Genomic DNA, 72,089 nt, shown 5'->3' on the forward strand with positions numbered 1-72,089 from the left:
GACACGTGTAGGTACCGGTAGTGCATTTCAGTTTCCCAGAAAAAATTCAGGGAATTTAGGGCAACCCGTAGGCACATTGTAGAGCCGATTTTAGACCCCAAAACAACTAAGGATTTTTCACCCTATCTCCTATCACGACATTAAAGGTTAATAAATGATTAAACAGTATTTTATGAATTCATAAATATGTATAATTAATTAAGATTGCTAATGGGGCCCGAACCTGATGTATTTGTCGGTCTGTTTCTGTTTGATCTATTTTACAGTCTAAACGCAGCATGGTATCTGATGTATTTATTTTATAGTTTCGTATGCATGAATCACGGTTTCATCTATTCTGGTTTAAATTATTGGGAACCCGATGTTATGTTGTTTTGTTTGGTGTTCATTACTAGTTTACGGGTTTGTGTATAATTAGATAATTGAGACAAAAAAAAATGAAAAAAGATATGTGAATTCATAAATGGATAATGGCTACTGCCTTACTAGATATCCTGGGAGATGGTGGACGGACCGGGTCCATAGGGAACCCTACCGGGAACGTAGTCTCTCATATCGGACGGGGTATGGAGACTTTATATATTTTGGCGCCCATACCGAATGAGGTATGGGGACGACCCGTTTCACCCTCATACCAGATGGGGTATTGAGGTTCATGGTTTTTAGGCACCCATACCGGACGGGGTATGGGGACGGTCCTGGAATTAAGTTATTAATGTTAATGGTTCACGTGTAATGGGGACCCCCTATGGATCCCCATGTATACTAGTAGGCCAATAAAAAAAGAAATTTATTATCTGATTATTGAGGTACAAAAGTATAACATGTGTTACGTTACAAAGTGTATATGATTTTATGATAGTTATAATGTTATTTTTTTCATATGTTATTTTCACGAATCTCACCGAGGTAAGTGGACAGTAAAGATTTTTATTATTGATAAATGAATTTATCATGAATTATGCTCCATTGGTTGTTTTTATTGTTTTACAAACTTTTACTTCTGTGACAGTGAGATAGTGTGATGTCTTTACTGGGCTAGTGTAGCTCATTCCTTATTTAACCATTTCAGATCAGGAGGATTGGGTTTCCGAGCCCGTCCCGTAGGAAGACGGCGAGTAGACGTCTAGGGAATTCACAGTTTTATTTATAGCATTCATTACTAGTATTTACCTTAATTAGTTTTTTCTTTCACACGTTGAATACGGTTTTGGTTATTGTGTAAGGGATGTTTATCAGAATTTTTATTTCACTTCCGCACTTATAACTTTTTAATACATACATTTCATTTTTATTTCCGGAGCCGTTACACATTATGTCTGGATTATCTCCTATATTAGGTGCTGCAACTGGATCATCTAACTCAATCATGGCTAAATTGTTGATGAGATCGCCAGGCATGGCCTCTGAGTCATCAACAGGATCTAACACCATCGCTAAATCATTCGATGGGTTATCCATCATTATTATGTTGGGATTGGAAGAGTATAGGTTACAGAAGCTATTCAGGGGAGGAGTTGAATTAATACTGCTGGAGACATATTCATGAGTTGGGTTACTGGGCATACTAGGCATGGGGAGAGTCGTCAAGGCCTTCATTGCTGGATGTGAGTAAAACATTCCGTCATCCCTTGGATAACCCTCAGCAGAACTCGAGTTACCTTGTTCCTTCTTTAGCTTCTTTGCAATTAAGCAACATCATTCCACAAGCATGTTGAACCTAAATTCCCTTTAATGTATTTTTCTTATTCATAGTTCATTTAATTATTTTCTACTAAATAAAAAATTTTGTTTTTATCATTGTCGTCAATATGATCTTATTCAACTATTAATATGTCATTCATTTAGTATAATGCTAGAGATAAGTTCAATTTTTTAATCATTAGTGAATTTTAATATAATTTCATCGATATAATTTATATGTTTATATATTTTTCATGTTCCAGTCTTCTTATTTAGCTTCTATCATTGGATGCATTTGTGAACAAATTACTACTTCTACTTGATTTAACCTGAGGAAGAAATTCATCCTTGGTGCATTAATGATCATGACAAATACAAAAATGAAAAGTATATGTAAGCGTATAAAACCTAATTCTCTAATATTGACTAAAACAAACTAGTGTTTAATAGTTAATTCTTTTTTACGCATTTCACTTACAACAATTCATATAATTATTTTTAAGTAAATCAACAAGTTAAGCTTTATCATGGTCAGTGAGGTGATCTTATCCAACGACTAATATGTTGTTCATTTTGTATAACACTAAGGGAAAGTTAAAAATTTTTTTACCCTGAATAAATTTGACAGACTCATCGATATGATCTATTTTTTTTATTTCAGTTTTTTTGTTCGGTTTCTATTATTAGATGTATTTATGAATAAATTAATGCATCAAGTTTGGTTCAATCTCAAAGAAGAAATTTATTATTGGCATGGAAATGATCATAATAGCCATGATCTTGGAACATAAAATGGAAAGTTTATGAAGATTATATATAACCTAATGCTCTTACATCATGCACAAATTAACTAAAGTGAAATAGTTCAAGAGTTTTTGCCTTCTATGCATTTCCCCTATTAACATATCATTTAGTTGTTCTCAAGTAACTCAGAAGGTTCAATTTTATCATGGTCAGAAAGATGATCTTATCTGATAATGAATATGTCATGCACTCGGTATAACGCAAGAGAGAAGTTAAATTTTATCATCATTATTGAATTTGACATAATCTCATTGATATAAAAAACGTGTCTATATATTTTTTATATTCCAGTCTTCTTGTTCTGTTTTTGTCCTTGAACACAATCTGTTCTTCATACATATCTGTTTGTGTTTCATAAGGCTTCAAAATGTAAACAATATATCATAATAGTATTGCCATGTTAATGCATAATTCAACAACCCCTTCCTATTTCTCTTTCACTTTTTTTTCTTTTATTTAATTTTAAATCTATTAGCATGTTTTTCTTTATCAGCATCCTTTGTTGCTCTCAAGATTAATTTTGCTCTCAAAGTTGAAAACAATTTAGTTTTAGTGTACAAAATTAGTCTAAAAGTATCTTAATAGTAAATATTTTTAAATAAAATTTTAAAACTGAATATCACGCTTATATGCTTTGACTAAGCATCTGGTAAGAAATATGTTTTCTTTAGCAGAAAAATGTCATTCTTTGTTATAAGTTTTTTAAAAAGTAGTAAGTGAAGTATACAAAAATAAGATCATCGTTAATCAAAATTGAATGGGTCACATGAACTGGGAAGTAGAGTCAAATTCTCCCATATAAATATCTATTGGAAACTCTAGTTTAGAAATATGTTCAGACTGAAAACAGGAGAGATTATTGGTTTTGGATTGAAAGATCTTTTAGCTTCTGTGGATCGACTTCTGATGGTGCTCGGGTGAATCTTCTCAGCATGCTTAGCCACATTCTTCTTCAGCTCATCGAGAGAGGCCTTCAATTGTTGAAGTGTGTTAAGCTCATATCTTCTTTGGGAGCCATCCACCAACATTGATTCTCATTTGTCTTTTTCATATGATTAAGCTCCTCGCCTCACTTCATCTCGATTTTGAGTTGGTTCAGAACCTGTACATGTAGTAGAATTAATATATATTATTTATATTGAAAATGTTTTATTAGAAAGGAAAGAAATTAAAATAACCTGAGTGTTGAGCTTACAGACACTAGCGTTCCAATGAGCCTCAATGAGTTTCATGGTTCCAGAAGTAGCTTGTGGTGGATTACCACTAACAACACGTTCCAACACAGTCTCGACACAAGGATGACCAAAAGAAAAGATCTTTCGACCGGGTGAAAAGACGATAATAGCAATCTCAGCCCCACATAGAGTGCTCAATTCACTCACCTTCTTGAAAAGTCCGGCTCGGTGTTTGGAGAAAGTGACTTGGAAATTGGTTTCATTATTCATCTTCACCATCTCAACCTTTTGTCGTCCCTTACTCTTTCTCGCCATGGTTACAAGTATTGAATATGTGCAGAGAGAAATTAAAAGAGAGACTAATGGAGAGAAATAATTGTATTGAAAGAGGGGGAAATGAGTGATATTTATAGGAGATTTAAATCAAGGTTGTGAATTAATAAATTTTAGGTAGACATCCTGTACATATTTTCCTGTATTAATAAGTTACATCTTTAGAGTTACTTGAGAATCTCCTCTTTATTGAAATATATGGTAGGAAAAATCTGGACAATTAAAGTTAAATTTTAGCTGTACTTTTATACAATTTGCAAAATCATCATTGTTTTAACATTTATAGATACATAGCTAGATTGATATATATGAAAATTGAACCTTCTTGAAAATTTTACATTTTTTATGTTATATATATGTATATATATTCTCGATATTAATTTGGGATTGAGAAGGTAAGAGAGCTACTTTTAATTTTATTTATTTGTCTCTTGTTAGGAGACACAATGAATCAAATTGCAATGATAAAAATCCTTAGATTATTTATGTTAAAGTAATAAAAAATATAAAAATGTATTATAGGATATATTAAAATTTAAAAACTATGATGAATTCTTTATAAAATTAATTGATCATTAGTACAATGGATAATTTTAATTTATTTATAAGCATTAAGGAAGGATCTAAGTTGCAAATTATAACTATCAATTGGATCACATTTAAAATTCAAAGTTTTAAATAATTAAATTTAATTATGACAATCGATTAACCTTCATAACAATAAAGTTTTAATTCAATTGCATGTGATATTCAATTAAACTTGAAATTCATATAATTCATGTTGAGTACTTTCAAAAGGTGACTTACAATTATTTTATTTGTATAACACTTCAACTTGAGCCTGCTTAAACAAAATGCAATTTCTTTGATCCATTTGATTGAAAATTTCTATTTAATATTGTTTGGTCCTAATATAAAATCTTCCTTGTTTATATACTTAACATTTAATGAAGATATTATCCCTACTTGGGATATATATTCCCAAATATATAGATATGTTTACATACTTAGATAAGCACTGTCAATAGAATATTTTCCCTGAATATTACCTAATTTCATTATTGATTTATTTTAAGATTAATTACCCACATCAAACTAGTAGAATTTTCTTAGCTAGCATTTATGTGTTGATAGAATTTTCTTAGCTGGAGCTTATGCATGTGACCCATATAGGCTTAGTATTAAATTATTTATAGGACTTTAACCAATATAATTGATTTATTATGACTAAACACTTTTCATTCATCATCATGATTTATTTATCGCATCAATAAATTAGATGAACATACATGTCACCAAGAGTGTCATCTAATAAATATATCACAACTCTTATAATGTATAAAAATTTGATCATGAAATTTAGTAGTTTGTCCATGGATGCATAATTACCATATAGTTAATTCATTTCATTTATTGTATTTCAGATTAACTCAAGATATGACTTATACCAACCATTATTTAATTGAATAGTTGGTATATTTCTTCTTGTACAAGAGATTGTACTTCCTTGTATGTTTTTAATTAAATGTTATTTATATTATTTTAAAATTAATGTGTGTATATTAGTTAATTAACCAACACAAGTATTTATTCAAAAATAGACTCATAATTGTCAATGTAAAAACTAACTCACATAAATATGACATAATTGAAGGTATTCCCAAAGATGATCATGTTCTTATCAAAGCACAATTATGTGACTTTAATATCTTATTTTCTTACATTTAGACGTTACCTTTGTCTTGAGTTAATGAGTTAAAAATAAATTACTTAAAATATTTTCTCCTATTACAACTCTTAGAATAGTAGGTTGATTTCAACTTGAAAATAAAAATAAATGCATAGATAAAAAAATTATGTTATTATTGCACTCTTTAAAAGTACCACAACCCTACAATGAAAAGGAACATGACGAAAACCCAAATGCTAAGGCACCAGATATCTAACATAAATAAAATAAAACAAACTGCAAGTATTGTGTTTACAACTCTTTTTAATTTCATCCTTCCGAGACTTAGTCAAGAAATGAACCTAGTAGAATGTTATTTATCCATTTCCTTGAATATATATATTATATCTAACATAAATAAAATAAAACAAACTGCAAGTATTGTGTTTACAACTCTTTTTAATTTCATCCTTCCGAGACTTAGTCAAGAAATGAACCTAGTAGAATCTTATTTATCCATTTCCTTGAATATATATATTGGGATTATTGTTGAACACATTAGGTATCGTGTTTGGATTGTTTAATACATGAGGCATCATGTTTAATTTGTTCTGAATTATAATCATCTTAGCTTCTTTAGTAACTTTCTTCTTCAATTCCTCAAGAGATGTCTTTAAATGCTCAAGTTGTGAGAAACGCATTTCCTGTTTTGGACCCATCCACCAACACTTACTCTCACATATTTTTTGTATTTCCTTAAGCTCTGCATTGCGATTTTTCTCGATTTCTAGTTGATTCATGACCTATTTTAATATGTTTCAAATAATAAGTACAATTCAGTATAAGTTTTAATCGAACAAAAGGAAGATCAAATAAATATAATAAGTTTTAAAATCTAAATATGGTCTACTCAAACTTGTGTGAGGATCATATTGAGCTCATGTATCCTTGAGTTGCGGTGAACCTCAATGAGTGTCATGGCTCTTGAAGTATCTCGTGGAGGATTACCACAAATGAAATCTTCAATCACTTTTTCAACACAAGGATGACGAAAAGAAAAAGCCTTTTTACTGGGGGGAAAAATAATAATTGCAATGTCGATGCCACGAAGAGTGGACCATTCACTAGCTTTCTTAGAAAAACTAGCTCTTCGTTTTGAGAAAGTTATTTGGAGGTTGATTTCGTTACTCATCTTTATCATCTCAATCTTTTGACGACCCTTGCTCTTCCTATCCATCTAAAAGTGAAAGAAAAAGATGATGTGAGAAGGAGATAAAAAAGTTGGCTTATAATTTACTAGGAAGTGATAAAAAATGGGTAGTATTTATAAGAGTTATCAGACTGACATTATTATTTTCCACAATGCAACATCAAACATTATTTAAATGGATTTTCTATATAAAATTTTTTAATCTTTAATTACTTACTCATTGGGATTCATCAAATTGGAAAATTTCATTTTGTACTATCCAACAAATAATTTTATTTATAAATTTATTAGCTTTAATTACTTATTCATTTGGATTCAACAGATTAGACATTATCATTTTGCACTATCGAATATATAACTTGATTTAGATTAATTTTCTATATAAATTTCTTAGCTTTAATAACTTATTTATTTAGAACAGATTGCATATTATCATTTTGCACCATCTAATATATAAACTGATTTATAAATTTCTTAACTTTAATTACTTATTTATTGGGTAATTATTAGGATGGACATTATTATTTTGCACTATTCAATATATAACTTAATTGAGAGAGATTTTCTATATAAATTTCTTAGCTTTAATTACTTTCTCATTTGGAGTTACTAGGTTGGGGATCTTCATCTTTCACCATCAAACATATAATCTGATTTAGATGGATTTTCTATATAAATTTTTTAATTTAATTACTTACTCATTTAGAGTCATTAAGTTAGACATTATTATTTTGCACTATCTAATATATAACTTGAATTAGGTGAATTTTCTGTATAAAATTTTTAACTTTAATTACGTACTCATTTGGAATCATCAGGTGGTGCATTATCATTTTACACTATTCAACCTATAGTTTGAGTTAGGTAGATTTTTTATAAAAATTTCATAGATTTAATTACTTACTCATTTGGTGTTACCAGATTGACTTTATCATTTTGCACTATCCAACATATTGCTTGAGTCAGGTGAATTTTTTTATAATTTTTTTTAACTTTAATTACTTACTCATTCGGAGTCACTAAGTTTGATATTATCATTTTGCACTATCCAATACATAATTTAATTTAGATGAATGTTCTATACAAATTTATTAGCTTTAATAACTTACTCGTTTGGAATCATCAAGTTGGACATTATCACTTTTCACTATCCAACACAACTTGATTTAGGCATTTTTATTTTATATTGTTCAATATATAATTTGATTTAGACAAATTTTCTTTGTAAATATATCGACTTTAAAAACTTATTTGTTTGGAATGCTTTACAATCACCTCATTGAAATATATAGTAAAAAAATCTTGAAGATTGATATAATATTACCTTTAAGTTATACGAATTTACCATTTCCAAATCATCATTGCTTGTAGAACGAAATGAGATGAATTTTCTTAGAAATAGTTATTAGTAGCCACATTTTCTTGCTTATCAAATTTGACAAGATAATGAAAATAGTGTCAACATCTATGCACAGATAAATAAAATTTGAATAACACATCCCAATACACAGTATTATATAATTACCAACCTATTTCCTAATATATATATATATATATCAAATTTGGGAAGATAATGAAAATATTTTTCATGTTTCTCCAGACATGAATAATAAGTTAGTCAACAAAAAATTACAAACTTGGTAATAAAATTATAGCGAATATTGCGAAACCACCATGAAGTTTAACATGTTATATATAAAAATAAATTAAAATTATAAGAAAATCCCAAAGTACTGAATATTATACAATTACCAACCTACTAATTATTTTAATAACCATTGTCCTCTTTTCAACCTTAGCCATAAAAGGTTTTAATGAAGCTTCCATATAAAACTATTCTAATTTGGCTCAATTCTTCACTATGGTGAGTTGTCTTTCATAGTATGTTATCTTTCTTGACGCTTTTGATGATTGCTCATCTTCTCTATTAATTTTCTCTACATTGATTCAAAATTATTTATACTCTATTTGAATCCATAGGGACTTAAAAGTGTTTTCATGAGAGATATTTTAGTCAGAATTTTAGGATTATCTAACTAAATTTTTATGTTTGCTTTTTCATTAATCTCGTCATTCTTCCCAATAAATTTGCAACAAAATGGAAGAATTTAGATAGTCATGTTTTTAATCGAATATTCTCAATTGGAATTAATATTTTCTTGAAGGATTCTGTCTTCAAGAGCTTTTTTTTTTGGAAAAAAACTCAGACCCCAAAGAGGTTGGGGTTCCTCCCAATTTCCATCATAAGTAGTAGTTATGCTAATGAAAAAGCACAATATGTTTTATAAAATTTTTGTAAATATAGAACATGGTTGTAATTTTTCAATTAATTTTTTCAATCTGAGATATTATTTTAACAACACTCAATTATTTATAATATATTGAAATATCATATTTTTAATATAAACTATAACACGTTGCATAGTAAATTTATTAAGTACGCATAGATATTTTAATATAACGTGCACTTGAATCCGTATTTGCATAATGCATTTTTAATTTACTATTTATTTTTATTTTCATTGCCATGTCTTTCTTAAAATTTTTTGTTAAATAAGAATAAGTTAATTGTGTTTTACTTTCGAAGTTGATCTATATATATCCACTATATATCTTCTCCACAAGCTATATATTCTATTTTCCATTGGATTATTACAGCCATTATGCACCATACATCTGTTTTAACAGTAGATCGGTAAATAATTAATATTTCATGGATGATTTTTCAAGAACCTGCCACCCCATATGACATCCTGCCACCCCATATGACATCTAATAGAACATATTGGATATGTAAATACAATATGTTAAATAAGGGGCTCGGGAACATATTGGATATGTAACGTCTTTCTGATCTGAAATAGTTAAATAAGGGATGAGCTACACCAGCTCCGTAAAGACATCACACTATCTCACCGCCACGGAAGTAAAGGTGGGTAGAAAACAAAAATGACCAATGGAGCATAATTTATAACGAACTAGTTTATTAACATAAAAACTTTTACTGTCCACTTACCTCGGTGAGATCTATGAAAACAACATATGAAAACAATAACCTTATAATATCATGAAATTATACACACTTTATAACATAACACATATCATACCTTTACATTTCAATCATCAGAAAATAGATTTCCTCTTTTACCAGCCTGCTAGTATCCATGGGGATCCATAGGGGGACCCCGCTACACATGAACCATTAACATTTACAACCTGATTCCAGGGCCGTCCCCATACTTCATCCGGTATGGGCGCCAAAACCATGAACCTCAATACCCCGTCCTGTATGAGAGTGAAACGAGCCATCCCCATACCCCATCCGGTATGGGCGCCAAAACCATGAACCTCAATACCCCGTCCGGTATGAGGGTGAAACGGGCCGTCCCCATACCCCGTCCGGTATGGGCGCCAAAACACATAAGGTCTCCATACCCCGTCCGGTATGAGAGACCACGTTCCCGGTAGGGTTCCCTACGGACTCGGTCTGTCCACCATCTCCTAGGATATCTAGTCAGGCTGTCCACATTTTCAACTCATCAATTCACATAACCTTTTTGCCATTTTCCTTGGTCTCACTCATCCAACCATACATAAATATGTAAACCACTCATTGACACCAAACAAGACAATACAGTACCGGGTTCACCATAATAAAAACCATAATGAAAGAAACCATGGTTCATGCATACGAGATCATAACATAATTACATCAAACATCATACTGCATTTAATACTGAAAATTAGATCAAACAACAACAGACCAACACTGTATTAGACTCGGGCTCCATTGGCAACCTTAATCAATTATACATCTATAAAGTCACAAGGTACAGTTTAATTATTTATTTAGCTTTAATACCGTGATAAGAAATAGGGTGAGGGGTCCTTACTTGTTTTGGGGTCTAAATTTGACTCTACAGTGTGCCTACAGGCTATCCCTAATTTCTCTGAATTTTTTCCGAAAAACTGAAACGCATTACCAGTACCTACATGTGTCCCAAAAAATCTCAAATCAGACCTAGGGCCCTTTTCGGCCAATATTGAAATTCTGGCACGGCGGCTCCGCCGTGCTCCGGCGACGGCACCGCCGCAAGCGGCAGCGATTCTCCTCGAGTTGGCCGTTTCGGCTGAATTCGGCCACACTTGCATCGGTCCCTGTGATAAAACAACCCTAGGACCCTTGGTGGGCAAAAAAATCACAAAAAATCGAAACTTACCAGCAGCGGTGCTCTCAGGTGCGGCGGCTCCTCCGGCGTGAGTCGCGTTTTGATGTTTGGCTCATATCAACCTGTAGAGAAAAGAACGGTGATCACAGTGGTATAAAATTTGCATCGAACGGAGGCCGGGAAGGGCCTCATCGGAGGTAAAAATATAGGGGGGCGCGGTGGCGCCGCTGGACTTCGGCTTGATTTTCTGGCCGTTTGGCCGGTGTTTTGGCTCCGATTTGGCCATAGGCGGACTCAGCATCGAAAAAGGAGCCAGTAAGACAAAATTTACCTCGCTCGACGGTCGAAAACTTCCCCGGTGCGGCGCCGGGTGGCGGTGGCCGGCTCCTCCGACGAGGCACTAGCGGCTAGGGTTTTGTGGTCAGGTGTGGGTGGGGTTATTTATACCCTTTGCCTTTTAATCTCAACTGTCCATCAAGATTAAATCTAGACCGTTCGATCGCAATTTAATTGGGATTAAATCTGGACCGTCCATCGCGATGCAATCTGGGCCGTCCGTACCTGATTGAATCTGGGCCATCCGTGCGCGCGGGAATGGAACTGAGCCGTCTGATCGCACGCACGCGGATCGCCCACGTGACCCGTCCCCTGGTCAGCATTTTCTTACCACGCGGCGTGTCCTGGTTGGCCGGGGCTGCTGACCGGGCCGCCGACGTGGCTGCTGACGTGGCACAACTTTTTAAAATTGTGTTTTGACCCCCGATTTCTGATTTTCTTTTCAAAAACACCCCCATAATCTAAATTTTCACCCCTTTTTCCCAAAATCAATTTCAATTAAATTCAAATAATATTTTTACCCAATTTTATCAATATTATTATTTTTATTTTCATTAAATTAAATTAAATTAAATCAAATTAAATTAATTAAAAATCTAAAAAATTCAAATAAATAAAAATAAAAATAGTAAGATAAAAATTAAATTACTTGGGTGTTACACTCTCTCTCTCTCTCTCTCTCTTTTGGGGTGAAATCTAAGCCCTAATATGTATTAAACAATGCATGTCTATATAAGATTTATAATGCATGCATAGCATATAGTACTGTAAAATTAGAGTTAAGATGAAAGCTAATAGATCCTTTATTTATAAAATATATCACTTTACATTCCATTGATAATATAGCTTAAATATGAAAGTCAAGCTGTATGAGCACTCTGTGACCTTACTAATCAAAACACATTCCCATAAACTTCAAATTTTGAAAAACTCCTACCCATTTCCACCATTATTCTGAGTCATATTATATCCTGTAGCTGGCATCATGTTCACATTGTTAAGACCATTGGTATACATAAAGTTTTAATCGTTAATCGCATCCGATCCCCCCACCATCATGTTCTGGTCATTGTTCATCATCATATGATCGACTGGAACCATGTTTTGTTAATTGTTGATCATCAGATTTGCCGCCGATAGCATCATGTTTGTAGGGTTACTGTTGATAGGCATGACATTAGAGACCATGTTTGGATTATTGGGAATCATGGAATTGGACAAGGGAATGTTTGGATTATTGTTGTTGAGCATGTCACGAAGCATCTTCATATAAGCTGCAGGATTAACATGTTAGGATTAATCATGCTGGGGCTAATCACGTTTGGATTAACCATGTTGGAATTAACCCTATTCATGTTCGGATTAACCATGTTTCTGGGACCAACGATAGCATTTAAGGGGATAGATTCAAATGGAAGTCCAGTTCTATTGGAAGAGCTTCCAAGAAAAAGCTGATCATCAGAATTAGGATTAATATTGTCCTCTTCAGCATCTTTTTCTTTAGCAACTTTTATAACATTCTCGTATAATTCCTCAAGAGCAGCTTGAAATTGCTGAAGCTGTGAAAGGTTCATGTCATCTATGGAACCCATCCACCAGGCTTTACTTGCATTCTCCTTCATCACCTTCTTAAGCTCCACACTTCGCTTCTTTTTAGCATCCAGTTGGGCATTAAGCTTTAATTATATATAATCATGTCCAAAAAAAATTCAAGGATTAGTTATAAAAATTAAATAGTATAGATATATGAAGACATGGTAGTGATTATACCTTATTTAGCTGTGAGTTGAGCCCTTGGAGATAAGCATTTCGATGAGCATCCATCATACATCTGTTAGCTGAAGGAGGTTGTTCTATTAGGCCACTGAATCGATTGATCAACTTTTCCATAGAAGGACTGACAAAAAAGAACACTTTCTTGGCAGGTGAAAAAATAATCACTGCAAATTCAGCGCCACAAAGTGTGCTAATTTCACTCGCCTTCTTGAAAATGCTAGCCGGTCGTTTGGCAAAGGTAACTTGGAGATTCGTCGCCTTCTTGATCTTCACCATCTCAATCATTTGGCGGCCCTTTAACTTCCAAGGAGGCTCCATGGATAAATTTAGCACGAATAAAAAGATTAATTTATGATTTGAATGATTGAATAAGGATGAAGTAGAATGAAGTATATTTATAGACTACTCAATTTGATAATTACAATTTTTAAGTATTCCTGCATTTAAATTAACTGTGTCTAAATTACTTACTCCTTTAGGATTTTGTAATAATGGAGAGAATATAATTTAACTAATTTAGACTAGTCTAAATAAATGCACTTGAAGTTTTTAGAATCTTTCCTAAATAATCTGACATAGAGCTTCTAAGATATTCTTTTTATTTGACTAAAAATAATTGATTGAATTATCTTTTTTAATGAACATTGACTTAAATGAAATCTCTCGCGTCATTCAAATTTTATTATGTGCTTAGTATATAAATAGCAAAATGCTTATAAATTTTAACATGTTATTACACATGTAATTTATTATTACTAATTGCGATGAGTATACTATATTTTTTTTCAGATAATAAAATTTAAAAGTATTTCGCCATAGTTAAGAAAATGATCAATCTTTAATTTACTAAGTTTTGTATGTTGAATATTATATATGTAAATAACTATTATAATTCTTTTTGAAAATATAATAGATCCTGACGAGTTAAATAGTTTATAAGGTTTCTTTCACATTATTTATTATTTTGAATATTAAAATTTGAAAATAATATATTTAAGAGAATGATCGATCTTTATTGCTATTGCATTTTGGATAGATTATAATTTTTTAAAAAACTATATATACATTATAAATTATATCTATCATATAATTTATTATATTTAACTGTGATGAGAATATTATATTGTCCTTTTGAATATCTATATTGAAACTAATATATATGAGAATGACATATATAATTTTTCATAATAAATTATTTACATATTTTTTAATAATAACAAAAGCATTCTCATTTTAACATTCGGATATTGAGACTAAACGTCAATTGAATTATTTTACATTATATCAGTGAATCCAGAATTTTTAATACAATCACAAAATCCAAACTCATATTAAAGATTTTTAAAAACTATAATTTGAATTTGATTTAGAATCATAACTCTTTTCCAATTTAGATATGTGGTATTTGTATTGTAATTTAAATTAAATACAAGCTAAAATTATACAAACTCTTAAGCATGCTACCAAATTAAATATATACCAACGATTTATATATTTCCATATAATGGAATAGGGAAGCGAAATGAGTATGCGGAATAATCTTTTACCTTTTTTCTTCAAAGTCACAGATTTACACGTACATATATTTATATATAATGTAATAATTAACTTTCTAAAAATAATAAATTTATTACGTACTTAAAGAGCTTCAATATTTTCATATACTCAGTGTGTTGATACCATATTCTAAAATCTTTTAAATCTCTCGAGATATAGTTTACAATAAATGCGAGATAACTGACTACTGTATATACATATATATACATACATATACATACACACACATATATATAAAGAGACAGAACTATCATATAAATGTACTTTATAGGGTGATTATAGAAGATTAAATATTTTTAAAGATTTGCGGAATTGTACTTAACAAGAATGTAAAATAAACAACACTCATGAAACACACATATACTTATTAACTCGATCCAAGACTAACAACGACAACATTTATAAAGAAAAAAAAAACACACACACACACACGCACACACAAGAACACCACCTGAAAGTAAGCAAATACAAAACTCAAGCCAATTGAAATCCCAAATTCCCAAAGCATTATTTGAAAGACAAGACAAACAAAAACAAAAGACACGATAGTGAAACTCTTCAAACTAGCCCTTGATTCTTTTCAAGATAATCAACAAACTTAGTCATTAAAATCCTTGGCCGCTTCCTAGAACATTCCCTGCAAGAGGAGGCGACATTGTTTTCGGATTATCACTGTTAGCCGCCTCATTTGGATTGTCCACAATGAAGTTCTCATCATCCAATGGATCCGCAAACAGCATCTCTAGAGTGAAGCTATCAAATACTGAGTCTAGATTTGAATCATCTGGCACAATACACATCATATTTAGAGCATCGGATGTTGTGCTAATTGGATCATTTGGTGCATGAGGTATAGTACTTGGATTAAAAAACTCATTAGGCCTGATATTTGGATCATTTGATAGATTAATATCCATTGTTGCAATTTGGTTCCCAAAGGCATCAGACATTATGTCTGGATTATCTCCTGCATTAAGTGCTGCAATTGGATCATCTGACTCAATCATGACTAAATTATTGAAGAGATCCCTAGGCATGGCCTTCAAGTCATCAACAGGATCTAACGCCATGCTTGAATCATTCAACGGGTTATTCATCATCATTATGGTTGGATTGCCAGAGTCTAGGTTACAAAAGCTACTCAGGGGAGGAGTTGAATTAGTACTGCTTGGGGCATATTCATGAGTTGGGTTGCTGGGCATACTATGCATGGGGAGAGAAATCATGGCCTTCATTGCTGGATCTGAGTAAAACATCCCGTCATCCCTTGGAGAACCCTCAGCTGAACTCGAGTTACCTTGTTCCTTCTTTAGCTTCTTTGCAAGTTCAGCAACATCATTCCACAAGGCCTTCGTACCAGCATCCAAAACTTCAAGCTCTTCCAAGCTGAATTTTTCCATTGAATGCGTATACCAAAGCTCTTTCATCTAGCCTTTTCTTCTTTGTTTGAGCTCTTTACCTCGCTTCCTTGCTGCCTCCTCCTTGTCTTGAGCCTGTTATCATATACACATATTCATGTATTTGCAGTATTAGATAAGCAATTAGGCTAAAGATTTGAAAGTCCAACAAAAAATTCAAAATATATCACGTAACATCATAGATTTAAGTATTAGTGACTCATGATAATTTTTAGATTATCATAAATGGATATTATAAAAAAAAGATTACAAATAAGTTGCTAACACCTCATTGATCCTACTGATTGTTTGTTGAGTATCATTGTCGTTGTTAGGATCTTAGCTGGACAAACATCAATACTAAGAAAACGATCAATCACAATATCGATATTAGGATTGCCATAGCAGAAGGCCCTATTTCCAGGGGAGAAAAAAATATGGCCAACATCTGGTCTACAAAGAATGCAAAGTTCACTCGCCTTCTTGAAAAGGCTACTTCGATGTTTTGAGAAGGTAACTTGGAGACTGGCTTCATTCTCCATCTTTTTTAACTCGATATTTTGATGACCTTTACTTTTACTTGATGTCCCCTCATCTGCCATTGCTAAAACTGAAAATAACAAAAGATAACCTCGGCAAATTGAGAAGAAGATAATGGAGATTATGATGAGAAGATGTAAGTATACTATTATTGCAATTGACGATTGTAAACTACGCAAGGTATTTATAAGGTTTGGAGGTACCACTTGAGGCTATTCAAGTTGAGTTAGGTGGATTTACTTAACTTTTATGCATTTACATTTCTGGCTAGAATCCTTTTTTCATTAAAATATAAGGTAAGGAATATCTTGACATAATCCAAAACTTAAATTTCTGATACTATCAAGAATTCTTTACCTTTCTTACTAGTACATAGTAAAACATTCATTTATGAATTTTGATTTGCTTACATCTCAAGGAAAAAACTTATTCTTCGTTTGTCAATGATCGTATGAGCACGGTGATCTTGGATAGTCTCATCGATATGATCTATCTATTTGTTTTTTATTTATTTATTTCAGTTTTTTTGTTTGGTTTTTATTATTAGATGCATTCATGAATAAATTATTGCATCAAGTTTGGTTCAATCTCAAAGAAGAAATTTATTAATGGCATGGAAATGATCATAATAGCCACGATCTTCAAACACAAAATAGAAAGTTTATGAAGATTTATATAACCTAATGCTCTTACATCATGCATAAATTAACTAAAGTGAAATAGTTCAAGAGTTTTTGCCTTTTATGCATTTCCCGTATTAACATATCATTTAGTTGTTCTCAAGTAACTCAGAAGGCTCGATTTTATCATGGTCAAAAAGATGATCTTATCTGATAATGAATATGTCATGCACTCGGTATAACGCAAGAGAGAACTTAAATTCTATCGTTATTATTGAATTTGACATAATCTCATTGATATAAACGTGTCTATATATTTTTTATATTCCAGTCTTCTTGTTCTGTTTTTGTCCTTGAACGCAATATGTTCTTCATGCATATCTGTTTGTGTTTCATAAGGCTTCAAAATGTAAACAATATATCATAATAGTATTGCCATGTTAATGCATCATTCAGCAGCCCTTCCTATTTCTCTTTCTTTTTTTTCTATTTAATCTTAAATCTATTAGCATGTTTTTCCTTATCAGCCTCCTTTATTGCTCTCAAGATTAATTTTGCTCTCAAAATTGAAAGATATTTAGTTTCAGTGTACAAAATTAGTCTGAAAATATGTTTAACAATAAATCTTTTGAAATAAAATTTTAAGACTGAATATCACACTTATATGCATTGATTAAGCATCTGGTAAGAAATATGTTTTCCTTAGCGAAAAAGTTTCATTCTTTGTTACGAGTTTTTTAAAAAATAGTAAGATAAGTATACAAAAATAAGACCCTCGTTAATCAAAATTGAATGGATCACATGAACCGGGAAGCAGAGTCAAATTCTCCCGTATAAATATATGTTTGAAACTCTGGTTTAGAAATATGTTCAGACTAAAAATAGAAGAGATTATTGGTTTTAGATTGAAAGATCTTTTAGCTGCTGTGGATCGAATTCAGATGGTGCTCGGGTGAGAGCACACTGTACGATAGTTTTCTTCAAGAAAGCTATGACATCTCTTATTTACTAGCTCCTGCTAACAATATAACCAATCTATCCAATCCATATGCAGTCTCCCTTGCATTTCAGAAGCATTGCCAGCAAATTTTTTATTACAAAATTTAGTAGCTGTCTTCACATAATAGCTATAATATGATCAATATTTGATACCTACACCGAACTTAGAGCAGAGAACGATGTCTTCATGGGAAAAAGATATAAATTGTAGACATACACGAGTTGTAGATCCAGTGTAAAAATATAGAAAATAGAAATTCAAATGGAATAGAAATAAAAAAAAAATTGAGAAAGAGAATAATATGCTGAGTAGATTTATGATTCCAACATAGCTCCAAATACGATAAAGGAGTGTAATAGCCAGATTTAGGATTAAATACGTATATACATTTCAATAAAACGCGCACTTATATCTGTACATGCATCATCTTTTTAATGCACAATTTATTTTTATTTTCCCTATCATGTCGTTCTTACAAATTTTTTGTTAAATAAGAATAAATTAACTATATTATACTTTTAAAGTTGATCTATATATAGATCTACTACTTACCTTCTCTACAACCTATATGTTCTATTTTTATTTGGATTCATACAGTCATTTAGTATCATACATACGTTTAAATTTTACATAAGAAAATAGTAGATTATAATTTTTACGTAATTTAATTCTTGCGCATGCTAATTATTCCATAAATTTACCCGAATAACAAAAACTCATGCTTGTGTAATCTAATATCTATCTCTAACCTGAAAGCTTTTGATATTGAAAAATTCTAGTATGCTTACCTCAAGCTCTAAACTTTCCTCAATCTCTCGAGGTATGGTGTACAATAAATAAAAGATAATAGATCACTGTATATATACACACACACACACACATATATATATATATAATATAGGCTAAACTCTTGTATATATGTGTTCTACATTTTGTATGGTGAATATAAACGAGTAAATATTTTGATAATAATTGTTTATATATTAAAATAATACATATTACGATATGTTATATAGGTAGCAGTTGATAGTGTCACAACGCATGACAAAAAAAAGCGTAGTAGAATGTTTGAGATATATACATATATATATATATAATCAAGCACAAAGGGTTTTAAGGAAGAAAACTTATATTAAGAACTAGATGCAGTATCACTGAACGATTACAAAGTTCTTAAACAAATAACATAAAATAAGACGCCTCTTATTTTCCAGAACAAACCCTTACTCGTTAGAAGCTAAAATCCTAAAACCCAACATAATATAAAGATTAATACTGAGGCATTTACTGTGCCGAAAAAATTAAAAATTCATTTTAAATAAATAAAAAAAGTTCGCTTAGAAGAATCCTTGGCCAAATCCATGATACTTTGGAGGCATCATATTCGGATTGTTGAATGGAACAATGCTAGAACTGAATCCACCAGGCTTTGTCTCAAAAGGAAGACTTGCTCCACCGGAAGAACTTCCCAGAAAAAAAGGATGGTTAGGATGATGATGATGAGGATGAGGATGAGGAAGATGAGGATGAGGATGAGGAAGATGATGATGAGGATGATGATTATTTTGGGTACGAATCAAAATCTTCTCAGCATGCTTAGCCACATTCTTCTTCAGTTCATCGAGAGAGGCCTTCAGTTGTTGAAGTTGTGTCAAGCTCATATCGTTCTTGCGAGCCATCCACCAACATTGATTCTCATTTGCCTTTTTCATATGGTTAAGCTCTTCGCCTCACTTCTTCTCGATTTCGAGTTGGTTAAGAACCTGTACATGTGGTAAAATTAATATATATTATTTATACCGAAAATGTTTTATTAGAAAGGAAATTAATGAAAATAACCTGAGTGAGCTGCATGTTTAGCTCACGGACACTAGTGTTCCGATGAGCCTCAATGAGTTTCATGGTTCCAGATGCAGCTTGTGGTGGATTACCACTAACAAAACGTTCCAACACAGTTTGGACACAAGGATGGCCAAAAGAGAAGACCTTCTGACCGGGTGAGAAGACAATAGTATCAATCTCAGCCCCACATAGAGTGCTCAATTCACTCGCCTTCTTGAAAAGTCCGGCTCGACGTTTGGAGAAAGTGACTTGGAGATTGCTTTCATTATTCATCTTCGCCATTTCAACCTTTTGCCGTCCCTTACTCTTTCTCGCCATGGTTACAAGTATTGAATATGTGCAGAGAGAAATTAATAGAGAGATTAATGGAGAGAAATAGTTTGTATTGAAAGAGGGGAAAATGAGTGATATTTATAGGAGATTTGAATCAAGGTTGTGAATTAATAAATTTTAGGTAGACATCCTGTATATATTTTCTTGTTTTAATAATTTACTTGTTTAGGGTTGCTTGAGAATCTCCTCCTTATTGAAATATATGGTAGGAAAAATCTGGACAATTAAAGTTAAATTTTAGCTGCACTTTTATACAATTTTCAAAATCATCATTATTTTAACATATATATATACATAGCTAGATGGATATACATGAAAATTGAACCTTCTTGAAAATTTTACATTTCTTATGTTATATATATGTATATATATTCTTGATATTAATTTGGGATTGAGAAGGGAAGAGAGCTACTTTTAATTTTATTTATTTGTCTCTTGTTAGGAGACACACTGAATCAAATTGCAATGATAAAAATCCTTAGATAATTTCTGTTAAAGTAATAAAAAATTTAAAAATGTATTATAAGATATATTAAAATTTAAAAACTATGATGAATTCTTTATAAAATTAATTGATCATTAGTACTATGGATAATTTTAATTTTATTTATAAGCATTAAGGAATGATCGAAGTTGCAAATTAAATTATAACTATCAATTGGATCACATTTAAAATTCAAAATTTTAAATAATTAAATTTAATTGTGACACTCGATTAACTTTCATAACAATAAAGTTTTAATTCGATTGCGTGTGATATTCAATTAAACTTAAAATTCATATAATTCATGTTTAGCTCTTTCAAAAGGTGACTTACAATTATTTTACTTGTACAACACTTCAACTTGAGCCTGCTTAAACAAAATCCAATTTCTTTGATCCATTTGATTGAAAATTTTTATTTAATACTGTTTGGTCCTAATATAAAATCTTCCATGCATTTTTTAGGGAATTTTTATTTAAATTATATCTCATATATTTGAATAAGTTAAATAAACAATTAACATTTAATAAAGATATTATCCATACTTGGGATATATATTCCCAAATATATAGATATATTTGCATACTTAGATAAGTACTCTCAATAAAATATTTCCCATGAATATTACTTAATTTCATTATTGATTTATTTTAAGAATAATTACTCACATTAAAGTAGTAGAATTTTCTTAGCTGGAGCTTGTGCATGTGACCCATATAGGCTTAGTATTAAATTATTTATAGGACTTTTGACTCATCATCATGATTTATTTATCGCATCAATAAATTGGATGAACATACAGGTCACCAAGAGTGTCACCTAATAAATATATCACAACTCTTACAATGTATAAAAATTTGATCATGAAATTCAATAGTTTGTCCGTGGATGCATAATTACCATATAGTTAATTCATTTCATTTATTATATTTCAGACTAACTCAAGATGTGACTTGTACCAACCATTATTTAACTGAATAGTTGGTATATTTCTTCCTATATAAGAGATTGTACTTCCCTGTATGATTTTAATTAAATGTTATTTATATTGTTTTAAATTTGATGTATATATATATTAGTTAATTAACCAACACAGGTATTTATTCAAAAATAGAGACTCATAATTGTCAATGTAAAAAATTAACTCGCATAAATATGACATAATTGAAGGTTTTCCCAAAGATGATTCATGTTCTTATCGAAGCACGATTATGTGACTTTAACATCTTTTTTTTTATATTTAGACGTTACTTTTGTCTTGAATTAATGAGTTAAAAGTAAATTACTTAAAATATTTTCTCCTATTACAACTCTTAGAATAGTTGGTTGATTTCAACTTGAAAATAAAAATAAATGCATAGATAAAAAAATTATGTTATTATTACACTCTTAGAAAGTACCACAACACTGCAATGAAAAGGAACATGATGAAAACCCAAATATCTAACATAAATAAAATAAAACAAACTACAAGCATCGTGTTTACAACTCTTTTTAATTTCATCCTTCCAAGACTTAATCAAGAAATGTACTTAGTAGAATCTTTTTTTCCCATTTCCTTGAATATATATATCGGGATTATCCTTGAACACGTTAGGTATCGCGTTTGGGTCGTTCAATACATGAGGCATCATGTTTAATTCGTTCTGAATTATAATCGTCTCAGCTTCTTCAGTATTTTTCTTCTTCAATTCCTTAAGAGATGTCTTTAAATGCTCAAGTTGTGCGAAACTCATTTCCTTTTTCGGACCCATCCACCAACACTTACTCTCACATTTTTTTTTTGTATTTCCTTAAGCTCCGCATTGCGATTTTTCTCGATTTCCATTTGATTGAGAACCTATTTTTATATTTTTCAAATAATAAGTACAAGTCAGTATAAGTTTTAATCCAACAAAAATAAGATCAAATAAGTATATTAAGTTTTAAAATCTAAATATGGTCTACTCAAACCTGTGTGAGGATCATATTGAGCTCATATATCCTTGAGTTGCGGTGAGCCTCAATGAGCGTCATGGCTCCTGAAGTATCTCGTGGAGGATTACCACAAATGAAATCTTCAATCACTTTTTCAACACAAGGATGACCAAAAGAAAAAGCCTTCTTACAGGGGAAAAAACAATCATTGCAATATCAACGTCACAAAGAGTGGACTATTCACTAGCTTTCTTAAAAAGACCAGCTCTTCGTTTTGAGAAAGTTACTTGGAGGTTGGTTTCGTTACTCATCTTCACCATCTCAATCTTTTGACGGCCCTTGCCCTTCCTATCCATTGCTAAAAGTGAAAAAAAAGACAATGTGAAGAAAAGATAAAAAAGTTGGTTTATAATTTTCTAGGAACTGATAGAAAATGTATAGTGTTTATAAGAGTCGTCGGACTGACATTATTAGTTTGCGCTATGCAACATCAAACTTTATTTAAATGGATTTTCTATATAAATTTTTTAATCTTTAATTACTTACTCATTTGGATTCATCAGATTGGGAAATATCATTTTGTACTATCCAACATATAACTTGATTTATAAATTTATTAGCTTTAATTACTTACTTATTTGGAGTCAACAGGTTAGATATTATCATTTTGCACTATCGAATACATAACTCGATTTAGATTAATTTTCTATATAAATTTTTTAACTTTAATTACTTATTCATTTGGAGCAGATTGCATATTATCATTTTGCACCATCCAATATATAAACTGATTTATAAATTTCTTAACTTTAATTACTTATTTATTGAGAATTATTAGACTGGACATTATCATTTTGCACTTCAATATTTAACTTGATTAAGAGAGATTTTCTATATAAATTTCTTAGCTTTAATTACATCCTCATTTGGAGTTACCAGACTGGGCATTATCATTTTTCACTATCAAACTTATAATTTGATTTAGATGAATTTTCTATATAAGTTTCTGCCTTTAATTACTTACTCATTTGGAATCATCAGGTTAGACATTATTATTTGCACTATCTATAACTTTATCTAAATGGATTTTTTGCATAAATTTTTTAGCTTTAATTACTCGCTCATTTGGAGTCACCAGATTGAGCATTATCATTATACACCATCCAGCATATAGCTTGAGTTAGGTGGATTTTTTGTATAAATTTGTTAACTTTAATTACGTATTCATTTGGAATCATCAGGTTGTGCATTATCATTTTGCATTATTCAACCTATAGTTTAAGTTAGGTAGATTTTCTATAAAAATTTCTTGGATTTAATTAGTTACTCATTTGGTGTTACCAGATTGACTTTATCATTTTGCACTATCCAACATATTGCTTGAGTTAGGTGAATTTTTCATATAAATTTCTTAACTTTAATTAGTTACTCATTTGAAGTCACTAAGTTTGACATTATCATTTTTCACTATCCAATACACAATTTAATTTAGATGAATTCACTATACAAATTTATTGGCTTTAATAACTTACTTGTTTGAAATCATCAAGTTGGACATTATCATTTTTCACTATCCAACACAACTTGATTTAGATGAATTTTTTATATAATTTTTTTTCGATTTTGATGACTTACTCGTTCCGAGTCACCAAGTTGGGCATTATTATTTTATATTGTTCAATATATAATTTGATTTAGACGAATTTTCTATGTAAATTTATCAGCTTTAAAAACTTACTTGTTTGGAATGCTTTACAATCACCTCATTGAAATATGTAGTAAATAAATCTTGAAGATTGATATAATATTACCTATAAGTTATACGAATTTACCACTTCCAAATCATCCTTGCTTGTAGAACGAAATGAGATGAATCTTCTTAGAAATAGTTATTAGCAGCCACATTTTCTTGCTTATCAAATTTGACAAGATAATAAAAATAGTGTCAGCATATGTGCAAGGATGAATAAAATTTGAATTACACATCTTAATACACAGTATTATATAATTACAAACCTATTTCCTAATATATATATATATATCAAATTTGGGAAGATAATGAAAATATTTTTCATGTTTCTCCATACATGAATAATAAATTAGTCAACAAAAAATTTCAAGCTTGGTAATAAAATTATAGCGAATATTGCAAAACCACCATGAAGTTTAATAAGTTATATATAAAACGAAATTAAAATTTGAAGAAGAAAATCCCAAACTACAGAATATCATACAATTACCACCCTACTAATTATTTTAAAAACCATTTTCCTCTTTTCAACCTTAGCCATAAAAGGTTTTGATGAAGCTTCTCTATAGAACTATTCCGATTTGGCTCAATTCTTCACCACGGTGAGTTATCTTTCATAGTACATTATCTTTCTTGACGCTTTCGATGATTGCTCATCTTCTCTAATCTTTTCTACATTGATTCAAAATTATTTATACTCTATTTGAATCCATAGGGACTTAAATGTGTTTCCATGAGATATATTTTAGTCAAAATTTTAGGATTATCTAACTAAATTTTTATGTTTGCTTTTTCATTAATCTCGTCATTCTTCCCAATAAATTTACAACAAAATGGAAGGATTTAGATACTCATGTTTTTAATCAAATATTCTCAATTGGAATTCATATTTTCTTGAAGGAATCTGTCTTCGAGGGCAGTTTTTTTTGGAAAAAACTCAAACCCGAAAGAGATTGGGGTTCCTCACTAGTGTCTGTCATAAGTAGTAATTATGCTGATGAAAAAGCACAATATATTTTATAAAAATTTTGTAAATATAGAACATTGTTGTAATGTTTTCAATTAATTTTTTCAATATGGGATATTATATTAACAACACTCGATTATTTATAATATACTGAAATATCATATTTTTTATATAAAATATAACACATTGCATAGTAAATTTATTAAGTACGCATATATATTTTAAGATAACGTGCACTTGTATCCGTATCTGCATAATGCATTTTTAATGCGCTATTTATTTTTACTTTCACTACCATGTCTTTCTTAAAATTTTTTGTTAAATAAGAATAAATTAATTATGTTTTACTTTTGAAGTTGATCTATATATATCCACTATATATCTTATCCACAACCTATATATTCGTTTTTTCATTGGATTATTACAGCCATTACGTATCATACATCTGTTTTAACTGTAGATTGGTAAATAATTAATATTTCACGGATGATTTTTCAAGAACCTGCCACCCCATATAACATCTAATAGAGCATATTAGATATGTAAATACAAATTCATTTTGATTCTTGGTATTTGTTTCTTCTCTCTCTCTATCTTTTTTGGGCATAAATCTAAGCCCTAATATTTATTAAATAGTGCACAGACATATAAGATTTATAATGCATGTATAACATATAGTACTGTAAAATTTAGAGTTGAGATGAAAGCAAATAGATCTTTTACTTATAAAATATATCACTTTACATTCTATTGATAATATAGCTTAAATATGAAAGTCAAACTACATGAGCACTCTGTGACCTTACTATTCAAAACACATTCTCACAAACTTCAAATTCAGAAAAACTCCTGCCCATTTCCACCATTATTCTGAGTCACATTACACTTGTTCAATTGGATAAGACTTTAATGATTTCTACTACTAGAAATAATATTTTATTTTCCCATTTTATGTATAAATCTTATATAATTGAAATAGCCGAAAAGAAATTAATAATAGACTTAATACTTCTAGTGACGGACTTTAATGTAATTTTAGAAATGAATTGACTAGCAACATACCATGCAATTTTAGATTGTTACAACAAAAAGGTTGTATTCCATTTTCCTAATCAAAAGCCATGTACATCCTAAACTTATCTTCTATAAATAAAATGTAATTATTTTCTAAAAATTAAGTTGCAAATTTAATTATTCTCAACTAACTATTGGAACTGATTGATAGACAAAAAGCAAAAAGAAATTCCACTACAAGAAATACTAGTGTTACAAGAATTTCCTAATACATTTTTGAAGAGTTACCAGGACTACCACCAGATCGAGAGATAGAGTTCTTTATTGATTTTTTGTTGGACATGGCACCTATTTCTATTACTCCTTACAAAATGGGAAGAGTAGAATTAGTAAAGTTATAGAAATAGCTTTAGGAACTTTAGAGAAAGATTTTATCTGCCCTAGCATTTCTCCATGGGGTGCACCAGTCCTATTTGTGAAGAAGAATGATGAGACTGAACGATTGTGTATTGACAAGAGGACTCTCAACCAAGTCATAGTCAAGAACAGATATCCTGTACAAAGGATGGTAATCAGTCTTGCTACCATGCTAATAATGCATGTTATGGTTGTAAAAGCACTCATCACAAGATCTGTGATTGTCGATACACTATATGCAACCTGCACATACCACCTAGGGCAGAGCATATGCTCTTAGAGTGCTAGATGTTGAGGCTAATCCAGAGGTTATCCAAGGTACATATCTTATCTCTAAAACTCTTTCACATGTATTAATTGATCCAGGATCCACACACTTATTCGTATCATCCATTTTTGCACCACATTTGGGTGGTACACCTGTTTAATTAGATAAGACTTTAATGGTTTCTACTGCTAAAAATAATATTTTATTTTCCCATTTTATGTATAAATCTTATATAAGTGAAATAGCCGAAAAGAAATTAGCAGTAGACTTAATACTTCTAGAGACAGTCTTTGACATAATTTTAGAAATGAATTGACTAGCAGCCTACCATGCAACTTTAGATTGTTACAACAAAAAGGTTGTCTTCCATTTTCTTAATCAAAAGTCATGTACGTCCTAAATTTATCTTTCATAAATAAAATGTAATTAGTTTCTAAAAATTAAATTGTAAATTTAATTATTCTCAACTAATTGTTGGAGCTAATTGATAGACAAAAAACAAAAAGAAATTCCACTACAAGAAATACTAGTGGACTAAGAATTTCTTAATATATTTCCTGAATAGTTACCAGGACTACCACCAGATTGAGAGATAGAGTTCTTTATTAAATTTTTGCTTGACACTCAGCCTATTTCTATTACTCCTTACATAATGAGAAGAGTAGAATTAGCAAAGTTATAGAAATAACTTGAGGAACTCTTCGAGAAAGATTTTATCTGCCCTGGCATTTCTCCATGGGATGCACCAGTCCTATTTGTGAAGAAGAATGATGGGACTAAACGATTGTGTATTGACTACAAGACTCTCAACTAAGTCACAATCAAGAACAGATATCTTATACAAAGGATTGATGACCTCTTTGATCAATTGCAAGGTGTAAAAGTACTTTCAAAGATTGATTTGAGGTCTAGATATCATTAGATAAAGATCAAGGCAGAAGATATTCCCAAGACTGCTTTCAAAACCAAGTATGGTCACTATGAATTTCGGGTCTTATCCTTTCGCTTAACAAATGCTCCTGCAGTGTTTATGAATATGATGAATCGGGTATTTCGATCTTATTTGGACAAGTTTATCATTATATTCATAAATGATATCATGATCTACTCCAAGACTATTGATGAACATGTTGAACATCTAAGGTGTATTTTGGGAACTCTCAGAAGAGAAAAGTTATATGTTAAACTGAGCAAATGTGAATTTTGCCTCGATAAAATCTTCTTCCTTGGTCATAAGGTTTCTAAGATGGAATCATAGTGAACTAGAAGCGTCTTACTATTATTACAGAAATCTGAAGCTTCCTAGGATTGGCAGGTTATTACCGCATATTTATCAAGAGATTTTTCAAGATTGTAGGTCCCCTTACTTTACTAGAAAATATGTAAAATTTGAATGGATAGATGATTATGAAAATAGTTTTCAAGAAATTAAAATTTGGTTTGTTACTACTCCAGTGCTAGCTCTTCCTAGTAGTTCTGGAGTTTATGTAATGTATACAAATGCTTCATATTTGGACTTAGTTGTGTTTTAATCCAGTATGGTAAGGTCATCACTTATAGGTCATGATAATTGAAGAACTATGAGCAAAGTTATCTAACTCATGATATAAAATTGGTTGTTATTGTATTTGCTCTCAAGATGTGGCATCAGTACTTATATGGAAAGACATTTGAGATCTTTATTGACCACGAGAGTCTCAAGTATCTCTTTAAACAGAAAGAATTAGACATGTGTCAACGTCGATGGATGGATATTTTGAAGGATTTTGATAGTAACATCTCTTACCATCCAGGTAAGGATAGTGGTTGATGCATTACATCAAAAAAGTATTTGTATGCTGGCCAATGTTATGTTTTTTTATTGGAAGGATCTAGAGATCAGACAGCACTTACTGGTGATGGAGCTCGAGACATATTCGGCAGTCCTGACAAAGGCACAGATCATAGAAAGGAGCTTCGACACCCGCCCTCAGCCAGCGGGAAGTTCCCGACCCTCCGCCCCGCTCCGCAAGCCAGCACCTACCATGCCTGTCCAACCCAGTAAGAGGCCCAGACCCGCCGTCCAGGCCCCTCCTCAGGCTACGGGGGCAGCACGTGGGAAGATCTGCCAGTACTGCGGCAGGGATCACGGGGACCGACCTTGTTACCACCTCAACAACACCTGTCGCATATGCGGCAGTGCCCAGCACTATGCAAGGGAATGCCCTAGGAACCAGAATCAAGGAAGGCCTCCAATCCAGGGTAGAGTTTACAACCTTACCCTGAAGGATGCCGACGCAGACCCGGACGTGGTACATAGTATGTATACTATCTCTGGCCACATTGCTCATGTTTTGTTTGATACTGGTGCATCACATTCTTTTATTTCGCATGTTCTTGCTTCCAAAATTTGTGTATCACCTGATAGACTTGATTCATTATTGCTTGTATCTACCGCTGGGGGGGAGACATTGCTAGGAGAGGTTGTCTACAGGGCATGTGCCGTGGAGATAGCAGATAGAAAATTGAGGGTAGACCTGATAGGGTTAGACACGGGAGATTTTGATGTAAACCTAGGAATGGATTGGCTAGCGGCGTATCACGCCACCATAGACTGCTTTAACAAAAAGATTGTATTTAATCCTCCCAACGAGGAGCCATTTACAAGTTAATAAAATTATTCAGTACTGATTTCCCCTAATGGCAAGTTTTCTTAATTCCCAGTGCCTTAATCTTATATTTTCTCTAACTAGGTAAACCCAAGAAAGAAGTTTGTATCCAAGAGATTCCAGTAGTCCGAGACTTTTCAGACGTATTTCTGGATGAACTGCCCGGTCTACCAGCGGACAGAGAGGTTGAGTTCACCATAGACTTACAGCTAGGTACCCAGCCCATCTCGGTTGCTCCTTACCGAATGAGCCACATCGAGATGGAAGAACTAAGGAAACAGATCACGGAGCTACAAGACAGTGGTTCATTAGACACAGCGTTTCCCCATGGGGTGCCGGGGTTACTTTTGCAAGGAAGGGAGATGAAACGTTGAGACTGTGCATTGATTACAGAAGGATAAACAAGGTAACAATTAAGAACAAATACCCTCTTCCCCGGATTGATGACCTTTTCGATCAGTTGCAGGGTGCACAGGTCTTTTCTAAAATAGATCTACGATTAGGTTACCATCAGGTAAAGGTAAGAGCAGAAGACATCCCCAATACGACATTCCGAACCAGGTATGGACACTATGAGTTCCTGGTTATGCCGTTTGGGCTAACCAACGCCCCGGCCATCTTTATGGATCTAATGAACAGGATCTTCAGAGAGTTCTTGGATCAATTTGTCATCGTGTTCATCGATGATATCTTAGTCTACTCAAAAAGTAGAGAAGAACATGCTCATCATCTTGCCCAAGTCTTACAGGTACTCAGGGAAAAGAAGTTGTATGCAAAGTTGAGCAAGTGTGGATTTTGGCTCGAGCAAACCGCCTTCCTAGGACATGTTACATCGAAGGAAGGGGTGTCAGTGAACCCTGAAAAGGTTGAAGCGGTACTTGGTTGGGAAAGGCTGACAACAGTTAAGGAAATTCGCAGCTTCCTGGGGATGGCAGGTTATTACCGCCGGTTTGTCGAAGGGTTCTCTAGTCTAGCAGCTCCTCTAACCCGACTCACAAAGAAGAATGCAAAGTTTGAATGGAATGAGGACTGGGAAAGGAGTTTTCCAGAATTGAAGAAGCGACTGACTACTGCTCCCGTGCTGGCTCTACCGAGTGGATCAGGAGGGTATACAGTTTATAGTGATGCCTCCTATCTGGGCCTGGGTTGTGTCCTGATGCAGCATGGAAAGGTTATAGCATATGGGTCTAGACAGCTAAAGAATCATGATAAGAACTATCCTACCCATGACTTGGAGCTTACCGCAATCATACACGCCTTGAAAACCTGGCGCCATTATTTATATGGAGAGACCTTTCAGATCTACACCGATCATAAGAGTTTGAAGCACATCTTCACTCAGAAGGATCTCAACATGCGTCAGAGAAGGTGGATGGAACTCCTCAAGGTCTATGATTGTGACATCCTATACCATCCAGGTAAGGGCAACGTAGTAGCCGATGCCCTCAGCAGGAAAAGTGCAGGCACCCTATCCCATTTGATGGTTTCAGAATGCAGGTCCATTGGGGCAACGCAGCAGGTTCGACTGCGAGATCTGAAGAGGGCCACATGTTTGGCCCACCTAGCAGTCCAACCCAAGTTAATCCAAAGAATAAAGGAAGCCCAGTCAGTCGACCCCGCCCTAGTAACCCGCAAGAAGGATGCAGAACAGGGAGTGAGCTCAGAATTTCAGATCTCTGCCGATGGATTGATTCGTTTCAAGGACAGAGTGTGTGTCCCAGACAACAGTGAGTTAAAAAGAGACATCATGACAGAGTCCCATAGTTCAAGGTTTGCCATGCATCCATGAAGTACAAAAATGTACCAAACTATGTGACCTCGGTTCTGGTGGAATGGGATGAAGAGAGATATAACCGACTTTGTATCTAAGTGCTTGGTATGTCAGCAGGTCAAAGCAGAACATCAATGCCCAGGTGGGTTACTTTAGCCTTTACCGATTCCAGAGTGGAAGTGGGAACACATCACCATGGACTTCGTATCGGGACTACCCAAGGCACGATCGGGACATGATGCTATATGGGTAATTGTTGACCGACTCACTAAGTCTTCCCACTTCCTGGCCATCAGAATGACTGATTCTTTGGACAAGTTGGCAATAATGTATATCCGGGAGATAGTCAGACTGCATGGAGTCCCAGTAACAGTGGTATCCGACAGGGATCCCAGATTCACTTCTCGATTTTGGAATAGTTTCCAGCAAGCTATGGGAACAAAGCTGTCTCTTAGTACTGCCTTCCACCCCCAAACTGATGGACAATCAGAGAGGACAATTCGTACGCTTGAGGATATGCTCTGAGCTTGTGTCCTTGACTCCGGGGGCCATTGGGACGACCATCTACCCCTGATAGAGTTTGCCTACAACAACAGCTACCAAGCAAGCATCGGCATGGCCCCATACGAGGCGCTATACGGGCGTCCGTGCAAGTCACCGATTTGTTGGGAGGAAGTGGGCAATAGAAGATTGTTTGGCCCAGATTTGGTTGAAGAGACCACGTCCAAGATAGTTAAAATCAAGAAAAACATTCAGACAGCTCAGAGTAGGCAGAAGAGTTATGCTGATACCCGGAGGAGAGACCTAGTTTTTGAGAAAGGCGACCGGGTGTTTCAAGGGAATTAGTAGGTTTGGCAGGAGGGAAAAATTAAACCCCAGATATATTGGACCCTTTGAAATCTTAGACAAGATTGGTACCACTGCCTACAGACTTGCACTGCCTCCGGAGCTCTCCCAGGTTCATAATGTGTTTCACGTATCTATGCTACGTAAGTACAACCCGGACCCTTCTCGTGTCTTGGCTCATGAACCACTTCCACTCCAAGAGGATTTGTCTTATGAAGAAGTACCGGTCGGTATCATGGACCGAGAGAGCAGAATACTCCGCAACCGGGAAATATCATTTGTAAAAGTCGTGTGGCAGAACCACACGCCCAGGGAGGCTACTTGGGAACTGGAATCAGAATTTAGGGCCCAATATCCCCATCTGTTCGATCAAGAGTAATGAGGCAAATTTGGGGACCAAATTTCTTTAAGGGGGGGAGAGTTGTAACGCCCGGAAATTTGAAAAAAAAAAAATTATTATTTTATTATTAATTATTTTAATTAGGTTTTTTTTAAAAAAAAAAAAAGCGTCACGTCAGCAGCCACGTCAGCAGACCCAGTCAGCAGTCCCGGCCAACCAGAACCTGCCACGTGGCAAAACCACGTCGACCGAAGACGGGCCACGTTGGCGATCCTGGTACACGCGATCGGACGACCCAGATCGATGCGTGCGTACGGACGGCCCAGATGCAATCGTACGAACGGCCTAGATTCAATCAAAAACAGATGGCCACGATTAAATCAAAATGGACGGTTGAGATCAAAAGGCAAAAGGGTATAAATAGAACCCCCACACCTGACCACAAAAACCCTAGCCGCCTGCCCTCGCCGGAGAAGATGAACCAGACGCCAGCCGCCGCCACCCGCCGCCACACCGGGGAGATTTCCGACTGCCGATCGAGGTAAATTTCATACCCCCTACTCGTTTTTCCATGCTGATTTCCCCTGTGGCCAAATCGAAGCCAAAATCCTGGCCAAACGGCCGAAAAACACGGCCGAAACCCAACAGCGCCGCCGCGTCCCTCCTCAGTTTTTGCCTCCAATGAGGCCCTTCCCGGCCTCCGTTTGATGCAATTTTTATATCACCGTGATCACGATTCTTTTCTCTACAGGTTGATCGGAGCCGAATCACCAAAACACGAACCTCACCGGAGAGCCGCCGCACTCGAGTGCACCGCCGCCGGTAAGCTTCAGTTTTCCGTAATTTTTTAGCCCCCGAGGGCCCTAGGGTTGTTTTATCGCAAGGACCAATGCAAGTGTGGCCGAATTTGGCCAGAAACGGCCGAAAACGGCCAAACCGAGGCGAATCGCCACCGCTTGCGGCGGCGCCGTCGCTGGAGCACGGTGGAGCCACCGTGCCGGAATTGCGATATTGGCCAAAAAGAGGCCCTGGGCCTGATTTGGGATTTTTTGGAACACGTGCAGGTACTAGTAGTGTGTTTCAGTTCCCCGAAAAAAATTCAGGGAAAATTAGGGACATCCTGTAGGCGCACTGTGAAGCCGTGTTGGGACCCCGAAACGAGTAAGGACCCCTCACCCTATTTCCTATCACGGTATTAAAGTTCAATAAATGATAAAACGGTATTTCATGAATCAATAGATGTGTGAAATTGTTTAAGGTCGCTAATGGAGCCCGAGTCTAGTGTGTTTGTCGGTTAACTGTTATTTGGCCTATTTCACAGTTTTAAATGCAGTATGAGGTTTGATGTTTTCATTTTATAGTTTCGTGTGCATATTTTACTGTTTTATTGATTATGGATTGAATGATTGGGATATTGATGCTGTATGTTGTATGTTTGGCATAAATTACTGTTTGCTTATTTGTATGTGGATTAATGATGCTAACTGAGGAAAAAGAGAATGAAAGATTATGTAAATGGGTAATTGTATAATGTGGTCAGCCTGACTAGATATCCTGAGAGATGGTGGACGGACCGGGTCCGTAGGGAACCCTACCGGGATTGTGGTCTCCCATACCGGACGGGGTATGGAGATCTTATGTGTTTTGGCGCCCATACCAGACGGGGTATGGGGACGGCCCGTTTCACCCTCATACCGGACGGGGTAATGAGGTTTATAGGTTTGGCGCCCATACCGGACGGGGTATGGGGACGGTTCTGGAATCTGTTTTTCAAGTGTTAAGGGTTAACGGGTAGCGGGACCCCTATGGATCCCCATGGATACTAGTGGGCTGGTAAATGAGGAAAATATGTTGTGTAATGATTGAATTACAAAAGGCGTGATAAGTATTATGTTATACAGTTTATATATGATTTCATGATGATGATAATGTTATTGCTTTCGTATACTGTTTTATGAATTTCACCGAGGTAAGTGGATGGTGAAGGATTTATTATTGATAAAAGAATTTCTTGTAAATTATGCTCCATTGGTCTTTTTGTGTTTTCTACCCACCTTTACCTCCGTGACGGTGAGATATCGTGATGTCCTTACTGGGCTAGTGAAGCTCATTCCTTATTTAATCATTTCATATCAGGAAGACATTGTTCCCGAGCCCGTTCCGCAGGAGGACGACGAAGGGAACGCCTAAAGACTCCATAGTCATATTCGTAGCTTTTACTTTCAAGTTTCTCCTTTAGGTAGTTTGATCTTTTATATTTTGTGAGCACGTTTTTGGTTTTAGTGTAAGGGATGTTAATCGAATCTTTGACTTCGCTTCCGCATTTGATATTTTTAATACACATTTCATTTTAAATTTCCGGGGCCGTTACAGAAAACTTGCAGAGCATTTTTGGTGGTGATTCTGAAGGATAAAAGATGGCTTAAGAAAAACTATGGGATAAAATGGATCTAGAGGGATTTTGAGGAAAAATGAGTCTAAGAGAATTTTGATGGATAATACCTAAGTTTAGGGGGAGTTTAAGAGATGAGATAGGAAATTGATTACATTTGCATTTCATAGTTTTCAAATAAAAAGATTAAAAAAAAAGTTTTACATCTTTACTTGATTGTTTGATTGTATGTTGCATGCCTATCATGTAACTTATTTCTTATACTTACTGAGCGTGTTAAAATTGTTTATCTCATTAAATTATCATCTTTCCATATCAAGAGGATTTGATTGTGGATTAGGAGGATCTCACCCCTGAACTGGATCGAGAAGAAACTGTTTGAGCACCCATGATGGAAATTATATTTTGTAACCAGACGGATATCTATTTTATCTTAACTATGTTACACGAATCTCGTGTATTGTAAATAATATTGCAATGTGGTCAAAAGATAAATTATGAATATTTTGAATCTATAAATATTTTGTTAAGTAAATTTTTATTGTATATCTAGTGTTTGACGACTATAATCATTTTAAGGGAGAGTAGAGACGTCACAATCAGTCACCACTAATTCATAATATAGTTATAAAGCAGCATTTTATTACATTTTAAATGATATTCAATCTCGTAATTTTTAAATATAATACGAATATTTTAATTATTGTAAGATTTTGTTGCTATGAATGATGCTAAATAAAATTATAAAATAAAAGTTGCACTAAATGTATACAAATATTCACAACAATAATTTGTGTGTATCCTATTTGTTATAGGATAATTTTCATAGTTACTCTAATAAATTAAATGCAATTATAAACAAATGTCTTTTGTTTTATTTTATTAAAGAACAAATTTTTATTAGTAATTTATCAACCAATTGTTTTAAACAAAAATTGATAACCTAATAATCATATCAAAGGATTATTAAGTGATAATCCAATTATTGTACACTATCAAAATTTATTGTAACGGCCTAGAACTTGAAAGGAAATAAATTATAAATTTGAATGCGGAAGTGAAATAATAGCGTTAGAGTTTACATTTCTTATACAATAATTCTGAATACACAATAGGACTACAGGAATTACCCTTCTAAAAGAACAACGAAAAATCAAAGAAATAAATTGAAAAGTAAACAATTGAACATCCTATTCGCAACCCTCTTGTGGATCGGGATCTGGATCTTAGTTCTCTTGATCTGAAATTGTTAATGAAAGAGTGAGCTACACCAACCTAGTAAGAATATCACGCCACTCACTCGATACAAAAAATGAAGGTTGGTAAAAATCATGAAAACTACTAATGAAGCTCTTAATTTAAGTAAATTCATTTATCATAAATAAATTATTTATTATACACCTACTGTAGTGAAATTTCTAAAAACTGACCTATAGAGGTAATGACACAAACAATCTCATAATCTCACGTACAATTAAGTAAAAATAACAACTTTCACCTTTTATCTACCTACTGGTATCCATGGGGATTCATAGGGATGTCCCCACTACGCGTGAACCCTTATTCAATATTTTCAATTAACCGGCCACCCCTATACCTCGTCCGATATGAGTGCCAAAAATATCATCCCTCAATATTTCATCCGATATGAGGGTGAAACGAGTTATCCCCATACCTCGTCCGGTATGAGCGTCAAAGTACCAATCCTCCATACCTCGTCCGATATGAGGCAACGTTCATGGTAGGATTCCCTATGTACCCGATCCGTCCACCATCTCCCAGGATATCCAGTAAGATTACCATTCATTCAATCACTTAATCAAACAATTCCTCGTTTACATTTAATTTTCAGTTTCACAATTTAACTATAAATCACGCAGAACAAGCAATACATACATCAAGAAAACACAACAAATCATCATGGCAAATTCAGTGTATTATTATGCATTTGACACTGTAAAATTAATCAAACAGGATAAACAGTGAATAATAATCTGGTTCCAGCTCCATTAGTGACATGTGATTAATTATCAATATTTTTTAAATTGTATAAAATACCACATTATTTATAATTAAACTTCAATTTCATAACCAGGAATAGAGTGAGGGATTCTTACTCAAATTGGTGTCCGAACATTGAACTTTTACATACGCCTACTGACGGTCCCTGGCTTCCCTGAATTTTTTTTCAAAAATTAAAATACGTTCCAAGTACCTAGAAATACCCCAAAAATTCAAAATCGGTGTTAGAAACCCTTTTCGGCCAATTTCGAGATTCCGACACGGCAGTGCTGCCATGCTCCGGTGATGGCACTTTGCCTCAGGTTGGCCATTTTTGGCCAGTTTCGGCTGATTTCGACCAGTTTTGTGCTCATTCATGCAAGAAAATACGTTAAAGGACTTTGGTTAGCCGAAAAAAGTCAAAAAATAGAAACTTACCGACAGTAAAATTTTTCGATGCGGTAGCTCTGCCAGCTCGCCTTAGCGGTTAGGCGTTTTTCTTTGATCAACTTATGGGAAACAAGATGGTGAATATAATGATGGAAAAATTACACCAAACGAGAATCGAGAATGGCCTCATCAGAGGCAATTTTTGATATTTTCCGCGGCGGCACCGCCAAACTTTACCTGCTGTTTTTGGCTCATCTGCTAGTCTATTTGCTCCGATTTAGCCATGGTAGTGTTCAAAATTGAATTTCGAGCGAATGAAAAAATCTTTACCTCTTTTGACTGTTAGAGGTAGCTCCGGCACGGCAGCGGGTGGCGGTCGGCTCCGTTCCCGGCGACTGGTTCTTCTTCTCCGGTGGGGGGTCTGGTGGCTTGGGTTAGAGTTTGGTGTGGGGTGAGGTATTTATATCTGTCTCTTTTAATTTAGATCATCCATCAATTTGATCTGGACCGTCCGATTGCGTTTAAATAGGAAGTGAATCTAAACCATTCATCGCGATTTCATCTGTACCATACGATCGCGTTTAAAGAAGGAACAAATCCAGACCGTCCACACGCACAGGAACAAATCCGGACTGTCCGATCGCAGGCACGCAGATTGCAAGCGTGACCTCCCGCGTGGCACCGCGTCAGAGTGCCTTACCACGCAGTGCACTCCAGTTCGTTGTGGCTGCTGACTGGGCGTCGTATGTGGCAAATTTTTTTTAAATTCTATTTTGAACCCTAGTTTCTAATTTTTCTTTTAAACATACTCACAGAACCCAAAATTTAACCCATTTTTCTCAAAATTATTTTCAATTCATCCTCCACCTATTTTTCTTCATTTTTACATTAAATAAAAATTTAATAATTATATTTATACATTAATTTTAAAAATATTAAAATTAATTCCGGATATTACATTTATAATGTAAAATTAACAAAACACCAACATAAATCATATTTTTATGATAAAATAAAATAATTGAATTATATCTAAGTTAATATAAATTATTCAATTAATGGATTAAATATGTTGGTTATTGTCATTATTCTAAGGAACGTGCTATTACAATCATTAATTATAAAAATTATTTTAAATATTTTCACATAATCAACTCAATTTTAGTCTAGAAAATTAATATATAATATTTTCACATAATAAGCATTAATTACATAAAATATAATTGGTGCTAAACAAAAGAATAAATTGTCAAAATTATATATTATTATAAGTATTTTTTTTAAATAGAAAAAATATGTAATAAATTATTTAAACATTAAAAAAGATAAATGCGTGTCGTCCATTTACTGGTGATGATAAGTACGTATCATTAAAATAGGCACTGGATTTTGATGGTTGAATTTTTTTATAGATATAAACTACTGTATGACTAATGTAATAACCAACGGTGGAATCTTTAATTTAGAAAATATTAAAAGTTAAAAGTATAATCACTATTCTTTTATTATATAGTTTCTATTAATTTTTTTATCAAAAGAATTAGGTTAATATTTTTACCCATTACAGATACTGTAATTAAAAGAAAATAAACATAATAATTTCACTGATTTAATCACTATATTTTTATTAATACACTAATTAATTTAAATATATAATTATTTATTATTAATTATGCTTATTAAATTATTAATTTACAAAAACAATTAGTTTATAAAAAATAATTATTTATTTAACTCATGAATTAAATATTAAAAAGAAACCATTGAACGAAGTAAGACTCTCAATAAGTTATTCATGCCTATAAATTTCTTAATTTGACTCCAACAATTATGGGGGAGCCCTGCTCAACCTACTAATTTTATTATTAATAATTATTATTTTTTAAGTAAATAAAATTTTTGTAACGACTCGTGAACTTGAAAGGAAATAAATATGAATTGAATGCGAAAATAAAATAAATAGTTAGGGTTTACACTCCTTACACAATAATTCAGATTACCCAAATAGAGTTACGGGAATGACCCTCTTAAATGAAATAATAAAAAATCAAAGAAATAAACGAAAAATAAACAACTAGACATCCTACTCGCAACATTCTTGTGGATCGAGCTCTGGATCTTGGTACTCTTGATCTGAAATGGTTAATGAAAGAGTAAGGTACATTAGCCCAGTAAAAATATCACACCACTTACCCACACAAAAATAAAAGTTAGTAAAAATCATGAAAACAACTAACGGAGCTCTTAATTTAAGTAAATTCGTTTATCATAAATAAAATCATTTACCTCATACTTACCGTAACGAGATTTTCGAAACCAACCTTTAGAGTCAGTAACATAAATAATATCATAATCTCATATGCAATCAGTTGGCAACAACAACTTTCTCTTTTATCAGCCTACTAGTATCCATGGGGGTCCATAGATCCCAATACGCGTGAATTTTTTTTTTAATATTTTCAATTAACCGGCCATCCCCATACCCCGTCCGGTATGAGTGCCAAAATATCATCCCTCAATGTAATACCCAAATTAATTTAATTGTAATTAAATTAATTTAATTGTAATTAAATTAATTTACAAAAATAATTTTTGAATTTTTTGAATTTTAATTTAATGAAAAAATGAAAAAAAAAATAGAAAGGGGATGAAATTGAAAATAATTTTGGGAAAAAATGGTGAAATTTTGGGTTCTGTAGGTATTTTTGAAAGAAAAATCAGAAATTGGGTGTCAAAATATAATTTATGAAAGTTGTGCCACGTAGGATGCCCAATCAGCAACCTTGACAAACCAGGACATGTCGCGTGGCAACGGACATTGATGCGGTGCCACGCGGGCGATTCGCGTGCCCGTAATCGGACAACCCAGATCCGCTCTCGCGCCCACGGATGATCAGAATTAAATGCGATCAACGGTTCAGATACACTTTTTATTTAATCGCGATCGAATGGTCAAGATCAAATGAGATGGACGGCTCAGATTAAAAGGAAACGGGTATAAATAACCCTCTTCACACCAAACCCTAACCCTAGTCGTTGGATACCCTCGCTAGAGAAGAAGACCCAGTCGCTGGGACGGAGAGACGCCGCCACTCACCACCGCGCCGGAGACACTTCCGACTGCCAAAAGAGGTAAAAATTTTCTCTTTTGCTCAGAATTTAATTTTAAACATCCCTATGACCAAATCAGATCCAAAAGACCGACAGATTAGCCGAAAACCGCAAGCAAAGCCTAGCAGCACCACCGTAGAAAATTTCAAAAATGCCTCCGACGAGGCCCTTCCCAATTCCCATTCTACGAAATTTTTTCACCATTCTAATTACAGTTTCCTTCTCTACAGGTTGACTGAAGCAAAACACCCAACCGTAAAAGTGAGCTGACGGAGCCGCAGCACCGGAGAGCCCCGCCACTGGTGAGTTTCAGTTTTTTTATTTTTTTTGGCCAACTGAGGCCCCTTAACATGTTTTTTTGTAGGGATTGATGCAAAACTGGCCAAAAATAGCGAACTCGAGGTGGATCTCCGCCGCCCACAGTGGTGCAGTCACTGGAGCACGACGGAGCCGCAATGCTGGAATTTCGAAATTGGCCAAAAAGGGGTCCTGACACTGTTTTTGGGTTTTTTGATAGATTTGTAGATACTTGTAGTTCATTTTAATCTCTAAGCAAAAAAAAATTCAGAGAATCTGAGGACCGTCGGTAAGCGCAGTTAACAAATTTCGCTTTTCAGAAATCAAATTGAGTGAGAATCCTTCACCCTATTCTCTGTTATGGAACTGAAGTCAAATTAACAATAATACTGTATTTTGTAAAATTTAGAAAATATCCATAATTAAATACGAGCTATTAATGGAGCTAGAATCATAAATTATTTACTATTATTTCTGTTGATTGTTTTTACGGTATGAATGCGTTACAATATCTTATTGATCAATTTTATGACTTTGAATGCATGCATTGTTTATTTTATGGGTTTGCAGTTGAATTGGAAAAAATAGAGATTAAAGAAATACGAAAAATTGTGTGATTAAGTGAAAGGATAAAACGGTAGCCTTACTGGATATCCTGGGAGATGGTGGACGGATCGGGTGCATAAGGAACCCTACCGTGAACATTGTCTCATATCGGACGGGGTATCGAGATTTAATAATTTGGTGCTCATACCGAATGGGGTATGGAGACGACTCATTTCACCCTCATACCGGACGGGGTATTGAGGTTTAGTGGTTTGGAGTTCATACCGGATGGGGTATGGGGACAACTCCTTAATTTGAAATGTTAAAGAAAAAGGTTCACGCATTTTGGGGACATCCCTATGAACCCTCATGGATACTAGTAGGCTAATAAAGGATAGAATTGTTGTTTAAATCGATTACATATGAAATCATTATCTGAGTTATGTTATTGTCTCTATAAGTTGTTTGTAAATATCACTACAGTAAGTAGATGGTAAAAGATTTTATATATGATAACTGAATTTGTTTAATTAAAAGTTCCATTGGTTGTTTTGATTTTTCTACTAACCTTCATTTCTGTATTAGTGAGTAGCATGATATTCTTACTGAGCTAGTGTAGCTCATTCGTTATTTAACTATTTCATATCAAAAGCACTAGGATCCAAAACCTGATCCACAAGAGGGTTGCGAGTAGGATACCAGTTTTATTTATTTTCTATTTATTTCCTTATTTTCTTCGTATTTCCTTCAAAGAGTAATTCTCATATCACTATTTGGGACTTTAAGTTTTTGTGTAAGGAATGTAAACCTTAACTATTTATTTCGCTTCCGCACTAAATTCATAATTTATTTTCTTTAGAATTTTTGAGGTCGTTATAGTTGGTATCAATGTCAGGTTTCTCAAACCCATTCCTTACACAAAATCCTTAGGAAACATAAAAAAACAACGAATTATCACTCAATCCTCATAAAATGCAGGTATAAATAGATGAGGAGAGGAAGGCCCTCACTAAACTGAGTAGCCCGGGAGGGTTCACTACAAGAGGATGTTGACCAGTTATTTGAGATGCTGAATAGACTCATCGTTGCCCAACAAACCCGGAAGGAAAGGAGAGAGCTACCTGACCCTCTCCCACTACCATAGGTTGAGCCACCTCTGAAGCGAGAGGATTCCGAGACACCCCGGTACAACCATGCTCCTCTACAGTACCACCCGGCACCACTTCAATATGATATGGTGCCCCAACCACAGTATCACCTTACACGATCATAGTATGGCCCGTTGCCCCAACTGCATCATCCGGCACCACCACAGTATAATTCGGTACCTTTACCGTATCATCCAGTACCACCGCAGGGCCACCCAGTTCATCCTCAGCGCAGTCCAGTCCCTCTTCTACGGGACCCAGCTCCTCCCATGATGGACCCAAGCTACATCGAGAGGTATAAAAGACTAAACTCATCTACTTTTGCAGGGGATCATCCTTTGAAGAGGCTAAAGTACTGGTTAGCTGAGATAGAGAAGGCTTTCATGATGCTTGGGGTGACTCCCGAACAGAAAGTCATCCTTGCTACCTACATGCTGATGGGAGAAGCAGGCCGCTGGTGGTAACTCAAGCAGGTCACCCTGTTTTTTCCAGTCACTTAGGAACAGTTCCTGACGGCCTTTCATGCAGAGTACCTTCTAGAGCATCTTCGACATCTAAAGGAGATTGAGTTTGCACACTTGGTCCAGGTAGATATGACTGTATCAGAATATGATCACAAGTTCTTAGAATTGGGCTAGTATTCTTCGGAGAGCATGACAGATGAAAACAGGAAAGTTATAAGGTTCGAGTGGGGTCTCTGTCCTAAGATCAGACATCAGTTGTTTGTGCTTGAGCTCAACACTTATTTTGCTGTCCTGGCTAAGGCGCAGTTGGTGGAAAAGAACCTTCGCACCTTCCCTCCAGCAGTAGGGAACCTCAGGCCATCGGCTCCACACCGCAGACCAACACCTATTGCACCTATTCAACAGAACAAAAGACTTAGACCGATCACTCAAGCTCCTCCTCAGTTTCCAGTAGCAAGGCGCGGTAAGACTTGTCAGCACTGTGGTAAGGATCATGGAGACCAACTCTACTATCGCCTCAACAACACCTGCCGCATATGTGGTAGTGCCCAACATTATGCAAGGGAGTGCTCGAGGAATCAAAACTAGGCCAGACCTCCTATCCAAGGCAAGGCTTACAACCTCACTCAACAAGATGCAAAAGCAGACCCGGACATGGTACAGAGTATGTACACTATCTGTAATCATCCTGCTCATGTTTTGATTGATACTGGTACACTGCATTCATTTGTTTCACATGTTTTTGCATCAAAATTAAATGTATTACCTAAAAAAATTGATTCTGTGTTATTTGTGTCTACTTGTGGAAGTAAAACACTACTGGGGGAAGTTGTATACAGAGCCCGTGTCATAAATATAGTAGCTAGAAAATTGAGTGTGGACCTAATAGAGATTGACACAAGGGACTTTGATGTAATCTTAGGAATGAACTGGCTAGCGACATGTCACACCACCATAGATTGTTTTAGCAAGAAGGTTGTATTCAACCCTCCTAATGAGGAGTCATTTACAAATTAATAAAATTCTTTAACATTTGTTTCCCTCATGGCAGATTCTCTTATCATAAAGTACTTTAACCCAACTATTTTCTCTAACAAGGAAAACCCAAGGAAGAAATTTGTATTCAAAAAATTTCAGTAGTCCGAGACTTTTCAAATGTATTTCCGGATGAACTACCTGCACTGCCAGTAGACAGGAAAGTCAAATTCACCATAGACCTTCAGCCAGATACCCAGCCTATTTCGATTGCTCCTTACCACATGAGTCATGTTGAGATGGAGCAACTGAGAAAATAGATCACTGAATCACAGAACAATGGATTCATCCGACATAGTGTGTCCCCTTGGGGTGTCAGAGTCACATTTGTAAGAAAGGGAGATAGGACGTTGAGGTTATGTATTGACTACAGAGGCCTGAACAAGGTCACGATCAAGAACAAGTACCCCCTCCCTAGGATTGATGATCTTTTTGATCAATTACAGAGTGCCCAAGTCTTCTTCAAGATAGATCTGCATTTAAATTACCATCAAGTAAAGATCAGGGCAGAAGATACCCCCAAAACAACATTTCAAACTATATACGAACACTATGAGTTCCTGGTCATGCCATTTGAACTAATTAATGCTCCAGCCATCTTCATGGACTTGATGAACAGGGTTTTTAGACAATTCCTAGATCATTTCATCATTGTGTTCATCGATGATATCTTGATTTATTCAAAAAGCAGAGAGGAACACGCTCACTATCTGACTCAAGTTTTGCAAGTTCTTAGAGAGAAGAAGTTGTATGTAAAGTTGAGTAAGTGTAAGTTCTGGCTTGAGCAGACTACCTTCCTAGGGCACATCATATCAAAAGATGGAGTGTCGGTGAACCCCAAAAAAGTTGAAGCAATGGTCGGCTGGGAAAAATTGACCTCGGTTAAGAAGATTCGTAACTTTCTAGGGATGGCAGGTTATTATCTTAGATTTGTGGAAGGATTTTCTAGCCTAGTTTCTCCTTTAACTCGGCTCATAAAGAAGAACGTCAAGTTTGAGTGGAATAAGGAATGTGAAAGAAGTTTTTTAGAACTAAAGAGACAGTTGACTACCGCACCTGTGTTAGCCTTGCCGAGCGGATAGGATGGATATATAATTTATAATAATGCCTTCTACCTACGGTTGGGTTGTGTTTTGATGCAGCATGGGAAGATCATAGCCTATGAGTCTATGCAGTTGAAGAGTTATGAGAAAAACTAATCCACCCATGACTTAGAACTGGCCGCAATTATCCACGCCATGAAGACTTGGTGCTATTACTTGTATGGGGAGACCTTTCATATCTATACCGATCATAAGAGCTTGAAACACATATTCACTCAAAATGATCTCAACATGTGTCAGAGAATGTGGATAGAATCCTCAAGGACTATGATTGCGACATCTTATATCATACAGGTAAGGGCAACGTGGTAGCCGACGCACTTAGTAGGAAAAATGCAGGTACATTAGCTCATTTGATGGTTTCAAAATGCAGGCAGATAAGGACTGCACAACAGGTACGACTTCAGGCCATGAAGAGAGTCACATGTTTGGGCCATCTGACTATTCAACCTGAGTTAATCCAGAGATTAAATGAAGCTTAGTCCGTCGATTCCACCCTAGCAGCCCTCAAGAAAGATGCAGAATAGGGAGTTAATTCAGAATTTCGAGTCTCTGCCGATGGGTTGCTCAAATTTCAGGACAGGTTGTGTGTTCCAGGTGATAATGAGTTGAAAATGGATATCATGACTTAAACCTATAGCTCAAAGTTTGTCATGCATCTCAGAAGCACTAAGATGTATCAAAGTATACGACCCCTATTTTTGTGGAACAAGATGAAAAGAAGATGTTGCTAACTTTGTTTCTAAGTGTTTGGTATGTCAGCAGGTCAAGGCAGAGCATCAACACTCAGGTGGGCTACTTCAACCATTACCAATTTCGGAGTAGAAGTAGGAACATATCACCATGGATTTCGTAACAGGATTGCCTAAGGCACGCTCAAGACATGATGTCATATAGGTAATTGTTGACCGGCTTACCAAGTCTTCCCACTTCTTGGCTATCAGGATGACTTATCCATTAGACAAGTTAGCAAGAATGTACATCCGGGAGATAGTCATATTATATAGAATACTAGTGATAGTAGTATCCGACAGATACCCCAGGTTCACTTCTCGATTCTCTTCTAGTTTTCAGCAAGTAAAGGAAATGAAACTACCCATTAGTACTGCATTTTACCCTCAAACCAATAGACAGTCAGAAAGAACGATCAGCACACTTGAGAATATGCTTCGAGCTTGTGTCCTTAACTTCGGGGGCCATTGGAATGACTATCTATCCCTGATAGATTTTGTCTATAATAACAGCTACCAAACAAGTATTGACATGCCTCTGTATGAGGCATTGTACGGCTGCCCATGCAGGTCGTCAATATGTTGGGAAGAATTGGGTGATAGGAAACTATTCGGCCCAGATCTCGTAGAGGAGACTACAGACAAAATAGTTAAGATCAAGAAGAACATTCAAACGGCTCAGAGCAGACAGAAGAGTTATGCGGACACCCAAAAGAGAGATTTAGAATTTGAGAAAGGCGATCGGGTGTTCCTTAAAGTCACATCTTTCAAAGAAATTCGTAGGTTCGGCAAGAGGGGGAAGTTGAATCTCTAGTTTATTGGGCCATTTGCAATCTTAGACAGAATTGGTACCGCCGCCTACTTACTGGCACTACCTCCAGAACTTTCTAGGGTCCATAATGTGTTTCATGTGTCCATGCTACGCAAGTATAACCCGGACCCCTCTCACTTCTTGGCCTACGAGTCTCTTTCACTCTAAGAGGATCTTTCCTACGAGGAAGTACCGGTCGATATTATGGACTGAAAGTCCAGATTACTCTGCAACCAGGAAATTCTCTTTGTCAATGTCCTATTGTAGAATCACACACCGAAAGAAGCCACGTGAGAACTAGAATCAGACTTCAGAGCCCAACACCCTCCAACTATTTAATTGAGTGAAAGAGAGATAAATTTGAGGGACCAAATTTTTTTTAAGAATGGGGGGAGAGTTGTAATACCCAAATTAATTTAATTACAATTTAAATTAATTTATAAATATAATTTTTGAATTTTTTGAATTTTAATTTAATGAAAAAATGAAGGAAAATAGGAGGGGGATGAAATTGAAAATAATTTTGGGAAAAATGGGTAAAAATTTGGATTCTATGGGTATTTTTGAAAACAAAAACAAAAACTTGAAGTCAAAACGTAATATAGAAAAGTTGTGCTACGTAGGATACCCAATCAGCAGCCCCGACAAACCAAAATGCGCCGCGTGGCAAAGGACGCTAATGCGGTGCCACACGAGCGATCTACGTGCCTACGATCGGATGGTTCAGATCCGCTCGCGTGCGCATGGACGGCTCATATTGGTGCACTACCCAAACGCGATCAAATGGTCATAATTAAATGAGATCAACAGTCCAGATCTATTTCTTATTTAATCGTGATCGGATGGCCCAGATTAAATACGATGAACAGCCCATATTAAAAGGGGACGGGTGTAAATAACCCTCTTCACACCAAACCCTAACCCTAGCCACTGGATACCTCACCAGAGAAAAAGACCCAACCGTTGGGAAGGAGAGCCGCCACCACCCGTCGTCGCGCCAGAACCACTTCCGACTACCAAAAGAGGTAAAAATTTTCTCCTATGCTTGGAATTCAATTTTAAACACCCCCATGGCCAAATTGGAGCCAAAAAACCGACAGATTAGCCGAAAACCGCAGGTAAAGCCCGGCGCTGCCGCCGCGAGAAATTTTAAAAACTGCCTCCGATGAGGCCCTTCCCGATTCCCGTTCTGCAAAATTTTTCCACCATTGTAATCACCTTTTTCTTCTTTACATGTTGACCGAAGCAAATACCCAACCGCAAAAGTGAGTTGGCAGAGTCGCCGCATCAGAGAGCCCAGCCGCTGGTGAGTTTCAATTTTTTTTTTTTTGCCAACCGAGCCCCCTTAACGTATTTTCTCATAGGGATTGATGCAAAACCAATTGAAAATAGCCAACCTGAGCCCGACCGCCGCCGGAGCACAAAATTCTAAAATTAGCCAAAAAGGGGTCCTCACACTGTTTTTGGGTTTTTTGGGATATCTGTAGCTACTTGTAGTGTGTTTTAATCCCTGAAGAAAAATTCAGAGAATTCAGGAATCGGCGGTAGGCGCAGTCAATAAGTTTCACTTTTCGGGCATCAAATTGAATGAGAATCCCTCACCATATTCTCTGTTATGGAACTGAAGTTAAATTAATAATAATACAGTGTTTTGTACAATTTAGGAAATATCCATAATTAAATATGAGTTACTAATGGAGCTAGAACCGAAAATTATTTACTGTTGCTTCTGTTGATTGTTTTTAAAGTATGAATGCATGAGAGTATCTGATTGATCGATTTTGTAGTTTTGAATGTATGCATTGTTTGTTTTATGGGTTTACAGTTGAATTGGGAAAAATAGAGATTAAAGAAAAACGAAAAATTGTGTGATTAAGTGAAAGGATAAAACGGCAGCCTTACTGGATATCTTGGGAGATGGTGGATGGACCAGGTACATAAGAAACCCTACCGTGAACGTTGCCTCATACCGGATGGGGTATCGAGATTTGATAATTTGGCACTTATACCGGACGGAGTATGGAGACGACTCGTTTTACACTCATACCGGACGGGGTATTGAGGTTTAGTAGTTTGGTGCTCATACCAGACAGAGTATGGGGACGACCCGTTAATTTGAAATATTAAAGGAAATGGTTCACGTGTTGTATGTCCATCCCTATGAACCCCCATGGATACTAGTAAGTTGATAAAGGATAGAATTATTGTTTAAATCGTTTACATATAAAATCATGATCTAAGTTATGTCATTGTCTCTATAAATTGTTTATAAATCTCACTACAGTAAGTAGATGGTAAAAGATTTTGTTTATGATAACTGAATTTGTTTAATTAAGAGCTCTATTAATTGTTTTAATTTTTCTACCAACCTTCATTTCTATGTCAGTGAGTAGCGTGATATTCTTACTGGGCTAGTGTAGCTCATTCTTTATTTAACCATTTCATATCAAGAGAACTAGGATCCAGAGTCCGATCCATAAGAGGGTTACGAGTAGAGGATACTAGTTTTATTTATTTTACATTTATTTCCTTATTTTCTTCGTATTTCCTTCAAATGGTAATTTTCGTAGTACTATTTGAGACTTTAAGTTTTTGTGTAAAGAATGTAAACCTTAATTATTTATTTTACCTCCGCACTAAATTCATAATTTATTTCTTTTAGAATTTATGAGGTCGTTACACTTAATGCCTTGTCCGGCATGAGGGTGAAACAGGCCGTCTTCATACCCCGTCTGGTATGAGTGCCAAAATACTAATCTTTGATACCCCGTCCGGTATGAGGCAACGTTCACGGTAGGGTTTCCTATGTACCCGGTTTGTCCACCATCTCCTAGGATATCCAGTAAGGCTACTGTTCATCCATTTACTTAATCAAATAATTTTTCGTTTACCTTTAATATCTAATTTTTAACTTTAACCGTAATTACATGAAACAAGCAATACATGCATCAAGGAAACACAATCGCATTATCATATAAATTTCAGTGTATTATCATGCATTCGAAAACTATAAAATCAACCAATCAGCTAAACAGGGAAAACAGTAATAAATAATCAGTTCTGGCTCCATTAGTGACCTGTAATTAATTGTAGATATTTTTTAAACTATTCAAAATACTGTATTATTATTAATTAAACTTCAATTCCATAATAAGGAATAAGGTGAGGGATTCTTACACAAATTAATGTCCGAGATGCTAAACTTTCAGTCGTACCTACAGATGGGTCCCCGAGATTCCTTGAATTTTTATTTAGGGATTAAAACATATTTCAAGTACCTAGAAATATTCTAAAAAACCCAAAATCAATCTTAGAAACTCTTTTTGGCCAATTTTGGAATTTTGACACGGCAGCTCCACCGTGATTTGGCGACGGCATTGCCGCCTACAACGGTGGTTTACCTCGAGTTGGCCGTTTTCGGCCATTTTCGGTCGATTTCGGCCAATTTTGTACCCATCCCTGCGAGAAAACACGTTAAAAGATCTCGAATGGCTGAAAAAAGTCAAAAAATCAAAGCTTACCGGCAGTAGAGTTTTCCAGTGCGGCGGCTCTGCTGGCTCACCTTCGCGATTGGGTGTTTTACTTTAGTCAACCTGTAGAGAAAAGAATGGTGATTACAGTGGTAGAAAAATTACACGAAATGGAAATCAGGAAGGGCCTCATCAGAAGTAATTTTTGCTTTTTTTCGCGGTGGTGCTGCCGGGCTTTGGCCCGCAGTTTTCGGCTCATCCGCTGGTTCTTTTGCTCCGATTTGGCTATGGGGGTGTTAAAAATTGAATTTCAAGCGAATGAGAAAAAATTTACCTTTTTTGGCAGTCGAAAGTGGCTCCGGCACTACAGCAAACGACGGTCGACTCCCTTCCCGGCGACTGGCTCTTCTTCTCTGGCGGTGGGGTCTGACGGCTAGGGTTAGGGTTTGGTGTGAAGAGAGTTATTTATATTCATCTTCTTTTAATCTGTACCGTTCATCACGTTTGATCTTGACCGTCCGATTGCGTTTAAATAGGAAGTGAATATGGATCATTCATCACGATTTAATCTGGACCGTCCGATCGCGTTTAAATAGGAAGTGGATGTGGACCGTCGATCGTGTTTAAATAGAAAGTGAATCAGGATTATTCATCGTGATTTGATCTGGACTGTCTGATCGCGTTTTAAAAAGTGAACAAATCCGGACTGTCCATGCGCACGGGAACAAATTCGGACCGTCCGATCGTGAACACGCGAATCGTCAACGTGGCTTCTCGCGTGGCACCGCGTCAACTTGCCTTGCCAAACGGCGGGCTCCGATTTGTCGGAGCTGTTGACTGGGTGTCCTATGTATCACAATTTTCTTAAATTATATTTTAACCATCAATTTCTGATTTTTCTTTCAAAAACACCCACATAATTCAAAATTTCATCTATTTTTTTCAAAATTATTTTCAATTTCATCATGCTCTTATTTTTTTTCATTTTTATATTAATAAAAATTTTAAAAATTAAAAAAATTAAAAATTTATATTTACACAATTAATTTTAATTATATTAAAATAAATTAAGGGTATTACAATTTTATTTTAATTTTTTTTATTTAATACAGACTTAACGTTAATATCAAATTTAATATAAAAAAATAGATTGAATAAAATATAAATTTGATAATGAAAATAAATACTATTAAATATTTAAATAATAAAAATAAATAAAAAACAATTATTTAATCTAAATATTAATTAATAATTAAAAAATAAAATTTAAAATATTATTAATCACAAATATAAAATTTTCTATCAATAATGGTTTGGAGAAGCTAATGCTTGCAAACTATTATTACGCACTTGCAACGGTAAAACTAAAAAAAAATTCACTCTCTTTACAAAAAGGCAAAAAGAATTAAATATTTATATTTTCGAAAATTTTAAATGAAAAAGGGCAGGACAGGAAAAGAAAATGATGTGAACGAAGCATAGGATTCCAGATATTTGTCAGAAAGAAACTCCCCCCTTCATCTTCAACCTTCTGCTCGCCAACTTCTGTCTTTCCATGGCTTCTTGATAACTTCTAAACTTGACCGCATATAGACAAAACCCAACCACTTTTCACTTTCTCCAACTCCACCTCTTTCCCCCCAAAACTACACAAACCCAAAACAACTCATGGCCGAACCACAACACCCGCCGCCACCTGCGGAGGCTCCGGCAGCGCCGTCGCCGCCTTCTTCCGCTGCCGAAAATGCTTCCCCTGCACCGGACAAGGAAGACCCACCAGCACAGCCAACATTAACTGAACAGACTCCGCCTCCTCCTCTTGATCCTCTTCCTTCTGATGAACCTCCGGAAATTCCAGAAAAGGAAGAGCAACAGCCGCCGGAAACGGAACCTGAGAAGACCTTGACGTTGGAGAAAGAACCGGAGCAGGTGACCGCGGAGTCTAGATCGCTTGTGGCGATGATGGAGAAAGAGGAGCTTCCGCCGCCGCAGCAGGAAGTAAGTGAGAAAACAGTGGCGGTTAACGCCGACGAGGAGGTTTCCGGCGACGTGAAAGATAAAAGTAGGGCTCCTCAGAGCTTGGTTTCCTTCAAGGAGGAGAGCAATAACGTGGCTGATCTCTCTGAGTTCGAGAAGAAAGCTTTATTAGAATTCAAGCAGCTTGTTCAGGAAGCTCTAAACACTCGTTAATTCAGCTCTCCGCCACCTCCAAAAGAATCTACCATGGCGACTGAACCAAAAACCGAAGCAGTATCCTCCGCTGAGTCCGATGCTAGCACCACCATAAACCCACCTCAAGAACCAGCAGTTCCTGAAAACCCACAAGAGAAATCTTAAGAAGAAGTGAAGCTGGAGACTCACTCGCCGGAGGAATTCTCCACTTGGGGAATTCCTCTTCTGAAAGACGACCGGAGCGATGTCATTCTGCTGAAATTCCTCAGAGCCAGGGATTTCAAACCCAAGGACGCTTTTATCATGATCAAGAACACAATTCAATGGAGAAAAGACTTCGGCATCGAGGAGCTTGTCGACGAAGATCTCGGCGATGACCTGGACAAAGTTGTGTTTATGCACGGACATGACAAGGACGGGCATCCAGTTTGTTACAACGTTTATGGAGAGTTTCAGAACAATTAGTTGTATCAGAAGACATTTTCAGATGAAGAGAAGAGGATGAAGTTTTTGAGATGGCGGATTCAATTCTTGGAAAGGAGTATAAGGAAACTTGATTTTAGTCCTGGTGGTGTTTGTACTATTTTTCAGGTTAATGATCTGAAGAATTCCCCTGGACCTGGAAAAAGAGAGCTTAGATTGGCAACTAAACAGGCTCTGCACATTCTTCAGGACAATTACCCTGAGTTTGTGGCCAAACAGGTAATAATTAGAGTGATAATCAAATTAATTGCTGATTAAATTTGAATTAACTAGGATTTAATCTTTTGAAATCAAGAAAACTCATAAAATTTATTTATCGCATCAATAAATTGGATGAACATACAGGTCACCAAGAGTGTCATCTAATAAATGGATCACAACTCTTACAATGTATAAAAATTTGATCATGAAATTCAATGGTTTGTCCGTGGATGCATAATTACCATATAGTTAATTCATTTCATTTATTATATTTTAGATTAATTCAAGATGTGACTTGTACCAACTATTATTTAACTGAATAGTTGGTATATTTCTTCCTATATGAGAGATTGTACTTCCCTGTATGTTTTTAATTAAATGTTATTTATATTGTTTTAAATTTGATGTATATATATATTAGTTAATTAACCAACACAGGTATTTATTCAAAAATAGAAACTCATAATTGTCAACGTAAAAACTTAACTCGCATAAATATGACATAATTGAAGGTTTTCCCAAAGATGATTCATGTTCTTATCGAAGCACGATTATGTGACTTTAATATCTTTTTTTTTTGTATATTTAGACGTTACTTTTGTCTTGAGTTAATGAGTTAAAAGTAAATTACTTAAAATATTTTCTCCTATTACAACTCTGAGAATAGTTGGTCGATTTCAACTTGAAAATAAAAATAAATGCATAGATAAAAAAATTATATTATTGTTATACTCTTTGAAAGTACCGCAACACTGCAATGAAAAGGAACATGATGAAAACCCAAATGCTAAGGCACCAGATATCTAACATAAATAAAATAAAACAAACGGCAAGCATCGTGTTTACAACTCTTTTTAATTTCATCCTTCCAAGACTTAATCAAGAAATGTACTTAGTAGAATCTTTTTTTTCCCATTTCCTTGAATATATATATTGGGATTATCCTTGAACACGTTAGGTATCGCGTTTGAGTCGTTCAATACATGAGGCATCATGTTTAATTTGTTCTGAATTATAATCGTCTCAGCTTCTTTAGTAACTTTCTTCTTCAATTCCTTAAGAGATGTCTTTAAATGCTCAAGTTGTGAGAAACTCATTTTCTTTTTCGGACCCATCCACCAACACTTACTCTCACTTTTTTTTTTGTATTTCCTTAAGCTCTGCATTGCGATTTTTCTCGATTTTCAATTGATTGATAACCTATTTTTAATCCAACAAAAATAAGATCAAATAAGTATATTAAGTTTTAAAATCTACATATGGTCTACTCAAACCTGTGTGAGGATCATATTGAGCTCATGTATCCTTGAGTTGCGGTGAGTCTCAATGAGCGTCATGGCTCCTGAAGTATCTCGTGGAGGATTACCACAAATGAAATCTTCAATCACTTTTTCAGCACAAGGATGACCAAAAGAAAAAGCCTTCTTACTAGGGGAAAAAACAATCATCGCAATATCAACGTCACAAAGAGTGGACAATTCACTAGCTTTCTTAAAAAGACCAGCTCTTCGTTTTGAGAAAGTTACTTGGAGGTTGGTTTCGTTACTCATCTTCACCATCTCAATCTTTTGATGGCCCTTGCCCTTCCTATCCATTGCTAAAAGTGAAAGAAAAAGACGATGTGAAGAAAAGATAAAAAAGTTGGTTTATAATTTACTAGGAACTGATAGAAAATGTGTAGTGTTTATAAGAGTCGTCGGACTGACATTATTATTTTGCGCTATGCAACATCAAACTTTATTTAAATGGATTTTCTATATAAATTTTTTAATCTTTAATTTCTTACTCATTTGGATTCATCAGATTGGAAAATATCATTTTTACTATCCAACATATAACTTGATTTATAAATTTATTAGCTTTAATTACTTACTCATTTGGAGTCAATAGGTTAGACATTATCATTTTGCACTATCGAATACATAACTCGATTTAGATTAATTTTCTATATACTTTAATTATTTATTCATTTGGAGCAGATTGCATATTATCATTTTGCACCATCCAATATATAAACTGATTTATAAATTTCTTAACTTTAATTACTTATTTATTGGGAATTATCAGGCTGGACATTATCATTTTGCACTTTTCAATATTTAACTTGTTTATATAAATTTCTTACCTTTAATTACATCCTCATTTGGAGTTACCAAGCTAGGCATTATCATTTTTCACTATCAAACATATAATCTGATTTAGATGAATTTTCTATATAAATTTCTGCCTTCAATTACTTACTCATTTGGAGTCATCAGATTAGACATTATTATTTTGCACTATCTATAACTTGATCTAAATTGATTTTTTGCATAAATTTCTTAGCTTTAATTACTTGCTCATTTGGAGTCACCAGATTGAGCATTATCATTATACACCATCCAGCATATAGCTTGAGTTAGGTAGATTTTCTGTATAAAATTTTTAACTTTAATTACGTACTCATTTGGAATCATCAGGCTGTGCATTATCATTTTGCACTATTCAACCTATAGTTTAAGTTAGGTAGATTTTCTATAAAAATTTCGTGGATTTAATTACTTACTTATTTGGTGTTACCAGGTTGACTTTATCATTTTGCACTATCCAACATATTGCTTGAGTTAGGTGAATTTTTTATATAGATTTCTTAAATTTAATTACTTACTCATTTGGAGTCACTAAGTTTGACATTATCATTTTTCACTATCCAATACACAATTTAATTTAGATTAATTCACTATATAAATTTATTAGTTTTAATAACTTACTTGTTTGGAATCATCAAGTTGGACATTATCATTTTTCACTATCCAACACAACTTGATTTAGATGAATTTTCTATATAATTTTTTTTTCGGTTTTGATGACTTACTCGTTCCGAGTCACCAAGTTGGGCATTATTATTTTATATTGTTCAATATATAATTTGATTTAGACGAATTTTCTATGTAAATTTATCGGCTTTAAAAACTTACTTGTTTGGAATGCTTTACAATCACCTCATTGAAATATGTAGTAAAAAAATCTTGAAGATTGATATAATATTACCTATAAGTTATACGAATTTACCACTTCCAAATCATCCTTGCTTGTAGAACGAAATGAGATGAATCTTAGAAATAGTTATTAGCAGCCACATTTTCTTGCTTATCAAATTTGACAAGATAATAAAAATAGTGTCAGCATCTGTGCAAGGATGAATAAAATTTGAATTACACATCCCAATACACAGTATTATATAATTACAAACCTATTTTCTAATATATATATATATATATATCAAATTTAGGAAGATAATGAAAATATTTTTCATGTTTCTCCATACATGAATAATAAATTAGTCAACAAAAAATTACAAGCTTGGTAATAAAATTATAGCGAATATTGCAAAACCACCATGAAGTTTAATAAGTTATATATAAAAGAAATTAAAATTTAAAGAAGAAAATCTCATAAGTACAGAATATCATACAATTACCACCCTACTAATTATTTTAAAAACCATTTTCATATTTACAACCTTATATTTAATAGGTTTTGATGAAGCTTCTCTATAGAACTATTCCGATTTGGCTCAATTCTTCAACATGGTGAGTTGTCTTTCATAGTACATTATCTTTCTTGACGCTTTCGATGATTGCTCATCTTCTCTAATCTTCTCTACATTGATTCAAAATTAGTTATACTCTATTTGAATCCATAGGGACTTAAATGTGTTTCCATGAGAGATATTTTAGTCAAAATTCTAGGATTATCTAACTAAATTTTTATGTTTGCTTTTTCATTAATCTCGTCATTCTTCCCAATAAATTTACAACAAAATGAAAGGATTTAGGTACTCATGTTTTTAATCGAATATTCTCAGTTGGAATTCATATTTTCTTGAAGGAATCTGTCTTCGAGGGTAGTTTTTTTTTTTTTTTGGAAAAAACTCAAACCCAAAAGAGATCGGGGTTCCTCACCAGTGTCTGTCATAAGTAATAGTTATGCTGATGAAAAAGCACAATATATTTTATAAAATTTTTGTAAATATAGAACATTGTTTTAATGTTTTTAATTAATTTTTTCAATATGAGATATTATATTAACAACACTCGGTTATTTATAATATACTGAAATATCATATTTTTGATATAAAATATAACACGTTGCATAGTAAATTTATTAAGTACGCATATATATTTTAAGATAACGTGCACTTGTATCCGTATTTGCATAATGCATTATATAGGTAGCAGTTGATAGTGTCACAACGCATGACAAAAAAAAAGCGCAGTAGAATGTTTGAGATATATACATATATATATATAATCAAGCGCTAAGGGTTTGAAGGAAGAAAATTTATATTAAGAACTAGATGCAATATCATTGAACGATTACAAAATACTTGAACAAATAACATAAAATAAGATGCCTCTTATTTTCTAGAACAAACCCTTACTCATATTAGAAGCTAAAATTCTAAAACCAAATATTATCTAAAGACTAATCCTGAGGCATTTACTGTGTTGGAAAAATTAAAAATTTGTTTTACATAAATAAAAAAAGTTCACTTAGAAGAATCCTTGGCCAAATCAATGATACTTTGGAGGCATCATGTTTGGATTGTTGAATGGAACAATGTTAGAACTGAATCCAGCAGGCTTTGTATCAAAAGGAAGACCTGTTCCACAGGAAGAACTTCCCAGAAAAAATGATGGTTAGGATGATGATGATGAGGATGAGGATGAGGAAGATGAGGATGAGGATGATGATTATTTGGGGTACGAATCACAATCTTCTCAGCATGCTTAGCCACATTCTTCTTCATCTCATCGAGAGAGGCCTTCAATTGTTGAAGTGTGTTAAGCTCATATCTTCCTTGGGAGCCATCCATCAACATTGATTCTCATTTGTCTTTTTCATATGGTTAAGCTCCTCGCCTCGTTTCTTCCCGATTTCGAGTTGGTTCAGAACCTGTACATGTAGTAGAATTAATATATATTATTTATATTGAAAACGTTTTATTAGAAAGGAAAGAAATTAAAATAACCTGAGTGAGTTGCATGTTGAGCTTACGGACGCTAGCGTTCCGATGAGCCTCAATGAGTTTCATGGTTCCAGAAGTAGCTTGTGGTGGATTACCACTAACAAAACGTTCCAACACAGTCTTGACACAAGGATGACCAAAAGAAAAGACCTTTTGACCAGGTGAGAAGACGATAATAGCAATCTCAGCCCCACATAGAGTGCTCAAATCACTTGCCTTCTTGAAAAGTCCAGCTCGAGGTTTGGAGAAAGTGACTTGGAGATTGCTTTCATTATTCATCTTCACCATCTCAACCTTTTGTCGTCCCTTACTCTTTCTCGCCATAGTTACAAGTATTGAATATGTGCAGAGAGAAATTAAAAGAGAGATTAATGGAGAGAAATAATTGTATTGAAAGAGGGGGGAAATGAGTGATATTTATAGGAGATTTAAATCAAGGTTGTGATTAATAAATTTTAGGTAGACATCCTATACATATTTTCCTATATTAATAACTTACATCTTTAGGGTTGCTTGAGAATCTTCTCTTTATTGAAATATACAGTAGGAAAAATTTAGACAATTAAAGTTAAATTTTAGCTGTACTTTATACAATTTGCAAAATCATCATTGTTTTAACATTTATAGATACAAAGCTAGATGGATATATATGAAAATTGAACCTTCTTGAAAATTTTACATTTTTTATATTATATATATGCATATATATTCTCGATATTAATTTGGGATTGAGAAGGTAAGAGAGCTACTTTTAATTTTATTTATTTGTTTCTTGTTACGAGACACAATGAATCAAATTGCAATGATAAAAATCCTTAGATTATTTATGTTAAAGTAATAAAAAATATAAAAATGTATTATATTATATATTAAAATTTAAAAACTATGATGAATTCTTTATAAAATTAATTGATCATTAGTACAATGGATAATTTTAATTTATTTATAAGCATTAAGGATGGATCTAAGTTGCAAATTATAACTATCAATTGGATCACATTTAAAATTCAAAGTTTTAAATAATTAAATTTAATTATGACAATCGATTAACCTTTATAACAAAAAAGTTTTAATTCGATTGCACGTGATATTCAATTAAACTTGAAATTCATATAATTCATGTTGAGTACTTTCAAAAGGTGACTTACAATTATTTTATTTGTATAACACTTCAACTTGAGCCTGCTTAAACAAAATCCAATTTCTTTGATCCATTTGATTGAAAATTTCTATTTAATATTGTTTGGTCCTAATATAAAATCTTCCTTGTTTACATACTTAACATTTAATGAAGATATTATCCCTACTTGGGATATATTCCCAAATATATAGATATGTTTACATACTTAGATAAACACTCTCAATAAAATATTTTTCCTGAATAATACTTAATGTCATTATTGATTTATTTTAAGATTAATTATCCACATCAAACTAGTAGAATTTTCTTAGCTAGCATTTATGTGTTAATAGAATTTTCTTAGTTGGAGCTTATGCATGTGGCCCATATAGGCTTAGTATTAAATTATTTATAGGACATTAACCAATATAATTGATTTATTATGACTAAACACTATTCATTCATCATCATGATTTATTTATTGCATCAATAAATTGGATGAACATACATGACACCAAGAGTGTCATCTAATAGATATATCACAACTCTTACAATGTATAAAAATTTGATCATGAAATTTAGTACTTTGTCCATGGATGCATAATTACCATATAGTTAATTCATTTCATTTATTGTATTTCAGATTAACTCAAGATATGACTTATACCAACCATTATTTACTGAATAATTAGTATATTTCTTCTTGTACAAGAGATTGTACTTCCTTGTACGTTTTTAATTAAATGTTATTTATATTATTTTAAAATTAATGTGTGTATATTAGTTAATTAACCAACACAGGTATTTATTCAAAAATAGACTCATAATTGTCAATGTAAAAACTAACTCGAATAAATATGACATAATTGAAGGTATTCCCAGAGATGATCATGTTCTTATCGAAGCATGATTATGTGACTTTAATATCTTGTTTTCTTATATTTAGACGTTACCTTCGTCTTGAGTTAATGAGTTAAAAATAAATTACTTAAAATATTTTCTCCTATTACAAATCTTAGAATAGCGGGTTGATTTCAACTTGAAAATAAAAATAAATGCATAGATAAAAAAATTATGTTATTATTGCACTCTTTGAAAGTACCACAACGCTACAATGAAAAGGAACATGACGAAAACCCAAATGCTAAGGCATCAGATATCTAACATAAATAAAATAAAACAAACTGCAAGCATTGTGTTTACAACTCTTTTTAATTTCATTTTGTACTATCCAACAAATAACTTTATTATATTACTTATTCATTTAGAGTCAACAGATTAGACATTATCATTTTGCACTATCGAATATATAACTTGATTTAGATTAATTTTCTATATAAATTTCTTAGCTTTAATTACTTATTCATTTGGAGCAGATTGCGTATTATCATTTTGCACCATCTAATATATAAACTAATTTATAAAATTTAATTACTTATTTATTGGAAATTATTAGGCTGGACATTATTATTTTGCACTATTCTATATATAACTTGATTGAGAGAGATTTTCTATATAAATTTTTTTAGCTTTAATTACTTCCTCATTGGGAGTTATCAGGTTGGGGATCTTCATTTTTCACCATCAAACATATAATCTGATTTAGATGGATTTTCTATATAAATTTTTTACTTTAATTACTTACTCATTTAGAGTCATTAGGTTAGACATTATTATTTTGCACTATCTAATATATAACTTGATTTAAGTGGATTTTTTGCATAAATTTCTTAGCTTTAATTACTTGCTCATTTGGAGTCACAAGATTGAGCATTATCATTATACACCATCCAACATATAGCTTGAGTTAGGTGGATTTTTTGTAGAAAATTTTTAACTTTAATTACATACTCATTTGGAATCATCAAGCTGTGCATTATCATTTTACACTATTCAACCTATAGTTTGAGTTAGGCAGATTTTCTATAAAAATTTCTTAGATTAATTACTTACTTATTTGGTGTTACCAGATTGACTTTATTATTTTGCACTATCCAACATATTGCTTGAGTCAGGTAAATTTTTTTTATAAATTTTTTAACTTTAATTACTTACTCATTTGGAGTCACTAAGTTTGACATTATCATTTTGCACTATCCAATACATAATTTAATTTAGATGAATTTTTTATACAAATTTATTAGCTTTAATAACTTACTTGTTTGGAATCATCAAGTTGGAAATTATCACTTTTCACCATCCAATACAACTTGATTTAGATGAATTTTTTATATAATTTTTTTTTGGTTTTGATGACTTACTCGTTCTAAGTCACCAAGTTGGGTATTTTTATTTTATATTGTTCAATATATAATTTGATTTAGACGAATTTTCTTTGTAAATATATCGGCTTTAAAGACTTATTTGTTTGGAATGCTTTACATCACCTCATTGAAATATATAGTAAAAGAATCTTGAAAATTGATATAATATTACCTTTAAGTTATACGAATTTACCATTCCAAATCATCATTGCTTGTAGAACGAAATGAGATGAATATTCTTAGAAATAGTTATTAGCAGCAACATTTTCTTTCTTATCAAATTTGACAAGATAATGAAAATAGTGTCAACATCTATGCACGGATAAATAAAATTTGAATAACACATCCCAATACACAATATTATATAATTACCAACCTATTTCCTAATATATATATATATCAAATTTGGGATGATAATGAAAATATTTTTCATGTTTCTCCATACATGAATATTAAGTTAGTCAACAAAAAATTACAAACTTGGTAATAAAATTATAGCGAATATTGCGAAACCACCATGAAGTTTAACATGTTATTTATAAAAAAAATTAAACTTATAAGAAAATCCCAAAGTACTGAATATCATACAATTACCAACCTACTAATTATTTTAATAACAATTTTCCTCTTTTCAACCTTAGCCATAAAAGGTTTTGATGAAGCTTCCATATAAAACTATTCCAATTTGGCTCAATTCTTCACTATGGTGAGTTGTCTTTCATAGTATGTTATCTTTCTTGACGCTTTTGATGATTGCTCATCTTCTCTATTAATCTTCTCTATGTTGATTCAAAATGATATATACTCTATTTGAATCCATAGGGACTTAAAAGTGTTTCCACGAGAGATATTTTAGTCAGAATTTTAGGATTATCTAACTAAATTTTTACGTTTGCTTTTTCATTAATCTCGTCATTCTTCCCAATAAATTTGCAACAAAATGGAAGGATTTAGATAGTCATATTTTTAATCGAATATTCTCAATTGGAATTAATATTTTCTTGAAGTAATCTGTCTTTGAGAGCGTTTTTTTTTTTAAAAAAAACTCAGACCCCAAAGAGATTGGGGTTCCTCCCAATTTCCATCATAAGTAGTAGTTATGCTAATGAAAAAGCACAATATGTTTTATAAAAATTTTATAAATATAGAACATGGTTGTAATTTTTCAATTAATTTTTTCAATTTGAGATATTATTTTAACAACACTCGATTATTTATAATTTATTGAAATATCATATTTTTAGTATAAACTATAACACGTTGCATAGTAAATTTATTAAGTACGCATAGATATTTTAATATAACGTGCACTTGAATCCGTATTTGCATAATGCATTTTTAATTTACTATTTATTTTTACTTTCATTGCCATGTCTTTCTTAAAATTTTTTGTTAAATAAGAATAAGTTAATTGTGTTTTACTTTCGAAGTTGATCTATATATATCCACTATATATCTTCTCCACAAGCTATATATTCTATTTTTCATTGGATTATTACAGCCATTACGCACTATACATCTGTTTTAACAGTAGATCGGTAAATAATTAATATTTCATGGATGATTTTTCAAGAACCTGCCACCCCATATAACATCTAATAGAACATATTGGATATGTAAATGCAAATTCATTTTGATTCTTTGTATCTGTTGTTTCTCTCTCTCTCGCTTTTGGGGTGAAATCTAAGCCCTAATATGTATTAAACAATGCACGTCTATATAAGATTTATAATGCATGCATAGCATATAGTACTGTAAAATTAGAGTTAAGATGAAAGCAAATAGATCTTTTATTTATAAAATATATCACTTTGCATTCCATTGATAATATAACTTAAATATGAAAGTCAAACTGTATGAGCACTCTGTGACCTTACTAATCAAAACACATTCCCACAAATTTCAAATTTAGAAAAACTCCTACCCGTTTCCACCATTATTCTGAGTCATATCATATCCTGTAGCTGGCATCATGTTCACATTGTTAAGACCATTGGTATACATCAAGTTTTAATCGTTGATCGCATCTGATCCCCCCACCATCATGTTCTGGTCATTGTTCATCATCATATGATCGGCTGGAACCAAGTTTTGATCATTGTTGATCATCAGATTTGCCGCCGGTAGCATCATGTTTGTAGGGTTACTGTTCATAGGCATGACATTAGAGACCATGTTTGGATTATTGGGAATCATGGAATTGGACAAGGGAATGTTTGGATTATTGTTGTTGAGCATGTCACGAAGCATCTTCATATAAGCTGCAGGATTAACCATGTTAGGATTAATCATGCTGGGACTAATCACATTTGGATTAACCATGTTGGAATTAACCCTATTCATGTTCGGATTAACCATGTTTCTGAGACCAACGATAGCATTTAAGGGGATAGATTCAAATGGAAGTCCAGTTCCATTGGAAGAGCTTCCAAGAAAAAGCTGATCATCAGAATTAGGATTAATATTGTCCTCTTCAGCATCATTTTCTTTGGCGACTTTTATAACATTCTCGTATAATTCCTCAAGAGCAGCTTGAAATTGCTGAAGCTGTGAAAGGTTCATGTCATCTATGGAACCCATCCACCAGGCTTTACTTGCATTCTCCTTCATCACCTTCTTAAGCTCCACACTTCACTTCTTTTTAGCATCCAGTTGGGCATTAAGCTTTAATTATATATAATCATGTCCAAAAAAAATTCAAGAATTAGTTATAAAAATCAAATAGTATAGATATATGAGCATCCATCATGCATCTGTTAGCTGAAGGAGGTTGTTCTATTAAGCCACTGAATTGATTGATCAACTTTTCCACAGAAGGACTAACAAAAAAGAACACTTTCTTCGAAGGTGAAAAAATAATTACTGCAATTTCTACGCCACAAAGCGTGCTAATTTCATTCGCCTTCTTGAAAATGCCAACCCAGCATTTGGCAAAGGTAACTTAAAGATTCGTCGCCTTCTTGATCTTCACCATCTCAATCATTTGGCGGCCCTTTAACTTCTTAGGAGGCTCCATGGATAAATTTAGCATGAATTAAAAGATTAATTTATGATTTGAATGATTGAATAAGGATGAAGTAGAATGAAGTATATTTATAGACTACTCAATTTGACAGTTACAATTTTTAAGTATTCCTGCATTTAAATTAACTATATCTTAATTACTTACTCCTTTAAGATTTTGTAATAATGGAGAGAATATAATTTAACTAATTTAGAGCAGTCTAAATAAATGCACTCGAAGTTTTTCGAATCTTTCTTAAATAATATGAGATAGAGCTTCTAAGATATTCTTTTTATTTGACTAAAAATAATTGATTAAATTATCTTTTTTAATGAACATTGACTTAAATGAAATCTCTCGCGTCATTCAAATTTTATTATGTGCTTAGTATATAAATAGCAAAATGCTTATAAATTTTAACATATTATTACACATGTAATTTATTATTCCTAATTGCGATGAGTATACTATATTTTCCTATCAGATAATAGAATTTAAAAGTATTTCGCCATAGTTAAGAGAATGATCAATCTTTATTTTACTAAGTTTTGTATGTTGAATATTATATATGTAAATAACCTATTATAATTCTTTTTGAAAATATAATAGATCCTGACGAATTAAAGAGTTTATAACCTCTTTCACATTATTTATTATTTTAAATATTAAAATTTGAAAATAATATATTTAAGAGAATGATCGATCTTTCAATCTATTCCATTTTGGATAGTTTATATTTTTTTAAAAAAATATATACATTATAAATTATATCTATCATATAATTTATTATATTTAACTGTGATGAGAATACTATATTGTCCTTTTGAATATCTATATTGAAACTAATATATATGAGAATGACAGATATAATTTTTCATAATAAATTATTTACATATTTTTTAATAATAACAAAAGCATTCTCATTTTAACATTCGGATATTGAGACTAAACGTCAATTGAATTATTTTACATTATAACAGTGAATCCAGAATTTTTAATACAATCACAAAATCCAAATTCATATTAAAGATTTTTAAAAACTATAATTTGATTTTGATTTAGAATCATAACTCTTTTCAAATTCAGATATGTGGTATTTGTATTGTAATTTAAATTAAATACAAGTTAAAATTATACAAACTCTTAAGCATGCTACCAAATTAAATATATACCAACGGATTTATATATTTCTATATAATGGAATAGGGAAGCGAAATGAGTATGCGGAATAATCTTTTACCTTTTTTCTTCAAAGTCACAGATATACACGTACATATATTTATATATAATGTAATAATTAACTTTCTAAAAATAATAAATTTATTACGTACTTAAAGAGCTTTAATATTTTCATATACTCGAATGTATTGATACCAAATTCTAAACTCTTTTAAATCTATCGAGATATAGTTTACAATAAATGCGAGATAAGTGACTACTGTATATACATATATATACATACATATACTGTAACGACCCCAGAAATTTAAATGAAAATGTATGTATTAAAAATTCTAAGTGCGGAAGCGAAATAAAAATTCTGATTGATATCCCTTACACGATAACCAAAAACGTATTCAACGTATGAAAGAATAAGCTAATTAAAGGAAATACTCGAAATGAAAACTATAAATAGAACTATAAAATCTTTAGGCGTCTAACTCGCCGTCTTCTTACGGAACGGGCTCGGAAACCACGTCTTCCTGATTTGAAATAGTTAAGTAAGGAATGAGCTACACTAGCCCAGTAAAGACATTACACTATCTCACTGCCACAGAAGTAAAGGTTGGTAGAAAGCAAAAACGACCAATGGAGCATAATTTATAACAAACTCATTTATTAATAATAAAAACATTTACTGTCCACTTACCTCTGTGAGATTCGTGAAAATAACATATGAAAACAATAACATTATAACCATCATAAAATCATATACACTTTGTAACATAACACATATTATACTTTTGCACTTCAATAATTAGACAACAAATTTCCTCTTTTACCAGCCTACTAGTATCCATGGGGATCCATAAGGGATCCCCGCTATACATGAACCATTAATATTAATAACCTGATTCCAAGGCCGTCCCCATATCCCGTCAGGTATGGGCGCAAAAAGCATGAACCTCAATACCCCATCCGGTATGAGGGTGAACGGGCCATCCCCATACCCTGTCGGATATGGGCGCCAAAACCATATAATCTCAATACCCCGTCCGGTATGAGGGTGAAACGAGCCGTCCCCATACCCCATCTGGTATGGGCGCCAAAACACATAAGGTCTCCATATCCCGTCCGATATGAGAGACCACGTTTTCGGTAGGGTCCCTACGGACCTGGTCCGTCCATCATCTCCCAGGATATCTAGTCAGGTTGTCCACATTATCTATTTATCAATTCACATAACCTTTTTCCCATTTTTCTTGGTCTCAATTATCCAGTCAAACATAAACACGTAAACCAGTAATGAACACCAAACAAACAACACAACATCGAGTTCACCATAATTCAAACCATAATAAATGAAATCGGGATTCATGCATACGAAATCATAAAATAACCAAATCAAGTACCATACTGTATTTAAAATTGTAAAATAGATGAAACAACAACTGACTGACAAATACACCAGATTCGGGCTCCATTAGCAACGTTAAGCAATTATACACATCCATTAATTTTACGAATACCGTTTTATCATTTATTGAACTTTAATACCGTGATAGGAAATAGGGTGAGAAATCCTTACTTGTTTCGGGATTTGAAATCGGCTCTACACTGCGCCTATGGGCAGTCCCTAGATTCCCTGAATTTTTTTTTTGGGAACTGAAACACGCTTCTGGTACCTGCACGTGTCCCCAAAAAACCTAAAATCAGACCCAGGGCCCTTTCGACCAATATCAAAATTTTGGTACGGCAGCTCCGCCGTGCTCCGGCGACAGCACCGCCGTCCGCGGCAGCGATCCGCCTCAGGTTGGTCGTTTTCGGTCAAACTTACATTGGTTCCTGTGATAAAACAACCTTAGGGCCCTCGGTGGGCCAAAAAATCACGAAAAACTGAGACTTACTAGCGGTGGAGTTCTCGGGTGCGCCAGCTTCTCCAGCGCGAGTCGTGATTTGATGGTTTGCTTCGGTCAACCTGTAGAGAGAAGGACAGTGATCACAGTGGTGTAAAAATTGCATCGAATGAGAACCAGGAAGGGCCTCATCGGAGGCAAAAATTGAGGGAAGCCGCGGCGGCACCGCTGGACTTCGGCAATGTTTTTCGGCCGATTGGCCGGTGGTTTGGCTCCGATTTGGCCATAGGCAGACTCAGCATCGAAAAACGAGCCAAGGGGAGAAAATTTACCTTGTTTGGCGGTCGAAAAATCCTCCGGTGCGGGGGTCGGTGGCGGAGGCCGGCTCCTCCGGTGACTGGTTCTTCTTCTCCGGCGAGGGTACTGGCAGCTAGGGTTTGGGGTTGGGTGTGGGTGAGGTTATTTATAACATTTTTCAGTTAATCTCAACCGTCCATCACGATTTAATCTGGGTTGTCCGATCGCGATTAAAGTGGGAATAAATCTGGGCCGTCCATCGCGATGCGATCTGAGCCGTCTGTGCGCGTGAGATCTGGGTCGTCCGTATGCGTGAGATCTGGGCTGTCCACACGCGTGAGATCTGGACTGTTCGATCGCGTGCACGCGGATCACCCACTTGGCTCCATCCCGCGTGGCCTCCGCGTCAGCTTCCTTGACACGCGGCATGTTTTGGTTGGCCGGGGCTGCTGACTGGCCTGCCGACATGGCTGCTGACGTGGCACAACTTTTTTAAATTGTGTTTTGACCCCCAGTTTTCGATTTCCTTTTCAAAAACACCCCCATAATCCAAAATTTCACCCTTTTTTTCCAAAAATCAATTTCAATTAAATCTCAAAAATAATTTTATCCTATTTTATTACTATTATTATTTTTATTTCTATTAAATTAAATTAAAACCTTATAAATTAAATATTAAAATAGAATAAAATTAAACAAAAATTCTAATAAAAATTAAAATATATTAAATAATAAAAATATAATTTTTGGGTGTTACATATACATACACACATATATATATAAAGAGACGAAACTATTATATAAATGTACTTTATAGGGTGATTATAGAAGATTAAATATTTTTAAAGATTTGCGGAATTGTACTTAACAAGAATGTAAAATAAACAACACTCATGAAACACACATATACTTATTAACTCGATCCAAGACTAACAATGACAACATTTATAAAGAAAAAAAAACACACACACACACGCACACACAAGAACACCACCTGAAAGTAAGCAAATACAAAACTCAAGCCAATTAAAATCCCAAATTCCCAAATCATTATTTGAAAGACAAGACAAACAAAAACAAAAGACACGATACTGAAACTCTTCAAACTAGCCCTTGATTCATTTCAAGATAATCAACAAACTTAGTCATTAAAATCCTTGGCCGCTTCCTAGAACATTCCCTGCAAGAGGAGGCGGCATTGTTTTCGGATTATCACCGTTAACCGCCTCATTTAGATTGTCCACAATGAAGTTCTCATCATCCAATGGATCCGCAAACAGCATCTCTAGAGTGAAGCCATCAAATACTGAGTCTAGATTTGAATCATCTGGCACAATACGTATCATATTTAGAGCATCAGATGTTGTGCTAATTGGATCATTTGGTGCATGAGACATAGTACTCGGATTAAAAAACTCATTAGGTCCGATATTTGGATCATTTGACAGATTAATATCCATTGTTGCAATTTGGTTCCTGAAGGCATTAGACATTATGTCTGGATTATCTCCTACATTAAGTGCTGCAATTGGATCATCTGACTCAATCATGACTAAATTATTGAAGAGATCCCTAGGCATGGCCTTCAAGTCATCAACAGGATCTAACGCCATGCTTGAATCATTCAACGGGTTATCCATCATCATTATGTTGGGCTTGCCAGAGTCTAGGTTACAGAAGCTACTCAGGGGAGGAGTTGAATTAGTACTGCTGGGGGCATATTCATGAGTTGGGTTGCTGGGCATACTAGGCATGGGGAGAGTAGTCAAGGCCTTCATTGCTGGATCTGAGTAAAACATCCCGTCATCCCTTGGAGAACCCTCAGCTGAACTCGAGTTACCTTGTTCCTTCTTTGCAAGTTCGGCAACATCATTCCACAAGGCTTTCATACAAGCATCCAAAACTTCAAGCTCTTCCAGGTTGAATTTGTCCATTGAACGCGTATACCAAAGCTCTTTCATCAAGCCTTTTCTTCTTTGTTTGAGCTCTTTACCTCGCTTCCTTGCTGCCTCCTCCTTGTCTTGAGCCTGTTATCATATACACATATTCATGTATTTGCAGTATTAGTTAAGCAATTAAGCTAAAGATTTGAAAGTCCAACAAAAAAGTCAAAATATATCACGTAACGTCATAGATTTAAGTATTAGTGACTCATTATAATTTTTAAATTATCATAAATGGATATTATAAAAAAAAGATAACAAATAAGTTGCTAACACCTCAGTGATCCTACTGATTATTTGTTGAGTATCATTTTCGTTGTCAGGATCTCGAGCTGGACGAACATCAATACTAAGAAAACGATCAATCACAATATCGATATTAGGATTGCCATAGCAGAAGGCCCTATTTCCAGGGGAGAAAACAATAAGGCCAACATCTGGTCTACAAAGAGTGCAAAGTTCACTCGCCTTCTTAAAAAGGCTACTTCGATGTTTTGATAAGGTAACTTGGAGACTGGCTTCATTCTTCATCTTTTTTGACTCGATCTTTTGACGACTTTTGCTTTTACTTGATGTCCCCTCATCTTCCATTGCTAAAACTGAAAATAAAAAAAGATAACCTCGGCAAATTGAGAAGAAGATAATGGAGATTATGATGAGAGGATGTAAGTATACTATTATTGCAATTGACGATTGTAAAGTACGCAAGGTATTTATAAGGTTTGGAGGTACCACTTGAGGCTATCCAAGTTGAGTTAGGTGGATTTACTTAACTTTTATGCATTTACATTTGTGGCTACAATCCTTTTTTCATTGAAATATAAGGTAAGGAATATCTTGACATAATCCAAAACTTAAATTTATGATACTATCAAGAATTGTTTACCTTTATTATTGGTACATAGTTAAACATTCATTTATGAATTTTGATTTGCTTACATCTCAAGGAAAAAGCTTATTCTTCGTCCGTCAATGATCATATGAGTGCGGCGATATTGGAATATAAAAATAGAAAGTTTACACAAGCATGTTGAACCTAAATTCCCTTTAATGTATTTTCCTTATTCATAGTTCATTTAATTATTTTCTACTAAATAAAAAAATTTGTTCTTATCACGGTCGTCAAGATAATCTTATTCAACTATTAGTATGTCATTCATTATAATTCTTTTTGAAAATATAATAGATCCTGACGAATTAAATAGTTTATAACCTCTTTCACATTGTTTATTATTTTGAATATTAAAATTTAAAAATAATATATTTAAGAGAATGATCGATCTTTCAATCTATTGCATTTTGGATAGCTTATAATTTTTTTTTAAAATATATACATTACAAATTATATCTATCATATAATTTATTATATTTAACTGTGATGAGAATACTATATTGTCCTTTTGAATATCTATATTGAAACTAATATATATGAGAATGACAGATATAATTTTTCATAATAAATTATTTACATATTTTTTAATAATAACAAAAGCATTCTCATTTTAACATTCGGATATTGAGACTAAACGTCAATTGAATTATTTTACATTGTATCAGTGAATCCAGAATTTTTAATACAATCACAAAATCCAAACTCATATTAAAAATTTTTAAAAGCTATAATTTGAATTTGATTTAGAATCATAACTCTTTTCCAATTCAGATATGTGGTATTTGTATTGTAATTTAAATTAAATACAAGTTAAAATTATACAAACTCTTAAGCATGCTACCAAATTAAATATATACCAACAGATTTATATATTTCTATATAATGGAATAGGGAAGCGAAATGAGTATGCGGAATAATCTTTTACCTTTTTTCTTCAAAGTCACAGATATACACGTACATATATTTATATATAATGTAATAATTAACTTTCTAAAAATAATAAATTTATTACGTACTTAAAGAGCTTTAATATTTTCATATACTCGAGTGTATTGATACCAAATTCTAAACTCTTTTAAATCTCTCAAGATATAGTTTACAATAAATGAGAGATAAGTGACTACTGTATATACATATATATACATACACATACATACACACATATATATAAAGAGACGGAACTATCATATAAATGTACTTTATAGGGTGATTATAAAAGATTAAATATTTTTAAAGATTTGCGGAATTGTACTTAACAAGAATGTAAAATAAACAACACTCATGAAACACACATATACTTATTAACTCGATCCAAGACTA

At 33.7% G+C, this 72,089-nt stretch overlaps 1 protein-coding gene and 4 pseudogenes across 1 annotated transcript; 1 reads left to right on the forward strand and 4 right to left on the reverse strand.

Annotated features, from left to right (window-relative positions):
- Positions 1 to 12,644: 12,644 nt before the first annotated feature.
- Positions 12,645 to 13,473, reverse strand: LOC110825555 (agamous-like MADS-box protein AGL62). The gene is made up of 2 exons (XM_088217014.1): positions 13,150 to 13,473; positions 12,645 to 13,055 (listed from the first exon to the last, which is right to left on the reverse strand). Exons 1-2 carry the CDS (start codon positions 13,471 to 13,473, stop codon positions 12,645 to 12,647), a joined length of 735 nt encoding a protein of 244 aa, XP_088073140.1.
- A 6,133-nt stretch (positions 13,474 to 19,606) lies between these two features.
- Positions 19,607 to 20,499, reverse strand: LOC148270393 (agamous-like MADS-box protein AGL62 pseudogene; annotated as a pseudogene).
- A 31,534-nt stretch (positions 20,500 to 52,033) lies between these two features.
- LOC110825783 (patellin-3 pseudogene) lies at positions 52,034 to 53,465 on the forward strand (annotated as a pseudogene).
- Positions 53,466 to 54,489: 1,024 nt separating this feature from the next.
- On the reverse strand, positions 54,490 to 54,816 carry LOC110825781 (agamous-like MADS-box protein AGL62 pseudogene; annotated as a pseudogene).
- Positions 54,817 to 57,777: 2,961 nt separating this feature from the next.
- On the reverse strand, positions 57,778 to 58,556 carry LOC148270394 (agamous-like MADS-box protein AGL62 pseudogene; annotated as a pseudogene).
- Positions 58,557 to 72,089: the final 13,533 nt, after the last annotated feature.

The sequence above is a fragment of the Carica papaya genome, chromosome 1 (genome assembly GCF_054855325.1).
Source record: "Carica papaya isolate Zhongbai chromosome 1, ASM5485532v1, whole genome shotgun sequence".
Taxonomy (NCBI): domain Eukaryota; kingdom Viridiplantae; phylum Streptophyta; class Magnoliopsida; order Brassicales; family Caricaceae; genus Carica; species Carica papaya.

What these genes read in the sequence shown, in the direction of transcription:
- LOC110825555 (XM_088217014.1), bottom strand. Translation starts at nt 13,473, where the DNA reads ATGGAGCCTCCTTGGAAGTTAAAGGGCCGCCAAATGATTGAGATGGTG. An exon ending in TCAACTCACAGCTAAATAAG is followed by an intron (nt 13,056 to 13,149) that starts GTATAATCACTA and finishes ATATAATTAAAG; the next exon opens with CTTAATGCCCAACTGGATGC.